Source organism: Phragmites australis, chromosome 16 (genome assembly GCF_958298935.1).
Source record: "Phragmites australis chromosome 16, lpPhrAust1.1, whole genome shotgun sequence".
Lineage (NCBI taxonomy): Eukaryota > Viridiplantae > Streptophyta > Magnoliopsida > Poales > Poaceae > Phragmites > Phragmites australis.
Genome location: NC_084936.1, coordinates 6,269,705 through 6,331,214, shown reverse-complemented (window position 1 = coordinate 6,331,214; position 61,510 = coordinate 6,269,705). Strand labels below are relative to the sequence as shown.

The window sequence follows — 61,510 nt, the reverse complement described above, 5'->3', positions numbered from 1 at the left end:
TATGTAATTTGAGCTCTTGATGTGGACTTGCGCCATTATACGTTTCGCGGACTTTTGATTATGTAATTTGTGGTTGCGTATCTCGTGACTTGGTCCCTACAATGTGGGTATATATCTTGAAATGAATGATGATTATGGCATGAATGTGTCTGGATGTGTCTTATTTGTAGGAGAAGACGGCTATCAAATCCTGACATTGCTTCAAGATGCAGCCAGGAAAAAGGTAAATCCCTTCGGGGGATGAGAATATTAATGACGGGTGGTAAATTCACCCGTCACTGATGACCAAGTCCCAATGACAAGTAGCTTTCCAACCCATCTCTAGAACTCAGTCATTAGGGACGGGTTGAAAAGATACCCATCACTAATGACTCATAACACCCCATCGCTGATGACTCGGTCACTAGTGATGGGTTGTAGCTACCCGTCACTAGTTCTAGATAATTAGTGACGGGTGGTAAATACACATATCACTAATGACTCGATCACTAGTGACGGGTTATTGTTAGCACCTGTCACTAATGACAGAGTCCTAGAGACGGGTTAGAAATCTACCCATCACTAATGACTCAGTAACCAATGATGGGTGGTAACAACCCGTCACTAATGACTCGATCAGTAGTGACGATTTGTAATTAACACCCGTCACTGATGTTGGAAAGCTACCTGTCACTGGAGATCGATAATTAGTGACAGGTGGTACATACACCCGTCACTAATGACAGTCACAGTGACGAGCAACAAGTCTCCTCAGGTCATAGGAGACACATTTTAGTGACGGGTCTCAATTATGACCCGTCACTGGTGATTGTCATTAGTAACGGGTCCCAACCCGTCACTAATATTTTATCATTAATGACACAATAAGAGTGACGGGTACCATAACCGTCACTAATGACGGTTATCACTTGGCACTAATGTGTTGTTCTTGCGTAGTGGATAGTCCTTACTCAGCCGGTGAAAATTGGTGCTTATCACTGCCGGGTCTAGAACCGGTAGTGATAGGTGTTCTGGGGAGTAAAAAAATGAAACGAGCCGGCTCGATGTCGAGCCGGTCGAGCCATAACCGACTCCCTTGCTACCCTTGCCACCATCGCAGCCTCCTCCACCTCAGCTTTCGGCCGTCGATGTCGGAATCTCAAAATCAACAATCAGAATCAATCGAACATCTCAGAATCTAGAATCAACATCAAACTCAAAGAACAAAATAATCTTGAGTTCCAACTGATACAGAATAATCTTGAACAAAAAACAAATGCCAAACAAAAGCCAAATACATCAAACTCCGACCAAGTCACCGCCAGGTGCCCTCCATGGCTTCCCGCTCCCCTCCACTCCTCATCATGGAGGACAAGCACGACGTGGACCTCATCGTGGTCAAGGCCGCCATGGTTGAGGATGAGCCCTCCATGGATCCCATGAGCACGATGAAGCTGCCCCACCTGTGGATCTACCACCGCAAAGGATCTATGGAGGAAGAGGGGTGGGGCGTAACCAATGAACTCACCATCCACGAGGTAGCCTAGACACTCCTCCCAATCTCCTTTATTCCTTGTCTGTCGAAGCCAACGGCCTCCCCATGTAAGTGCCCTGCCATCGCCCTTTGCCCTCCCATCCTCGCGGTTGTTGTCATTGCACTACCACCTGGATCCACCGCTCCTAGAGAGCAGGGGTGGTGGGGTGTGGAGAGCGGCAGTCGTGCCTCGAGAGGAGGGGTGGCGGGGGTGAGGTGGTTGAGAGAGACAGAGGAGCGAAATGAGGGAGGGGATCCGATAAGGGTTGCTCGACTCTGGTGGACTTAAGTAATTTTGTTGCCGAGCGGACCGGATGTGAGCCGTGAACAAAAAATGAATTGAAGGAAAATTCCAGGCCCGACCCTCGGGTTCACTGCTGGTTTGTAATAAAAACCAACAATCATACTATCACTATCGATTTTTGTTAAAAACCGGCAGTGATGATTATTAAAAACTGACAGTGATGCACTGATGATGCTAGTTTGGTATGAACCAGCACTGATGATGCTAGTTTGGTATGAACCGGCACTGATGAACCGTCATTTATGATGGGTTTTGTAGTAGTGCTTCCAAAAGGGCTTACTGACAAATCTTAATTTCTCTTGGTAGAGGGGGTTGGGCTGTGAAATACTTCCCTTTGTCCACCTCCTCCAATTTAGGACTCCTCAGGCGCAAGGGAAAAGGTGATGCCAGACAAAACCAGTCTTAATTAAGGGTTTATAATTATCTTCTCATTAGATCTAGTTGGAATTGTGGTTCTCTTTGCTGTTGTTCCAAGCGATCTCAATAATAATACTTGCAATGGAGATTAGATGAACTCAATAACACATTCAACCTCATGCTATGATGATTAATTGGCCCCTCAACTCCATTCAAATGACAAATATATATTAAATTGTCGAGACCAGTCCAAGAAAATGACCAATCTCATCTGAGTGTTTAGCCTTGAAATCGATCACAACACATAGTGACTTTATAGATGAATATCATTACAATATCTCACTTAATCATCATTAATCACCTTACAAAGTGACCTTCAAGGGCCAAGATCCAAATAAAACCGCAACAGAACTACGTAGACTCTAATCCTTCACGACGACTACACAGGCAAACTGACATAGAAAGCAACTTAGAACAATCCATATTCAGTTAATTCTCCATCCTATTCTCCAACTGAATGTTTGGTGATAGCAAGAGTGACCACATGTCGTACTCTGCAAGTTGTCAGGAAATAGTATGCATATGAAGGCTTGACAATAATATGGCAGTATGGCTCATTTGTAGAAATAGCATTTATTTTAAAAAAATTGAAAAGCAAGTAATAATTAAGTGAATAATAATAAATAAACTACCAACTCAAGATTCCATCCATCTTGACTTAACCAATCTTCTAACACCTCAACCATGGTTCCCACCATCAAAGTTGAACAACACCTCAGTCATAGCTCCCACCACTATGATTGACCAAACCATCAAGTTCTAACCATGTGAGGTTTTCTTTCCACTCCTAACCGTGAGTATGACTGATTAACCAGTCTTACACTTTGTAGAGGTTGTACACTTTACCCACAAGTCATGTCTTCCATATTTGCTGAGCACCAATTAGTTGATAGATAAGTCTTACACACTTTTGAGATGTGCACTAGGAATCTATTACAAAGCCCCTCTTAGCTTGTGCATACCTGCTAAGGTTTCATCACCACATGAATACACCTCAACAACAGAAGCCCCCTCTTGCGCCAATCGAAACACTGAAAGTACATCCTTCTGTTCCATACATCCAAATTGTCTACACAATGCTGAGAGTAAAACAAAGTAATCGCCTAGACCCGTCCCATACCAGGCTTGTGGTTGTACTGTTTGCTCGAAAAGATCGCTCCATGAACTCATCCTTAGATTTGAGCAAAACTACCACAAACCCAACCGTACAATCTGCAATGGTTTCATCCAGCCACTTGCTCAATCCTAATTTCATATTGCTACAAAAATTATATCATCTTTTATCATAGTTGCATAGGACCATTATCATATTTTGTAGAGCCATCATCATGATTACCATCATTCCAAAGCAAGTCTAAGAATGACCTACCCTTTCATAACCAAAACCAAACCATGGTAAAAAGGATGATAAAGAAAACTAGGATATAACCTAACTCTTGGGATTCCTAGCAATATTATTAGCATGCATGTTTGTAAAATAAAAAAGTTTCAAAACTAAGATCAATATGGTCAAGAACAAACTTACCTTCACTATACTCAATTGGGTCTTTGAAGTCATGGTCCTGAGTCCTTCAAGCTCCTCTGAAACATTAGTGTATACTCATGAACATAAGCGAAAAGGCAACAAATAAACACCAAGATCCAAAAAGAATCAAATATTACACAACAAACATCCACACACACAAGATCACACTTTTTCTAGCAATTAAAACAAATAAAAAGGGAAAGAATTGTTTATTGTGAATGCTGACTCAACATAATCAACCGATGCGGCAAGAGACATAGCTATTGTGTTGATGTGGCACGCTGACTCAGTTGTCCAATGTGGCACAAACGGCGTCAGCCAATGGACAGATAGCGTCGTTAAGTTATTTAAATCTACACCGTCGATCGGACGATCGATGGCTCTAGATCTATCTACCGAAGGGGTATGCTACTATCTAATGTCAACCGGATACATCAGATCGGACAGTGCATATCTCACCTTGCTCGGCTCCAAAGGGATGGACGGTTGCGTGACCTCAGACATGGCAAGCAGAGTCATCAATGTTGGCCAAAAACATGTCACGATGATCAGACAACTCTGATGAGTGGTGAAAGATGATCTCCAAAGGACGGCAAACACTTGTCATCATCGGTGCCCTGGTGAGGCTAGCGGCAGTCGATGGTGGCTATGAGCTTAAGAGCTTGGTCGAGATGGGGCTCTGGTGGCTAATTGGCCACGATTTGTTGGGTGAAAGCTGTGCAATGATCTAAGGGAGGTCAAGGGGGTTGCAATTTATACCCACTGGCACGGTAGAGTCCCAATTTGACTCGGCTAGGGTTTTGAGTGCCAGCGACAGTACGGGTCCCTTTTCGAGTTCTAACAGAGCACGAAAGGAGGTAAGATAGGCATAAGATTCGCAAGATGCATATGAATAGATATGGAAATCCTCTAGAAGCTCATGTCTTTGTATTCCCTTCAGATTTGGTAAGATTGCAACGACCGGCGGATTGAGTCTGAACACAATGTTGCGATGGAGTTGGGCTCCTTGGAAACTGGCTCGGGTTGTAGCTCCATGAGACATTTGTGAACTCAAATAGAAAGCCTTGGGCGAAGTCTAGCTTGGATACAGTGTGGTCGTCACAGATCCTCATGTTGTCGGTCTCGTGTCAGACGATAACAAAGAAGGGAGGGAGGGAGGAAGAAGGAAGGGGTGGCCGGGCTGATTCACGCGTGAGTGAATGGGTTGGACCGGTGTCAGCCCACGAGAGAAAGAGGATAGGGACAAAAAGGAAAAGGAAGCGGACCGGGCCGTGAAAAGAGAGAAGAAAAGGAAATTGGGTCAGATTCATTGAACTCACCCCGATAGAGATTTGTATCCTTTTTCATTTATTTTCTTTCCTATTTCTATTTCCATGTATTTCTATACATACACATACATGCATATAGCATGTATTATATATATATATATAATAAAAGTGTAAACTTTTTCTTATGCATATGTATATTTGTATTTGTATACTTCATAGGTTTCTTTTAACTTTTATTTTTATTTCATTTATACAAGATCGATTCGGCACAAAAAAAATATATATATTTCAATTTTTCCAGCCCCTAAAAGGTCGATTCAGCGCCCGACTATCACTGAACTGAAGCCTTTAGCCGACAGTGATAACCCCTTCACTGCCGGTCCCCGGACCGACAGTGATAGTTGGGGACTATCACTACCCGTTGCCCACTACCGGCTCCAAAATCGGCAGTGAAACCCCTTTATGGGCTGGTAGTAAAGGGGATTTTGTAGTAGTGAATGACGGGCAATTGGATTTCTGGGACGGCGACCTTCGAGTCATGCCTTGCCTCTATTTTCAGCTCCCTTCAACATATTTCTCTGTGAGTTTTTACTCCTTCTGCATTGAACAGCATGGTTGTACATTCTTATGCTCGATGATGATTAAGTACTTTGAAATTAGACTAGCTAGTTGAGTACAATAGATAAGGTCTTGAGTAGTTCTCTGAGTGCTAGATAACATAGGCAGTAACTGGTTTTCACACTTCGATTCTCTCTGATCAGTTCTTGCATACCGGTTCTATAGTTGTTCAGTTCATTGTCGTGTTGTATTGAGCTCCTGGACATGTGTTGTTGTTGACTATATGGGAGAGCAGTATGTCATGTTGATTTAGTAATTGAGGTTCTTGCCTTGTTGGTTTGTTGTACTGCTAGTTTCATGTTATCCAAGTGCTTGTAACCTTTTCAGTGCTTAGGCACTTGATCAACAGACTTGTCCAGGAGGCTATAGCATTTTCAGAGAATTTCTGTTCAGGATCTTATCTAGTTGTGATCTCATTATACTTGTTCAATTTATGATATGATTATAGATCATCCTGGGAGCAGAACTTTTGAGTTCTGGAGCCAGCTAATAGAATTCTCTGAGAGCAAAAGTTTTATTCCACATCTTGCTATTCAGTCCTACTTTTATCTATACATGATGGTTGTTCTATACGTTCTTGGGCTGGCAGCTTATTCTTCCATGATCATGTATATGATATATTTTTAGTGTTGCTCTTGTTATATTATTTGCGTAATTTTTATATTCATGCTCTTATTATCGCACATATTACAACAATGTGTAGTATCGACAAGGTGTTAATGTAGATCACGATTGCAGAAGGTTTAAGGCACATTGAGTGCTTGTTGCTTCTATCTGGCTTGTTCTGTCTTCTCCTCCGTAGGGTCCCCTAGCTCCGTATATATATAGGGGCTGCCGTGTAACCTCTCGACTACTTTCTGAGTAGGATTCTTAATCTTAAAGATAAACTTTCTTGTTTAAAGGATATCATTGTACCTGCGGGCAGTTTCGGATACAGTCGTATGCTCTGATAATCCAGAAACCCCTAGGGATCTATACACATATACGACAGTCGTATATAGTAGTTTTATAATACTCATCGTCAAGCCCCCCATCAATACATAAAGTGAGGCTGCAACGGATCAAAAACTTAGCCCAGCCAAGGGAAAATCTGGATAGGCTATTTTTTCAGGGGATAACTCGAGTACTTGAATAGGATATACATATATTTAGGCATCCATAAGTCATTGGGTCATCTAGTCAGGATTTTAGACACCCCCGAGTGGTTGCGTAAGCCTCCGGGTAGGTACTTCATCCGAGTAGGGATTCCGGGTCAACCGAGAAATATCGTCCCAAACTTTTGAGATGCCAAAAAGGATGGGGATAAGTGACTCCTTGCTTGATGGTTTTTTTGAAATTTGAACTGTCACAGCGATAATTTCATGTAGTGGTTTAGAGAATCTTTCCTGGCAAAAGATCATGATGATGTTTGGAAATTGTGTGCGCCCGTCAGAGATGTGCGCTAGTTTCTCTCAGATTTTGTTCCTACTAATCCCACATGCGTCGAAAGAAATTCCAAGCAATAAATGCGATGAGACATTGGCACAAAAAATCATGGCCCCAAGTAGCACTCAGAATCGTTACCGGTCTAGTCGCAGAACCGTCAAATGCCTCTTTGTCTGGGTAGAGTTTGACACTATTTGACCTCTATCGGATTCTTTGGAAACCGAGAGTCATTAAGTGATCAAACCCATTATACGATGCCGAGAAATGAAAGGTTGCAGTAGTCTCATGGCTTGGAAGTCTTTATAAGCCTGGGGTCACAGGCGTTGTCATCTAAAGCCCTTTGCTTCTGCACTTGCTCTTGACCATGTCATCCTTGTCTTCCTCTAGCTCTAGAGATGTGAGGATTCTAGCACTAGGACAACCCCTGGCGTCTCTGCTGGGCCCTTCCCTCATCACCCAAGTCACCTCTGCCAGCTCTGCCTCCTTCCCCGGCACAGTCGGACTCCTGTGTTGAGCTCATCATTGTCTCTTACGATGAAGAGGTAATGGAAGAGGAGGTAGCCGGTGGCCCTACTATTGCCGAGATCAAGTAACCGAGTGGACCTCTGTCAGGTGATCCCTTGATATCATGCAAAGAGGAGGTGGATTGGGTTCTTCTGGAGGAAGAGATGCTCCAGGAGGAGGACTTGGAGGAGGAGGAGGAGAAGAAGGAAGAGGCCAAGGATTCCTTGTTGCCTTCTCTCTCCGACGACTACGATGGTGACAATGGTAGAGCAGACAACTTCTACATCAGTTGTTCTGGCGGGAGGAACCTGAAGTGTAGACTCTTCTATTAAGGTCTTCTTTTTCTTCCTCTCCTGAGTTGTCATAGGACCTGAACTCATCTTTTGGATGTAATGATGCTTAGATAGCATCTTTTGGATATAAAGTTTCCTAACATATCTTTTAATGATAAAGATTTACATTAGTCCTCTTTCCTAACCAAAATGCCAAGTCGGGTCCTTCATAACCGAGAAGGGTGTGTTTGATCAAATAGGAACCGAATGTGAGGTTTAGAACCTTCTTTGGGTAGGATAAAAAAGTGTATGCATTAGCAATCTTCTTGCGTTTAGGAATGTGTAATTAACTTCATTTCTATAGATTGATGGAGGAAGGTTCACCACTTGGCACACCGGTGTCCGTCCCTGAGTCCCCAAGATCCTGAGCTTAAGAGGGTGATGTCTCCGAGCCTAGAGAAGACCACCCGGATGAAGGGCAAGTGGCTGAGACCGCCGAGCCCCAAGCTCCTGCAAGAGGAAGCAAGGAGGCGGAAGTCCTGGCGCCTCAGGAACCCGAAGCCACTGTCTTCGGGTTTCCTTCTCAAATGCCTCAGGGTGATGTCGTCCATGGGACTCGATCCAAGGGTGGCCGCAACCCAGAGGATTTCCTAGGCCCCTTTCTCATGGTAAGTCCTATCCTGCAAAATTGTCTTTAGTCGATTTTTTGGGCATTCTAACATGGAACTTTGGAACTGGCCATGTCGAGGATGCACGTCCTTCACTTAGAAAACAAGAAGCTAAGGATAGAGCTAGTCGGGCATGAAGCAGAGAAGGAGTGGCAGCTGACCGAGCTGGCCACTGAGAAGGACCACCAACTGGCCGAGAAGGAGGAGCTACACTCTGAGATGGTCGCCAAGTCTTGGGGTAAGCTTCCCGTACATAGTAGATTTCTCGTTGTACTGCACTATCTTCTTTTGAGCCGAGTGTCTACACTTGCAGAGATATCCGAAACCCGGGACGCCCTGGCCCAAGAGGGGATCCGGATGAGCTCCATCCAGCAACACCATGCCTTGGCCCCGGACCAGTTCCAGGATGCCCTCTGTAGAGTCAGACTTCAGTTCAAGCCCTTAGAGGATGCCAGTACTGCTGGGTTGGCTAATCAATGATTCAACTAGCTGAAGCCTTCGACGGTTTTTGACCAGCGGTTGCCGGCCACATTTCCAACCAAGCCTGGAGAGTTCGGAATATGTGGTTGCCTGAGTGCTGGCGATCATGAAGTCACACTATCCGAAGATCAAACTAATGTCCTCCAGGGAGACTTCCCTGGGGAAACCAACGAGGAGGTGAACTAGCTGGTGGAGGAAATGTATGGGCCAGTGAAGGAGTACGTAGACGGGATGACTTACGTCATCCCCTTAGGATTTTTTCTTTCCTACATTTTGTAATGAAAACTCGATGTTTTGTTAATAACTAGGATATTTATCCGAAATGAATGTATATGAGATGGGAACTTCATAGGTGTTAGATACTGAAAGCATCTGACAACTTATCATGTGTAGCATTAATAGTTTTTCCCTCTGATTGTTCAGGAGTCATCAGCCAGACAGCCACTACTCGGGTTGCATATTATGGCTAGCTGTCACATCCCAATTTCTATAATTACGTCATTAAGCACAATCATGCATCATGAGCATCATAAGCATCAACTGCAATTGTTAAGCATGGTTGAGTACTTGTTATTTCTAATAGTGGTTTGATCTTTGCTACGTATTTTCAAAATAACCAATGTTAGAGTTTTTGCTCATTTAAGTCTCACGTAGGCGTGGCGGTTTAAATTGGATTAGAATTCTTGGGTATTAGAGTACCTCGTTTGGGGAAAACAAATAGAGAGAGAGAGAGAGAGAGAGAAATGGTTTTGCAGCTATTTGGTCTTGTCTCTCTTGCAAGTGGGACCCACCTTGACCGGCCCACCACCTCACTTCTCCTCAGCTGCAGCACCACCCCTTCCCTGCCCTACCCGCACCCTCTCTCCCTCACTCACGTTCTAACAGCCAAGGCAGCAGGAACTCTCCTCTCCCCCTCTTAGACACTCTCCACTCTCCACCAAAAATCTCCCTCAAGATCAAGGAATCAAATTGTGCATGTTATCTCACTATTTTCCCCATCTCCTAAGCTTCCTATCCACCCAAGAGATTTCCACATGTATGAAGATTTGGAGGAATTCAATCAATTTTGTGAGATGTTTGGATGCGATGAGCCAGTGATTCAAGTTAGTGGAGTGGATAAATTAGGTTTAGAATCCATGTTTTAGTGTCTATACATATTTATGTGGGTTAGACTTCAACATGCAAGTCGAATCGATTGAAGAATCGTCGAAAAACTCGCGTTCTATAACAACCCGGAGGTTCTAGATTAATCTAAGTAATTTTTAATAGAGCCCCCCACCCGTAGGTTCACCCAGAGGTTCCGGTATCCAAAGGTTCCGAGTTCAACTCGGACCCTCTGGATTCTACTGTTCATTACACGTTTTCTTTTCTTTTTTTACTTTGCTGATACATTGTAAATTTCATAGTTAACTCATATGAACTCCAAAAATCATGAGACCAATTGTGTTAGCTTTGTATAAGTATGAAATAAATGCTAAAAATGTTGTAACTCCATAAATACTTTTGAATAATTACTTAATTATTTAAATGTGTTTTGATTTAATTAAATCACAGTTAATTAATGCGATGTCCTAAAATTATGAAACCACTTGGAAAATTCATTTTATGATCAGTGATATCTAGTAAAATTATAATTTGGTATGAAAATGTTGTTTAAATTGTGAATCTCTTTTAATCTTGATAACTAGCTTAATTACAGTCCTTTTCAAACAGACCTTAAATAAATCTTGTATACCATGAGCTTTCGTACTTCAATTCATATGATTCTTATTGCATCATGTTCTTCACTCGGTACCTCATCTCTCATTATATTTTCATGGCTTTCCGTGTATGTATCATAGCATTTCATCACGTTAGTTGTGATGCACCATTCTTTCTTTTAGCGATCAACGAACCGGAGAGTAACGGGATATTCTTGAGGTGGAACCTGATTGTGATATTTTGTGTGAAGAATTTGAGCAAGGTAAGCATCTAAGCATGTTGCACCCATTACTTTGGATCATATGTTGTCTTTAATTTGATAAAGTACACTATATGTATGTCATGCATGATAGTTAGTCGAAGTCGAGTTTTTGACAGTAGATCCTAATTGTTGCATTACCCTTCCTTAGTATTGTTATCCTTTGATCCATAGTAACCCTGGCTATAGCACTTAATGGTCTAACTTAAAATGAATATGATGTGCTTAGCAAGGCTTAGGTTGTCAGTAGAAGTCAAGGAGTGGTTCGACCATCATTCACGAGCTTAGGGCTTATATTTTTATTCTCAAAGATGATGATGATGATGGGATGTATAAGTTGGTGAGGATGAGACGAGATTCGGGCAGGCAATAGGAATGGCTCGAGAAGAGAGTCTCGGATGCTATATGCCCACTTGAATTGATTAAGTACATTTCGTACTCACATGCTTTGTTTGCTTTTTAGGTGAGAAAGATTTAGTTTTGGCTACTTTACACCCGCCGATGTTAGGAGTAGTGCCATTCTACTCGTGTGTTGTTATTTTGGGGTGGCGCCTTAGGCAAATGGTGCTACCCATCTTTTGTTGTTATGTAACTTATTCCACTGCGTAGCTACTCTAGCAAATGTTCGAGTTACGTATTTTGTTGTAAAGTTTAATCTACTTAATGACCTATAACTTAATTTAATTACTCGCTCTTTATTATGTCTTGTGATGATGTGCTTGCTGTAAAGGTGTGTGTTCCGATCCTGAAAATACACACATGCCGAGACTACCAGAATAGTATTTCAGTTAATCATTGTGGACGTGATTATGGAAAATGATCGCCCTAATAATTAGCTTTGAATACTATTTGGACGGTTCCTCATAGTGTGACATTAGAGCTTGGTTTAAGCTGTAGCAACAAGGCAGTGGCTGCCCTTCGGGATGAACTGCCAGTTTTGCATGGATAGTCGTTCATCTACTTTTCTATTCGGGGCAATAACGTCAACTCTTTCGAAGATGTCCCGGATGCGGACCCTCTAAATGAGCACCGCATGGTAGAGTTGGTTCTCTCCTTGGACCAATCCTACCGTTGCATGGTGGCCGAGCTTTGGGAGACGCGAAGGCGCTACAATTGGCTGCAACACGCGATGGAACCATAAGTGTGATGCGGATTGGTGAACCACGAGATGTTGTATGGAGAGGGCCATATGACAATGTATTGCATTGCACCTCAGACTCACCACTTTTCGGTGGTGCAGGTCACATGGGTACCTCGTCCCCGTGGCCAAGGTGCTAGGGCATCCAATGGATTGCAAGTGCTGCAGTTCCACAACTCGAGCTACACGAGGGAAATATTGTTAGGCGAGTCGCAGCCTCTCACCCACCTTGATGTCATTGACGACATGGGCTCCCCCCCAACATAATCTCTTGGATTAATTTCTGGAGGACATTGTTCGAGATCCGTATCATGGGTGGTTTTAAGTTGGTGGATTTAAGAATTATGTAATAGGGCATAGTTTCTTTTCGCAAAACTTATGGATGATTAAAATATCTATACTATGCCCTATATATGAGACTTGTATGATGTACCTTTGTGTTGTATGAGTATTATGACTTTTTAATATATCTTTTAATTCTGTTGATTTTTATTTATTATGCTGTCATTTTACTCATGTTGCATTGACGCAATAGACGACAATGGTAAAAAGGTAAGGGATGCGTCCCAATAGCGATTAATATCGGGGGCTCAACTAGTGCGAGGCAGGGGCCAAGTGTGTCCCGTACGTTGATGGTACGAGAACTAAATATGTTAGCAATAACGTATGAACATTCATCATACGATAGTAGTTATGATCGTCTACCCATGTGGTGATTACATTGGGTGTCCCGCAAGACGAAGGCACGGGAAGTGAATACGTTAGCAACAACGTATGAAACATCGCTTATGCGGCGAGTTGCACAGGCACCGTTCGCATGAAAAACATTTCTTTCTCACATGAAGGGTGATGAATGTGATTTTTATGTTTGTTTGGGGAGTGATGCACTCAAGAAAGAAACGTGTAGATAAGGATCGAACATACTTCATTTCCTATCTCTCATTTTGCACGCAACTAGTTATCATGGGCTTTAAGGAGTCCGATCGAATTCATGTTATTTATCCATTCCTTATCGTCCTAAATTCCTTTTTGTTATCTTCCTTATCAAGATCTTATCATCACTAATCTTGGAATTGACGGCAGGATGAGGACCCGTGGCAATTCGGGTGATCTTCCTGATGGTTCCAACAAGAACAATCATGTGCCACCTCCACTGCTAAGCATGGCAGACGTGCTCATGCAAATCGAGCAGAATTGCCAAGTGTAGACCACTTTGATCGAGGCACTCGTGCGCAATATGATCCCTCAAGGAGGAGGAGGAGCCGAGCATCGTGACGACTACTCAGATTTTCTCTGCACTAGTCCTCCCACCTTCACACGACTCAAGGACCCTCTTGATGCTGACCATTGGCTTTGCACTATCAAGCAGAAGCTCGCTCTCCTTCATTGTGAGGACCATAAAAAGTTCCTCTTTGCCGCACATCAACTCCAAGACACGACTGGTGCGTGGTGGATAAACTATCTTGCCATGCACACCGTCGATCATCGCATCCCATGGGCAGAGTTCCGCCAAGCCTTCCACAATTGTCACATTCTGAAGGGGATGATGGAAATCAAGAAGCAAGAATTCCTGGACCTCCAGCAGAGGGGCAAGTCAGTCATGGAGTATGTGCAGGTATTCAACCACCTTGCCCAATATACACTGGAAGAAGTCAACACTGACGAGAGGAAGCAGTGTCGTTTTGTGAGCGGTCTCTCGTCCAAGATGCAAGACCGACTCTTGTTGCACAAGTTTGCCGACTTCTACAAGTTGGTGAGCACCTCCTTCACAGTCAAACACAAGCTGGAGAACCACCAAGAGGAGAAAAAGCGTATGAGGGTCTCATCACCCTCTGTGGACGGAAGTTATCAACGCCCGCTTACAGGGAGTCAACCTCCTCCATCTCATACGGTGACTTTGTCTGCTCCACAACCAATGTGGGTAGCGCATCGTCCATCCCCCTCCTCGCAAGGACAGACTGCAAGGCATGCCAAATCCCAGGGAAGTGTGACTAGTGGTCCCGGCGGCCCATGTTACAACTGTGGGCGTGTCGAGCATTTCGCTCAGGATTGCCGATTCCTGAAGCCAGGAGTCAGGGTGGCTGCTCCAAGATGACCACTACCAGTGCAACCCTCTCAACAGGCATCCAAGGCTACCCAAGTTCCCAAGCATGGCCGAGTGAACCACATCCCCGCTGAAGGAGCTCGAGAGGACGATGGTGTGCTTATTGGTACGCTACTTGTAAACTCTCAACCTGCCATCATACTTTTTGATTCCAAAGCATCTCATTCGTTCATCAAGGAGGATTATGTCTTGTGTCATAATCTTGTCACCCAGACACTTTTCACCACTTTCCACATAGATGTGCCCGGTGTAGAAATGCAAGCCGATCAAATAGTTCTGATGGTAAAGATTCACAGCGATAAGGTCCCTTTTCTCGCAAACTTGATCCTGATTGACACCAGAGGGATAGATGTCATCTTAGGGATGAATTAATTAACCAAAAAATGGTGCTCTTATCGATTATGCATGGAGGATCATCTCTCTCAAAAATTCAACCGGTGTCCGGATCCCCCTCCACTTGGGAGAGGATGGTCCCCATCTTTATGCTTTGGAGGGTGCTGCAACCACAGACCTCTGGAATATCCCCATGGTTTGCAAGTACCCAGATGTTTTACCCTAGGAATTGTTGGGGATGCCACCCAACCAGGATGTTGAATTTGTCATTGAACTCGCACCCGGAACGGCCCCGGTGTTGAAAAGGCCTTATCATATGCCTCCCAATGAATTGATGGAGTTAAAGAAACAATTAAATGAGTTACTTGAAAACGGTTTCATTCGTCCGAGCTCCTCACCTTGGGGATGCCTGACTATCTTTGTAAAAATGAAGGATAACACCTTGAGGATGTGTGTTGATTATCGTCCTCTCAACGCAGTCACTATCAAAAATAAATATCCCCTTCCCCGCATTGACATCTTGTTCGATCAATTGACCAGTGCTTGTTTCTTTTCTAAGATTGATATAAGGTTGGGTTATCACCAAATAAAAATCCGATCGAAGGACGTTTCTAAAACGGCCTTCTCTACCCGCTATGGACTCTATGAGTATACCTTCATGTCCTTCGGCCTAACCAATGCAGCAGCCTACTTTATGTATTTAATGAACACTGTGTTCATCGAGGAGTTGGATTCTTTCATATTCATCTTCATCGATGATATCCTCGTTTATTCCAAGACCAAAGAAGAGCATGCCCAGCATCTCTAAAATCATTCTTGAAAGACTCCGTGAACATCATCTCTATGCTAAATTTAGCAAGTGCGAATTCTGGCTCAAGGAAGTTGCCTTCCTCGGTCATGTCCTTTCTGAAAATGGTGTCGCTGTTGACCCAAGCAAGGTTCAAGACGTGCTCAATTGGAGGCAACCATAGAATATCACCGACATATGGAGTTTTGTTAGACTTGCGGGATACTACCATCGGTTCATTGAGAACTTCTCCAGAATTGCTAAGCCCATGACTGAACTCTTGCAGAAGGGCATGAAATTTGTATGGTATGATGCTTGTGGGTGAGCTTTCTAAACCTTGAAGAGTCTTCTCACTATCGCACCCATCCTTTCCCAACTAAATGTGGATAAAAGCTTTGACATTTATTGCAATGCTTCCCGCATAGGCCTTGGTTGTGTTCTCATGCAAGAGGGTTGAGTCATCGCCTATGCTTCTCGCCAATTAAAGAACTATGAAAAAAATTATCCTACTCGCGATTTAGAGCTTGCGGCCGTTGTGCATGCTCTAAAAATCTAGCACCACTACCTCCTTGAAAATCTTTCCAATATCTATACCGATCACAAGAGTCTCAAGTATATCTTCACCCAAGCTGACCTCAACATGAGGCAAAGGAGATGGCTTGAATTGATCAAGGACTATAAATTGGAGGTTCATTATCATCCTAGCAAAGCAAACGTCATTGCTGATGCCTTGAGCCGAAAGGCTTGGTGCAATTATCGTATGGTTAAGCTCGGAAATACCACATTTTGTGATGATTTTCAAAGACTTTAACTCAAGATGGTCTCAGAGGGATTTCTTGCAAATCTTGAGGCCAAATCCACCCTCCTCGACCAAATCAATGAAGCACAGAGGAATGACAAGGGTATAACCCAAATTCATGACAATAAGAAAGAGGGCAAAGCTATTGCCTTAGCGGAGGATGACCAAAGCGTGTTGTCGTTTGGAAAGCGATTTGCGGTCCCTAAGGTACATGAGTTAAGGAAGAAAATTTTGGATGAAGCACATGACTCCTTGTTCTCTATTCACCCCAGGAGCACCAAAATGTATCAAGACCTCAAGGAAAGATTTTGGTGGACTTGCATGAAGCAGGAGATCGCTCGGTATGTGGCTAAGTGTAATGTTTGCCGAAGAGTGAAAGCAGAACATCTCAAGCCGGCTGGAGCGCTCTAACCTTTACCAAATTCCCTCTTGGAAGTGGGGAGAAATATGTATGGATTTTATTACTAGGCTACCTAAGACCCCTCGAGGCTATGACTCAATTTGAATGATTGTTGATCGATTTACCAAGTCCGCACATTTCCTTCCCATCAAGACCCGTTATAGTGTCAAGGAGTATGCAGAGTTATATCTCTTGAGGATTGTTTGCCTTCATGGGATTTCGAAGAAGATCATTTCCAATTGGGGTACTCAGTTCACCTCTCAATTTTGGAGAAGCCTCCACGAAGCCATGGGTACCGAGTTATTCCATAGCACCGCCTACCATCCCCAAACTAATGGTCAAATAGATAGAATAAATCAAATACTTAAGGACATGTTGTGAGCTTGTGCTCTCACATATGGAAAGCAATGGGAGATTTGCTTGCCATTTGCCGAGTTTTCTTACAACAACAGCTACCAATCCAGCATTAAGATGTCGCCTTTCAAAGCTCTCTATGGACAGAGGTGCCGAACACCTTTAAATTGGTCTGAGTCCGGCAAAAGATCTTTTTTAAGCCCGGATTTGGTCAAAGAAGTGGAAGAGCATGTCCTGACTATTCTCAAGAATCTTCTCATAGCTCAATTTCGCCAAAAAAAGTTATGTCTATCATCGTTGGCGTGATCTTGTGTTCAAGATTGGAGAATTTGTTTATCTCAAGGTCTCCCCCCTCAGAGGAACACGGTGTTTCCAGATAAAGAGAAAGTTAGCGCCATGTTACATTGGTCCTTTTCAGATTATTGCCCTGCGTGGTGAGATGGCTTATCAGTTGGAGCTACCTTCATCCCTCTCTGTTGTGCACAACGTCTTCCATATCTTGCAATTGAAGAAATATCTCCATGTTCCAACCAAAGTTATGACAGTGGATGACCAAGAACTTCAACCCGATCTTTCTTATTGCGAGCATCCTATTTGCATTCTTGATGAAGCCTAATGGAAGACGCGGCGCAAATCAACTAAGTTCCTCAAGATTCAGTGGACCAATGATATCGAAGATGAAGCGATGTGGGAACGTGAAGATCAACTTTGTGCCAACTACCATGAGTTAAGTAATGGACATATTGTAACAAGAATCATTAAATTTGGAGTTCTATTTCTCACGTTATTAAAGTTTAGTGCACCTCTATCCAAAACGGGTGCTTACTGTTTCTAGCTTTAATATCCGTGCAAGTGGATGAACCAAAAATATTCATGTCATGTTTAAAATACTAAAAAAAATTCCTGTGTACAAGATCATACAACAGAATTTTTAGAGTTTGTCCCGTCTGATTTACAATTATATTAATTTATGTGGAAATTATTCAAGTTAACAATGCTTAAGCAAACATAGGCTAAAACAGTGATCTAAACAACTATAACATGCTGACCAATATTTTCCTGCATAGTGAACCATTTTTCAAGACTAAAAAGATTGGTTTCACCCATTTTGGATAAGACATGAATTAACTACGAATTATTGAATCTCCAAAACATTAATTCTATTCCATGTATTTCAACAACTATTTCGTGAGAACTACTATTTTTATCTGGTACATCATGACAATAACAAGCAAAAAAATTGGTTTCACATTTTTAGGAGTAATGTGAAATTTACCATGCATATTCAATGTTCAGCCGCATTACTAGTTGAACAATAATTGGATTTTATCTTTTCCTGAGTTGACCGAATAACTTAATGTGCTAAACTACTCCCACATGAGCTCAGCTAGACTCTAAGACGGAAGTGGGGCCGGACCTGTTGACCCAAGTCAGACCTTGGCCTGGGCCAAGCTTGAACCGGAGCCATGGCCGGCCGGGTCTCGCCGGCGGCGAACGGAAGAGCAGTAAGGGAAACAGCTTATCACGGAGCGGCGAAGCTTCTGGGCAGCTGGAACAGCGTCGGGCTCATCTCCCTCCTTGGCGGCGTGCTTGTTCAGGGTGCTCGGCTGCCCGCGGTGCGGAAAGAACAAGGGCGTGCCCGCGAGCTCGTCGTCAAGATGGAGAGGAAAGGAGCTACTGCTTGGGCTAGGGAGGAGCAGCAGCCCTGCTGCTTGGCACAGCTGTTGGGAAAGGACAAAGGAGTAGAGGAGATGGGAAACTGTTGCTGCTGCTGCCAAGCAACAGCTAGCTACAGCAGCAGCAGAACAGATAGAAAGGCCCTGGGAGGCGTCGTATTTTGCTTCGATCTCGCGCAATCCACCGTGCATGTGTAAATCATTTGGAGGGATGGGGAGCTTGGTGGTTGGTCTGTGGAGTAATAACACATGCAGGAAGCTGGCTTCCATTGCTGCTATGGAGAGCAGTGAGGACTGAGGAAGAAGGGGATTGATACCCTCAGGCAGAAGTAGACAATGAGGAGAGAGTTGGATACAGGGAGTTGGAGGAGGCTACAAGGCAGTGGTGGCTGCCAGGTGGGTCCAGGCGAGGCACAGGCCCACATATCAGAGAAGCACAGATCAGAGAGGCAGATTGGGAAATATGCCTGGATGAATAGTACCCGTCCGATTCTAATTTTCTATTTACTTCTTTCTCTATTTTGACAGTAGAATTGTCGTACTCTAAAATTCATAAACCTTTTTTTATAGGTCTTATAATTCACGATGAATTTATTTTAAAAGGATTCACCTCGATATCTCTCGTAGATTTTAAACTAAAAATCTACAAATAGGGCTACTTTTGGAGCTTTTAGCAATTTTTGTAAATTCCCAAAAATCTTTAAAAATGTACTAATGTTCTTCTCATGAGGTGTACTAATTTTTAGAATTATTTTCAACCTAAGTTATATGGCAAAAAGTGAGTTCCTTTGTAATACTCTATTTAATTGTATTTTTATTATTTCATGTGATTTTCTCTTTTTAATTCAATTTGAATTTGAACTAATTCACAATTTCACAAAATGTATCCAAATGCTTATGAAATACATGTAAATATGAATTTGCACAATTTGGGGTGTGACACAAAGTCCTGCGATAGCGCTATGCCCAGTCAGTCGTCTTCCCGGTAATTTTGATTCTGGGGATTAATCTTTCTCGATGTGACTCCTCACGAGACGGACCAACGCGAGACTTTCCTCCAGTAGAGATGTTAGAATCTAATGCTTGATGAGAGGATTCAGCTCGTGCTTGTGCTTGTTGGACGAGCACATTGAACTCATCGAGCCACTTTTTCCCTCGAGGGTAGCAAGGCCCACCGCGGGAGGTCATGGGAGCAGATCATGAACACGCGCAAGCTTTTGAGCAGTTGTACATCCAAAACATCTAGTACCTTGCTGGTGGTACGGCGTAGTTGGATCTAGGACTGCAACAGGGTGTGGGATTTGGCTAACATGTGTTGTCATTGGCAGGGGTTGAGTCTTATCTACCCCGGCTGGATCAACGGAAGTTTGTGGGTTCGTCAAGTTGTCGCCCTGGGTGGACGGATCACCGTTACTGTCCCCGATGGTGAAAAATTCTCGGAAGTATGCTCTACTAGAAGAGGGGTCTAGATCCATCACGGACCTCCGAATAGGATCCTTGACAATCCATGTTATTGGAAGCCGTGAGGGAAGATCCTGACTGAACGTTGCTTGTGCGATCGTCTTGGTCATTAAGCGGTTCAAGCTCAATGCCGTAAGTCCTAGCACACTCATCCATGACAACTTACCTCGTCGCTTGACTCATCATCAAGAAGGTTGTCTTCGAGGTCCACCCGATCAATAATCAGATCCTTGTTGGGCAACAGGACGAAGTTATCCTAGAACCCTTCATCCAATAAGCCAGTTCTCGGTGCAGTCTTCGGTGGAGTTGGCGGCATGATTCGTGGCAAAGATTCAGCATTGTTATTCATGATCCCTAATGACGGCGCCAACTATCGACGATTAGTAAACCATCGATCTTACTAATATGTTATTAGAGTAGGAGATACTTTCTCTTGCTGAATTGTGTACCAGAAGACAAAGATTTATATAGGTTGAGACCTCCTGAAAGATAATAGTCCTACGTCATATGTCCTTGTATTGATCTTCGAGATAGATTACAAGGAGGATCTTGACTGGTCTAGATAGGATCTAAACCTAGTCAAAGGCTCATCCTGCGTAGTCTCAGTGAGATATTGATGTAGATCACGATTGCAGAAGGATTGAGGCTCATTTAGCGCTCGTTGCTTTTGTCTGGCTTGTTTTATCTTCTCCTCCATGGGGTCCCCTGGCTCCATATATCTATAAGGGGTTGCCGTGTAACCTTCGAACTCTTTTTCGAGTAGGATTATTAATATTAAAAATAAACTTCCTTGTTTAAGGGATATCCTGGTAACTACGGGTGGTTTCCATACGTTTATGGACTCCTTACCCAGATATAGTCGTATGCTCCGAGAATCCAGAAAACCCTAAGGATCTATACACGTATAAGATAGTCGTATATGATAGTTTTATACTACTCATCGTTAGGCAAATATTGCTAACTTGTGATTTATGCATACAAAATTGTATTGACGAGTTCATATCTATATTCCTATAAAATGGATAAGTTATGGCAGATTTAAACGATCTCCACCGTCCATCCGAATTGATCAAATGATCACCGTGTAAAGTTAGACCATATTCCTTCTTCCAAAAATACTTTTAATCTCCTCACCCATGAATCAAGGAATTAACAGTGATTATGCTCTCTTTTCGGCAACCGCACATGTGTGTTTTCGGAATGTCCAATATGCAAATCTCTTTTGCTATGCTATATTCTTTTACTTTTTTATATTGCTATATCCTAAATTGATTTCATATGTGTAACACGTGTGGAGTTGCTAGTATATGAAATGTATGTGTGGCAAGAAGAAAACTTCTTATCTATATCACACATGATTCTGGTTAAGAAAGAAAAATCTTACGCCTTTCTAAACAGGCCCGGTAACTCATGGCCCAGTCCAATGCATTTAATGTGGGCCATGAGTCGAATCAACTTGGGCTCAGGGCTAGATTGGGCCGAACCATGCAAACCACGGGCCCACCAAGCCCAAGATGCATCATCGTCAAAGCCCCAACCCGGCTCATCTTCCTCCTCTCGCTCCTCCCACACCGATGCTTCTTCGTCGCAAGCTTCTCCCGCGGCGGCGCCCCACGCAGGCGGAGGCCCAGGCCCTCGCCCGCCGCCTCCTCCATTCCTCCTCCCTCTCCGACCGCGACGACGACCCGCCGTTCACGCGGATCCCTAAGCGCCCACCTGGAGCGCCCTCGACGCCGCTGCCGAAGCCCAAGACCGAGCTCGCCACGATCAGGCCCGATGAGCCGGCGCACTCCGACCTGCCCTTCGACTTCCGGTACTCGTACTCGGAGACGAACCCGGCGTGGAGGCCCATCGGGTTCCGTGAGCCCACCCGGTTCTCGCCCTTCGGCCCCGGCCGCCTCGACCGGCGTTGGGACGGTGTCGCCGCCGCCTCCGAGCGCGTCGGCGAGGACGGCAGTGGCGGCGAGAGGAGAAGTAAGGAGGAGGTTCTTGGCGAGCCGCTGTCGGAGGAGGAGGTGTCGGAGCTGGTGGAAAGGTACCGGCACAGCGACTGCTCTCGGCAGATCAATTTGGGTGAGCTCTTGGTGCCCTCAGTACCGAAATGGCGTCTCTTTCTGATGCTTGTAGTTGTCAAAGCTTTCTCTAAAGGATTTTTAGTCTTTCTTTGGCTCAATTCGTGGTTCGGCTTGGTGAAGCCAGGTAGCATTCTTGTGCTGAATTGGGCTAAATTCTTGCGAAAAGATAGCATTTTTACTGGCAAGGTAATCAGAATTGTTAAATTCTTGTGGATTGTGGTGCACTGCATATAAGGAGTTCAATTGTGCAGAATAGAGTGATGCAGTTTATGAATCTGATTATTTGATCAATCGTGTGGCTCGGACATTCAGTTTATCCTTAGAGACATTTCCATCTTCTGGTATAATGTGATGTTTCATGTTCCCAGGGAAAGGTGGTGTCACACACAATATGCTTGATGACATCCACAACCACTGGAAGCGCACAGAAGCTGTGAGGATCAAATGTCTGGGAGTGCCAACAATTGACATGGACAATATATGCTTCCATCTTGAGGTCATAATACAGTACTAAATGCTTGAGAATACTAGGATTCATGCTCTCCTTCTCTGTGCTTACTAGTCAAGTTCTCATGTCAGTGCACCATTGTGCAGGAAAAAACAGGTGGTAAGATCATATACCGTAACATAAATATCCTTATCCTGTATCGTGGTCGTAATTATGATCCAAAACAACGGCCAGTAATACCATTGATGTTGTGGAAGCCATTAGCTCCTATTTATCCTAGGCTTGTGAAAAATGTTGCTGAAGGATTGACTTTTGAGGAAACAAAAGAATTGAGGAACAGAGGATTCAATTCTCCACCGCTTATGAAACTGAGTAAGTTGGAATAATTTTATCATCAGCATTTGAATTATATGAGCTCACTTCGCCGTCTCATAGTTGTGTTGTTGAGATATTGTTTCTTCAATGGTTTGATCTTTCTGTCTTGTGCAGCTAGGAACGGTGTTTATGTCAATGTTGTTGATAGAGTGAGAGAGGCCTTTAATACTCTGGAAGTTGTGAGACTAGATTGCTCTCATGTTGGAACGAGTGACTGCAAGAAAATTGGTGTTAAGCTAAGGGTATTTTCTTTGGCTTCTGCTGCTGTGTGTGCGCGTGCGCAAGTAGTCATTTCAAATTCAATGCTCCAGAAGTTACGTTTTGTGCTTCATTTCTCAGTTTATTTCCATGGACTTACGTTGCATCCGAGACACCCCTGGTTTAAATCTGTATTCAGTGAGTGCCTGCATACATAGGAGTCTGATTGTTTGCTTTTTTTCTTTATGTACCGCAGGATTTGGTTCCTTGTGTTCCCCTGTTATTTAAAGATGAACAGATTATTCTTTGGAGAGGGAAGATCAATCAGGACGATTCTGTTTCACTTCATTGTGATTGCCAACCACATTGATGCAAGGGTCTGCCCTGTATGCAGAGAAGTTTCTAGCCGAAGCAGGCTTGCTGCTTGGATGCCTTCCATCACTTCCATTAGAGGTGATCACTGAACGTTATTTGCTACCAGTTGTTGGATTAACAGGAGGCATGTAAGGAAAGGATTCGTCATCTATAATCGGGTGCTGCTCTTTTGTTGGAAAGGATGCGGTGCTGCACTAGAGTGAGAGTATTCTGCTTGTGCTCAGAGCAATATGACGCTCAGGGTTATGATATTCAGCATCATCATCTCACCTGGAAATGACCGTCGCTACGTTCAGCGGTAGTTCCAGCCAAGGAATTTCATCCATCCTCAGGCCTATGATGTTTTGCTATTTCCGTTGCTCTATCTATTTGGTTGAAATCATCACAATAAATTCAGAGATGTGAGAAACTGCGGCTGTGCACAATATGTACAATCATTTCAGTGTAGAGAGAGAGAGAGAGATTATGTTCTGTTATAAAGAGGAGCAGTAGCGTTTGTGCGGCTGCTTGCATTGACATAATCCTGAAACTAATGGTAATGCTTCAGCAAAGACTGTTAGTCTGTTACTAAGAGTCGATCATCTCAAGCCACCCATTTTAGTGTAGCTGGATGGCTCTGAATTTTCATATGGAAAGACCAAAAAAATTCTGAAAGAAAAAACAAGGATAACACATAAGATTTGAACCACAAAACAAGAAAAGAAGTCTCATATTCGAACCACAAGAAAATCATTAGAAAATTCTTGAACACAATAGGAGACCCATATAAAAAGGTGTCGATTTTGGAGATCAGCATTTTTCCCCTCTTTTTCTTAACTTAGCTACAATATTACAACATAAGATTTACACAACCAAAGCCCAAAAAAAGAAAAGAAAAGAATATATGTTGTGGGATTAGCCCCAAAAAAGAACTAAAATCATCTTAAACTGTGTTTTGCTACTGTCTATTGAGTAGCATTGTTTCTCCAACAAAAATTGTCGTGAATATTGTTCCTTCTGTTCACTGTGTTTATTACTGCGTCGTAGCTGTATATTGTTCTATGTGCATACCGTCAGTCAGTCAGAGCTGATGCTCACTGTGTGTAACAAACCATCATCACCGGCTGTGGCCGTGGCGGCGGCTTCGGCTCCGGTGTCCTCCTTCCACGAGGCGTCCGTTTCCTCCCACGACCGCGGGCGGATGCCGGTGCGGAAGTAGACACCATCTCCAGCGCCTCGAACACCCTGCACCTGCGCAGCACCCCGTTCTACATGCCGCTCACGATGCAGTAGTTGGTGTTGTACGGCTGACGGTGGTGTGCGGCGTGCTGCGCGCGCGACACGAGCACGCCGGCGGCCTGCAGCGCCTCGACGCCGGGCGGCAAACCTGCGCCGTTTCTCGTGCTCCTACGCGTGGAACTGCTGGCCCAGCTTGACGCACGCCGCGAACGCGCCGGCGAACGCGTGCGCGGCCGCGGGGGGTGGCTGCGGCGGAGAGCGCGGCGTCGACGGGCAGGAGCACGAGCGCCACGGCGCGCGCGAGCGTGTGGAGGTTGTTGCGCGGCTCCCGGAACGTGATGGTGGACGGGTAGCGGTGGTGGCCCTGGAACGCGGCGATCTGGGAGCCGAAGACGGGCGTGGAGGCGTCGCCGTAGTTGTCGACGAACCAGTGGTAGACCGTAGACGCCCGTGGCGACGTCGGCGAGGGAGTAGGCGGCGAGCGCCGCAGCCAGTGGCTCCGCGGCCGAGCCAGATCCCGCCGCGACGAGGGAGACGGACGTGGAGAGGGAGGAGAGGATGGCGGCCGAGCCGGCCAGCGTCCACGCACGCTGCGGCCACATCGACCACAGCTCGTCCGGGTCAGCGCGGGACGGGATGGACGGTGACGGCGGCGATGTCATCGATGCGGCCTGGCACGGATGCGGCGACCGCCGGAGCGGCGGGAGGTGGCAGCGCGGGGTCAGGTCATACATGGCTGGTTCTACGGCCCTGACTAACCACCAAGTGATCCAAATTTGATTCAAATGGAACCTTAGAATCGTTTTAGATCCAACGCGAGAGGTGACCAAAAGTTTAATAATTTCTAAGCAGCTAATATTTAGCAACACACAATCTATGACACAAAATAAAATAAGCTTTCCAATCATGACTAAATTAATAGAAAGTGTTTCGTGAATTCACATCCTAATGATCCAAGTTAACTATATGAGCCTTGCAGGAAAGAATATACCCAAGACCAAAGTGCTACCAGCCTAGGAGTACTATACTGGAAAGAAACGGTGGTCTGAGGCAGCGCCACGTGGCTCAAAAGTCCTCAAAGCAAGCATAGGGTGTGATCCATACGGAAAGTACGGCTTGTCCGATTCCTGGCCATGGAACAGAACGGAAAGGATCAACCTCAGCCCGATCCATTCCTGGTGCGCTGCCTTCACAAAGGCCCACAGCACTGGACTCATGCGTCGCCTGTGACGTCTCGTCTGCAACTTGAGAAAGCTGCAGAAAGAAACGGCGCAGAAGAATTCCCGAAAAAGAGAAAAGAAGCAAGAGGTATAAACTCTGCAGCAGAAGCATTGCAAGGCTGGCTGCAACCTCCCATGTATCTATTTATATTTCAGCTATTTATGATTAGTTCAGAATTGGCATCGAAATTAAAGCAGCAGCAAAAGGGAAACACAATGTTGCAATACATTCTTCAGGGCATTGCAATCTTGCTGTCAGTTGGTACTTGCTAGTTCAAATGGTGTGATAGTAGTGACTAGCAAGTTCAAACTTCATTTTGTCATTTTAACTCTGCCAAATATAGGAGTGCATGAAAACAAGTAACAATTGAGCAGTACAAATATTTCGACCGGGATTAGGATGGCAGTTATATACCTGGAACGAAACATGGTTCAGATACACTCAACCACAGATATGGCCTATGGATTTCATTTTGTGATCAACAAACAAATAACAAGAAAACAGCAGCCATTGGTCCATTATTATTGACCTCATATAGAAACCTACCCCTATATCTACAGGATACTTGCACAAGCAAAAATTGGATTCAGTGCTTGCTACTGATTCTGCAGACATTCATCATCCATGGCCCTGACCTTACCAACGACCAACAATTTAACCTTACGCCTTTGCCTGCATCGGAATGTCAATTTTGACAAAAGAAAAGTTTAGCACACAAATCACTGGATGCATCAAAATCCATGCAACATAGATTACCAGCTTTTATTTACCCTCTTATCTTTTTTGTGATTTGCTCTTTCCAAGTTTTGTTAATCATGTGCTGCAAGTAAAATCACCCTACACTATTTCATGTATTTCGAAGTAAGAAAAATCGTATCAAGATTTATCTAAGTAATATAACTCTAGTTGTCCAATTTTAATGCCACTAGCCCTCAAAGCAATCCATCCTACTTACAATCAGGTAGTATGGATAGAAATGCACTTGGTTAAAATGATGATATTTTGGTGATGTTGAGATTGGGAAGTAAACATGGATAAAACAAGTGAGCATACTGACAAAGCTATGTCAATTTCTGGAGTTGTAAGTAATGGACCACACATCAGGTAGACTAGTGAAAATACTAAAGACTACACATACAAATTTCTTTCCTTTCTCTAGTCCAGCAAAAGACAAATATCATTCCAGTCCGATACAGGGTAAGCACAACCACAATGAAATCTTAGAGCAGCCAAATTACCTGAGAATACAGGAATGTGCCAAGGATGGCAATGGCAGCTCCTAGCGCATTGACAGGGCGGACAGGTGTGTGGAAGATAATGATTGACGAAACAATCACTGATATGCGCTTCATTGTATTGCCAATGCTAAACGTCAGTGGAGAAATCTGATCGAGAGACATGTAGGACACCTGGTTATACAAGTGGTAGAACACGCTCTGAGCAGCAATCCACCTATAAAATTCAGCAGTAACACATTATGAAAATGTCAACATAAACAGTCTTGATATAAGGTCTATTGTAAACTAAGGACAACACTGAAGTTAACATGAATATGCACAACAGAAGAGTAAAAGCAAAACAGCAAGAATGTGAAGACCATTTCAAGCTGCCTCGTGTAATTTAGAACCAAACTACAATCTAGAATACAACAACTATGGAAGGAAAATTGCAAAATATTGAGTTTCTTGTTACCAGATAACATTGGGGCCAACGTCTGCAAGAGCCTTTTGCCAACCAGCAGCCCACATTTGGGGCCCCTCCATAGCAATAGCAAATGGAGTCAGTATGACCAGGGACATTATCGACAGGCAAGCATAGTAATTCATGCCACTGACAGACTTCCCCTTCATGCCCTTCTTTGAGAAGATGTTCCGGAAAACAAATGCAAGGTTGGATATCATGGCACCCATAAAACCTGGTGGGGGACAAATGGTAACTATTAACATCAAGAAAGAGAAACGGAGAACAGCTGTCTCACCTAACAAGAGAAAGACTGTTGCCAACAATTGCAGACTCGTCTAGACTCCTATTCCGTCTTATTCTTAAGCTTAAATCTAGACATGAAACTTCAGGAAGAAAAGGGACATCAGCATGTTTATCTAGATATGAAACTTCAGGAAGAAATGGGAGAAAAGGGGCATTGGCATGTTTCTTCTGGAAGAAAGGAGAATAAGAATATACATGTGTAACTTTTCTCCACCTGGTTTCTCAAATTAGATAAAGTTAACATATTCCATCTATTACTTTATTTCTTCTGTCCAATCTCCATAAGTTATTGTGGAGAGCATAGTTCATGAAGAGCACCCAAATCTAATCTAGATAGAGGCTGTAGAGAAACTGAGTAATTTGAACACAAATCTAGGTAGAGGCTATAGAGCAACAACAACAACAACAACAACAAAGCCTTTCAGTCCCAAACAAGTTGGGTAGGCTAGATATGAAACCCATAAGATCTTGCAAGTCTAGTCATGGCTCTGGCACGTGGATAGCTAACTTCCACGCACCCCTGTCTATGGCTAGTTCTTTGGTGATACTCCAGTCTTTCAGATCCCTCTTTACATACTCCTCCCATGTCAAGTTTGGTCTACCTCAACCTCTCTTGACATTATCCGCACGCTTTATTCTTCCGCTATGTACAGGAGCTTCTGAGGGCCTGCGTTGTATATGCCCAAACCATCTCAAACGATGTTGGACAAGCTTCTCTTCAATTGGTGCTACACCAACTCTATCACGTATGTCATCATTCCGAACCCGATCCTTTCTTGTGTGGCCACACATCCATCTCAGCATGCGCATCTCCGCTACACTCAACCGTTGGACATGTTGCCTTTTAGTTGGCCAACATTCTGCGCCATACAACATCGCAAGTCTAATTGCCGACCTATAGAACCTACCTTTTAGCTTCTGTGGTACTCTCTTGTCGCAGAGGACGCCGGAAGCTTGGCGCCACTTCATCCATCCGGCTTTGATTCGATGGCTCACATCTTCATCGATTTCACCATCCTTCTGCAGCATCGACCCCAAATATCGAAAGGTATCCTTCTGAGGTATCACCTGCCCGTCAGGGCAAACCTCATCCTCCTCGTGCCTAGTAGTACTAAAATCGCACCTCATGTACTCAGTTTTAGTTCTACTAAGCCTAAAACCCTTCGACTCCAAGGTCTGTCTCCACAGACCCAACTTTCCATTTACCCCCGTCCAACTATCGTCGACTAGCACCACATCATCTGCAAAGAGCATACACCATAGGATATCACCTTGTATATCCCTTGTGACCTCATCCATCACCAAAGCAAAAAGATAAGGGCTCAAAGCTGACCCTTGGTGCAACTGAGTAATTTGACGAATCAATTTTCTTCGATAGCAATTACTGACAACCTTATTTAGCTTGTAGTTGCATTTTGTTTCTCAAGTTTAACCTTTATACTGATAATTCAAAGGGAAATCTACATCAATTTCTAAGCCAGCAATTGGAACAGAATGTCAAAGAAACAGTTTATACTTACCAACCATATTAAAGTTCAGCTCTGTGACAGCCGCTAGACCACAACCACCAATAATTGGGAGAAGGGAAAGATAAACAGGAACTGGAAACGTCTCCCCAAGGAGGAACCTCGACACCAAAACACTGAATGCAGGTTCTGCACTTTTAATTATGTGCGTGAATGATACTGCCACCTTAGACATGCTCACCGTCGCAGCAACATGGCCAATTGTATGTGCCACAGCAACCTTCATAAATTAAAATCACCAAATTCAGTTACACCTTTCCATGCAGATACAATAAAAAAAGGATGGTTGACAAGAAATACCCAACTCACCGGGAAAAGAACTTTCCAGAAATCTAGGTCAGTCTTGGGGGCTTCAACAAGGCGGGTGGCCCATGAGAAAAGCATCATCGCAGAGCCGCAGGCAAGGGAGAGCGTGGAGGTGAGCCAGGGGTATGGGAAAGCATTGAGAACCTTCTTGTTGTAAATGTTAAATATCACATTAAGCGCCCACCAAGTTGCGAAATAGATGGATATCTTTAACCTCTGTGCCCCTTCCGAGTGGACTGGCACCACCTCAACCTTGGACTCATTGTCATCAGCTGCAGAAGCTGTGCAGCGGAACTCAAGTGGCTGCCTCCGAGGCTTCAGCTCAGCAGTGTGTGGACCATCTAGCGGTGTAAGGTAGAGTGGTCTAAGGAAGGAGACCACATATTTGGAGGGTTTCAGACTGGAGATGGATGGAATCGAAGCTGATTTCGAGCGTAGATTCAAGCCAGAGAAGGCCGCTGGGGCAGTAGAGAGCCTCACAGAAGGTATCATGGCTTCTGCAAATCAACCAAGAAGTTTTTAGATGGCAGTAGATTTAGTACCATATAGAAAGTGACACACAAAACTTGGACTTTCCTCAAAGAGCAGCTTAAAAGAAATTCTAATGTCTTTTTTGAATAAAAACCTTTTTGAGGCGATCAAATGGATGCATCAGCGCTAGACAGAAAGTGATATGAAACTACTTTCCTCAAAGAGCTACTTGACAGAATTTTTAGATATTTCTTTGGTTAAAAGCTCTGTCTCTTTGAGCTGGCCACCTGAATGAATCAACTATGTATAATCCAACCATTTACCCTTCTTCTTAACTTTTAAACAACGTGAAATAAAGGATTACATAATTCATGTACGGTAAAGCCATCAAATTTCTCAATTCTCAACGATAAATCACCAAAGGCTTCAGCTGAAATTCTATATGAGGACAAATTCTGCATAAGCACATCGCTTTCGCACGGTGGTCTAGACGTAAGGGTGTCACCTTTCCTCCTTGCAAAGGTTCGAGGTTCAAAACTCTCGTGACTTAAATCAGGTGATTTTGCATGCAAAGGAGCTACCTTTTACCACAACCTCAAGAACTAGACGAACTTTGGATCAAAATGACCACAAACTGGATTAAAACACCTCTTTTGACTCTCAGATCAAACACGCCAATAAATCAAACATGTCAATAAAGTCCGATTCCTTCAGTCGCAGTTACTAACATGCCTTTGAAGTCCGATTCCTGATATTAATCCTACCAAATTCGTGCACCTTAAACACTAATAATGTCTTAACCCATGGGTATAATCCGCCATCCTTGCAGATTAAAAAGGAAACGAAAAACCAACCCATCTCGGGGTCAAAACGATAACTCAGACAACATAAAGATCTCACCTTTCCTCCCACCAACCACCGACGAACAGCCCCGCGTGTCGAAGAGCAGCCTCCCGCACCTCCCCTCGGGATCAAGCCAAGAACCCTCTCAAATCGCAGCAAGAGCAGGAAAAGGAGGCGCCTTTCGCGACAGATTCGAGGCGGGGCGGAGCCTCCGATATATGATAGGCGGGGAGAGCCGGGGATCGCACGCCGCGGCCCTTGGAATCTGAGATGGGAATTCGGAGATCACAAGGAAGGAGAGGTGCAGGGAGGGTGGCACGAGGAGTATAAAGGGGAAGGTGGCGGCGGTAGGTGCCGGTGCGCGTGTGTGTGTGTTTTTTTTTTTTTTTTGAGGGCATTAGGTTAGGTTCGACGTTCGATAAGTGCGAGGGCTTTAATGCAAATGTTTTTTCTAGGGAGACCACAGTTTTGGAGTGCACGAGTTTGGTTTGGGGTTTCATGGAACAGTGGCTGGTGGGGCATGCAGTCCTTGTGAAACCTCTTTGGAACTTTATATTTTAGTTGTGCAATTACTGGTAGAATCTTAATTAGATTGAAGATAAACTAGTTAGAATTTAAAAAATAAACTGGTAGAATCTTTTTCCCCTAATTTTCGCCCATATGCAAACCGCTACAATTAGAAACATCTTATTCTTTAAAACTTTCGAAAATAAAATCTTAAAAATAAACCCCTCAAAACTAAATTTTAAAAAATGAACCTTTTGACCACAAAATTAGGACTAGAAGAAAAACTCGTAACTTGCAAGATGCTCGTGAGTCTAACGAGCCGAGTAAGATCTAGCACACTGGCCTTTTTACTGGAGCCAAATTAAGACTTTTGGGATGTCGGGAGCCTACCTAATAACCGAATTGTTTGCCTTCTCTCGTCTCGAACCCTAGATCCCCTTTCTTGAGTCTCAACTTTCTAAATCGCTCTTCCACCATAGCTATAGAATAGGGTTTTGGCATCAGTTGCCATCGCCATGTGCAGCGCGAGTCCACACCCACCCTCTCACAAGCCGTTGTGCTCATGCCCACACCCGCGTCCCCTGCCATCATTGCAAACCCTCAACTTGCATGATTTATTCTGTAGGATGTGATATATTGTATGTATGTATGCTTCTGTATTTGTAAATGTATATCCTTACATACGAAGTGGTAAATTTTAGTATAATAGGTCAATAAGTTTAAACTACATCTCAGATGATACTAAACAGTGTCAAGAATGGAAATAAAAAGTTTCAAACACTCAAACATTTGGATGCACCATTAGATGACCGAGCTCTTATCGAGTCGAGTCTAGCTGAGCCAGCAATTTTGCTTGTTTCTTTAATGATCTGAGCTAAGTCAGCTTGTTATGCTAACGAGCTAGACCAAGTCGAGCCAAGCTGGCTCAACATCTAGCCCTAGACACAATACTAGGTGGGGTGGCACATAATTTGTCAGTGTCACCTTTTTTTCTCGACATAGATAATGTTACATTGACACGCTAGTTCCAGTAGCTCAGGTAAATTAAAACTTTAATTCTAAGGGGTTTATTCATGTAATATTAGTTTAAAAGGTTTTAAAAATCAACTAATCAAGAAAATATTCGTATTTTAGCATCAATATTTCTCAAACACAACTTTGACCCGATATTAGTACTATAGTGCATTTGAAAATGTAGAAAATGTTTTAAATTATAACTACATCTTGAGGCGAATCTACTCATAACATTTTTAAATTTTCAATCTCAGTTTACAAAAATATACAGATGCACTTTGACTACAACCCACTCAAATTGACACTTTTTTTTTATCATTGGATAGATTATAGTATGTTATTAAGAGTGTGTCTAGATCACATATCCCTTTCCATTTTTCTTTTGTTCCCAGCTTATCGATGTGAGAGTTTCTAGTATATACATGAATAGTTAATGAGATAGTTTTTTAATATTTTGATACTATATTTATACAAAATGCACTTAAGAAAAAATATCAACAAAATCATTAATTAAAGTCATAAACAAAATCTAATAGACTTGACTAAGTTTGATTAATTCAACTTTTTTTTGCGAGTGTTTGATACATTTATTCCATCACCAGTGTTCATACTTAGAATAGATATTGAACTTGAGGTTTTATCGTTTGTTCTTACGATTGGACATCTTGAGGCGAATGCAAGAAATGTGCTTATTATTTAAAATATTAAAGTACAAACTACCTCATTTGTAACACCTTTAATTATACTTGGTATCTTTAAATGCTTTTAAATATTTTTTTGCTTTGCTTTTCTTGATATTAAAACTTCAAATGACTAGTTACTTTGTCTAATATAACTTTCTTTTGTCTGAAAGGAGAAAGAACTGCAAACATACAAACTCCATGTGCACTGCAGAAGATTCTTCGTATCCTTAGCATGTTAGCATCAGTAGCAGCCGGAATAAAAAAAGTGCAAACACCTATAATAAAAACACAATCCGTACTTGCTTTTGAAAAATAATCCATTCAGGTCAAACCATGTTTCAGTATTCACAAACAACTCCACCATTTGTCGAGATTCAATTTCTCGCATCTCGAAGGGTACGGCTGAAAAACTGGTGACCAGAGAAAAAGGTTTGGTAGGAGCATATTCCGAAACTGTCCCCAACTTTCTCGGGAAGCCAATGGACCCTCGATCTCATCGCAGGAGGTGAAGTGAACCGAAACCCTTTGGGGTTTGAGGACAATTTTGACCTCTGGGGCCTGCTGAACCCCGGCGGCTCTTCTGCCTACCAAGAGGTGAACAGCTGAACAGCCATGAGGAGTTGATGACATCACACTTGCAGAACAAAAATGTTTGTCAGTACTCAGTAGACTTTGCCAAATTGGCCTCTTGCACCTGATTATTATTTAGTTAGGACCAAATCCTGATTATCATTCATTTGAAAGCATGAATGGTCGCTGCCTGTCTGCATGTAAGAACTAAGAATAGATTCAATATAAAATTTACGGTCTTGATCCAAATCCCTCGATTGAAACATGCCCTTGTTCGGAAAATTGTAGACCTAAAATTTTCTTCTCCCACCTTGCTGTACTATGATTTCAGAATTCATAAACCCAACTCAAACTAGTTCGCATACAGACGTCTTTGTCCAATTATCGCCGTAAGCCTATAAACAAGTTGCTTTTCGTTCATATAAAGATCAGGAAGATAGATCAGGAAGCTTAATTTGCAGCCGCTTATTTATAACTTTGTTTAAGCAGAAGATAGATCAGAAAGCGATGGCATGAAAATCACCGCCTCCCTCCCTCACCAACGCGACGGAACTGCTACCCGCCAAAACGGAGGCCATTGCGCTCTCAGAACTCAGAACTCTGCTGCAAGATTAATTTCGGAGCTAATCCTGCCTTGTACGGTCGCTTTGTACATACCAAGTGACTGCAGCGGCGTCCGCATGGGCAAGCTGTCACTTGCGAAGCTGTTCTTGCGACAGCGACGAACACTCTGATGCGTTTCTCAAGCTGTGCTCATCGGTCCTTGAGAAAACCATGGGACGATGGTACGTAGCTTTTTTGTCTGTACTTCAATCGGAGTGTTACTTGTTTCCCCGTGGCCGTGCATACAAATAATAAATCCAGATCCAGAGTAAATTAAGTGCCGATGGATCACCAAACTCAAGCGTGCGCATATATATATAGTACGCTATAACTGTATTTTTTTTATTTACTTATTTTAATTTTTTACTATTTAAATTCGAGTTACTATTTAATATTAACAGAATGATCAATATTTATTGTTAGCGTGACGGTGTAAGATATAATATTATAATAACTCACTCACTTTCTATATATAATTTTATATTAAGAATTACTACTTATTATTCAGATACTATTCAGTACTGTTTGCACACCGTATGAACAGTAAAAACTTAATTTTACATAAATAAAGTTCTTAATTTGGTTTTAATTTTATTTTTGCTGAAATTCTTATTCCTAATCTTTGTTTAAATGGTAACTTAACTATATACTTATTTTCAAAATTTGTTATAGCATTTTTTAACTGGATTATCTTGTCACATCTACTATATTTTCTTGTTATAGCTATAGTTGAGGTGACAAGATAATCTAGTTAAACGATGCTATAACAAACTTTAGAAATAAGTATATAGTTAAGTTATCATTTAAAAAATATTAGGAATAAGAATTACAGTAGAGATAAAATTAAGACAAAATATTACCTATAAAATATTAGCATTAGTAGACACAGGATAAAAAAAATATTATTCATGATAAATATTTTGTAAAATATCTCAAAATAGTGCATATGATAGATGATAATAAAGCAGATACATCCATTGATATGTCAGGAATAAAAAAGATCCATAACTAGTTAGCATACAATATTGAGTATTAATAAATAGCACAAAATATATGATAGATGAAATTACAGTACGAGACCTATCTATATTAAACGATGACATGATAATTGGATTAAGGTTTTTACATTATTATTTACAAACTATAATTATACATGAACAAGGTATTACATTTATTCCATACCAAAACAATGTCCCATATATCTTAGAAGTATGAAAGCATGGTGGAACGTAACACCAAAAAATTATCAATCTTGATCTTGAAAATGGAAACCTTGAATGTAGTATAGATAATGAGTTCTTAGACAAACATAAAGAAAACGAGCCTAATACAGGCATAGAAAAATATTACATGATAAATTTTTATGTAGAATGCATAGGATTACAATCATTTGCACCGAATTAGTACAGAGACATAAAATCTAAAAATGATATAGAGAATATTGTACAAAGATTGGAGGATATCCAGATAATTGGAGAAATACCAATAAAATATTGGGATAAGAACTCTATTATGTGTAAAATTAACATAATAAACCCAGATTATATAATCAAAACACGTTCTATAGAAGCTTTTCCAAAAGACATAGAAGAGTTTAAAATGCATGTTGAGGAGTTATTAAAATTAGGGGCAATAAGAGAAAGTAGAAGTTCACACAGATCAGTAGCTTTTATAGTAAGAAATCATTCTGAAATAGTAAGGTGTAAGGATGGTAATAAATTACAAGAGGCTAAATGATAATACTGTGGATGATGCATATAATATTCCAAATAAACAAGAATGGATTAATATGATACAAGGTAGCAAATACTTTACACAATTTGATTTAAAAATCGGGGTTTGGCAAGTCAAGATGACAGAAGAATCTATAGAATGAACATCATTCACATGTCCTAAGGATATTTTGAATGACTTGTAATGCCTATTGGCTTAAAAAAACACATGTATTATTTCAGAGGAAAATGCAAAAATATTTTTAATGAAAATCAAGAGTTTATATTAGTCTATATAGATGATCTCTTAATATTCTCAAAAACTTATAAGGAACATATTGCTCACCTTGAAATATTTTTTAGAAAAGTTGAACAAACAAGATTAACATTATCTAAAAACAAGATGGAAATTTATAAAGAAAAAATTAATTTTCTTGGACATAAGATAGAAGAAGGTAAAATATATCTATAATAGCATATTACAAAGAAAATCTTACAATTCTCTGACCTTATGAATGATAGAAAGGTTCTACAACAATTCTTAAGAATTTTAAATTATGCAAGAAACTATATAGATAATCTAGCTAAGCTTGATGGACCACTATATGCGAAGCTAAGAAAGAATGGTCAAAAGTATTCCAACTCTGAAAATATAAAGTTAGTAAAATTGATAAAAGAAAAGAATTACCTTTTCCTTCAAATCCCAACAGTCAGATATAGGGAAAATAACACATCAGAACATCCGATGTATGGATGGGAGCATCCAATCCAAAAGTCAACTCAAACCCAAGAACCCCATGTTTCTTAAAATTGGATGCTCTCACATATCGGAACTTTTGATATATCAGAACTTCCAAAATCTGCACAGTTGATCCTCTGAAATACAACGATAACTTTTGACTCTGATGTCCGATTTTAGTGATCTCGGACTCTACAGAAAGCATATTCAGAGTGCTACACATCTCTACTAAATTCATAATCTTAACCACATTGGATAAAAAATAGGAATACTCCGAAAGCCTATTAAGATACTTTCACCCATTGTATAAAGCTTAATCCCTCAAGATTAAACTAGGTACCACATAAAACATACCAAACACAACTAAGGCTTGGCCGCAACCACTTTTTACCACTAACACTGACGGCAACAAAAGATTAAATCTAAAACACCTTTTAGATACCTCGGACTCTTAAATTGTATTATATTTATACCTTTGCCTTGAGCAATCCCATCGAACTTGATGTACACATCATCCAAGTCCTGACGCTTTTCATAACTCTTCAAGACTCGTCACCAACTCCTCTTCTCTTGATCACGGTGATCATTCTCGCTTGCATCTTGATCTTCACTCGATCTCCGAAAACTTAATGAAGCTCTCTTGATAACTTCCCACGCATCAAGCATATGAGACTTCACTTCTTCGCGTCATCTTCATTTGGTTCACTACTAAGACATAAACCTCAAGCATCAAAATTATAAGTTGTCTATTAAACTTGTCTTGATCTTGCTCTTCCAACTTGACATATGTATATCTCAATCCAACTCATGCCTTCTTAAACTCACTCTAAAGCACAAATCACATGTGTTAGTCTATAAAACATAATTGGCAATTTTATACCTTAAATCACTTGATCTTCGTAAGTAACTTAGCATTCCCTCTTATTGTCAATCTTCATATGGAATCTAACCCCACTCACTCTCAAGCACATAGCTTATGGAATGTCCATAAAACTCAATTAACAATCTTATACATTTAGTCACTTAATCTCCATAAGTGACTCACACTACGTAATAAACCAGCAAAGGAGACACCACATTAGTGACGTCTGCTCAACATGCGTCGCTAATATCCTATTAGTGACGGTCCAATAAGGATGCGTCATTAATATCCCTTCTGATCGAAACCAGATATAGACTTGTCACTAATAAGTGGTCATTAGTGACGAGTCGTAACATAATTTATCACTGATGATAATAGTGACATGTTAAGTTGTGATCAGTCACTAATGACTAGGTCATCAGTCACGGGTCGTAACATGACCCGTCACTGATGATAATAGTGACGGTTCAAGTTGTGACCCGTCACTAATGACTAGGTCATCAGTGACGGATCGTTCTAGGCCTGTAATTAGTGATGGATCAATTTGTGACCCGCCACTAATGATAAAGGTCATTAGTGATGGGTCGTCCTAGGCCAGTTATTAGTGACGGGTCACAACGTGACTTATCACTAATGATCCATTCATTAATGATGGGTCGTCCTATGCCAGTCATTAGTGACGGGTCAACTTGTAACTCGTCACTAATGACCAACTCCAATCACTAATGATGGTATTCGCAAATATTTTTTATTTTTATTTTATTTTTTTCTCACCTCAACAACATTAGAATAGGAACCATTATACATTTTTGCTCAAGTTTGATGTAAGGTAAGGCGGCTATGGACACAAGCGCGCGTTCCGAAAACGATGTAGAAAATTTTGGGGGCGAGAACTCAATCTTCTAAGCTGTTTTTGGTTTCAAAAAATTCTCCGAACTTGACGAAGTGGGAGATAAACGGATGTAACTTTTTTTTAGATGTTCGTAGAGTCAAAAAAACGTCAAAATTGGAGTCTGTATGCAAAAGTTATACCTGTTTTACCGAATGCACTCCGGGTCACCTATCAAATTATAACTCTCGACGAAATTTGGCAAAATTATTCATTAGTGACGGGTCATGATTATGATGCGTCGCTAATAACTTTCTGCAAAGAAAGTTAAAAGGATAAAATATCCGATTTCTATCACAACTACGTGATAGCAGATATGGTAAGGTGGCTATACACACGAGTATGAGGCCATGGGTTCGATTCCCATGGAACGCAAGCTTGAAAATAATATGAAAAAACGTGGCTTGTGAGGCATATGGGATGAGCCTGTGTTGGGATGGCTCAGGTGGAAAAATATTTTTTGACTTTTTTTGTTCAAAAATACGAAAAATGTTCATCGGTAATTAGTAACGGGTCAAGATTACAACCCGTCACTAATGTTTAGTCAATAGTGACGGGTCACGGTTACGACCCGTCACGAATGACTAAACAGTAGTGACGGGTCACGGTTATGACCCGTCACTAATGACCTCATTAGTGACAGGTCATCACCCGTCATTAGTGGCGCTGTCGGTGGATGAACACCGCAAGCGGAGATCCTGAGGGATCCCCTTTGAGATTCGGTCGGGGGCTGATTCTGGATCTACCTCGTACGTGGGGTTAATGTGAATGTATGAGATCTAGGCAGGACGGATGATCGTCGGCTAGTAGGAGTAAATGCACAAGGGATTTAGACAGGTTCGGGCCGCATGGAGGCGTAATACCCTACTCCTGTGTGTCTGGTGTATTATCAAGGCTCTTGGAATGCCTTTATCTGGATCTCTAGTGTTACAAGCTCTAGCTATCTCCAGCTAGGTTTTTTGGTCTATCTATCATGTCTTGAGCTTCAGTCGTCTTGAGAGCTTCGGTTGGCTTCACCTTCAAGTGCCGGTCTTTCAGGTCTGAGTCCTCTCTTTTTATGAAGTGCTCCCCCCTTTTATCCTACCGGGGGAGGCTCGGCGTACCCAGAATGGGGGTACAAGTTCCCATAAATCATAAATGGAAAACAACCATTATGAGTCTACAGTTTGATGTTACAGGGGTTAAAAATGCGTCCCTTGGACGGTCCGGTCGGTCTTTACACCCCAACTTTAGTAGGTGTAGGGGAGGGCCCACCGGCCAGCCACTGAATATCCCCGCATACTCATCCGATTTGAGTAGATCTGACACGGTCTGATGCAGCAGGGCGACAGGCGATACGCCTCGAGCCCATCGACGATATCCTCAAGCCGTCTTCCTTTATGGGCTCCGTAGGGTGACGTGCGATGGGACCCGTCGCATTAATTGTCCCCACGCCTTCTTACCAGGCGGTGGCAGGGACTGACGTACTCAGTACGACAAGCGTGGGGGGGGGGGAGTAGTTGGATGTGACCGGCCACGCTCCCCTTTAAATGCAGCATCGGGCTTCCCACCGATTGACACCTCACCGTGGAACCCTTGCGGGGTCCACTAGCAAGGGGCTTCTCAGGTCCTCAGGGAACTCCAGGTACTCAGGGACCAACTGTTCTTAGCCCCGAGCATCCCCTTCCGGCCCTGGTTCTTCTCGGGTCCTCAGGAAACTCTGGGTACTCGGGGACTAACTGTTCTTAGCCCTGAGCACCCTCCCGGACTTGGCTCTTCTCAGGTTCTTTGGGAACTCTGGGTACTCAGGGACCAACCGCTCTTGGTCCCGAGCACCCCCTCCCGGTCTTGGCTTCTTCTCGGGTCATCGGGAAACTCTGGATACTCAGGGACCAACCGTTCTTAGCCTCGAGCACCCCCTCCCGGGCTTGCTTTCCTGGGGCCCTCGAGGGTGGTGGGCCCTGAGGGAAGGCGCCATGTGGCACCTACGCTGTCCTGGCCTCGGGACTCGGGGACCCCCCATCCCATTTCACTGAGAGACGTGATAAGATTACGGGTACAGGACCCGTCACTAATACCGATTATCATCTGTCACTTATGACTTTTTTTCACGTAGTGTCAGCATTCACGCTTATCATCAACCTTCTTGAGTTTCTCCTTTATCTCATAAGCATTACCTAGAGCTCAATGACATCGATGCATATCTTTGATCTCATGAAATTCCTCAACGAATCCATGATTTATCACTTATGTATTTCCTATCGAATAACTTACTAACAATTCTCAACATAATTATTAGTATATAATTACTATCATCACTTACCCGAGCATCACCTAGAGCTCATTTATCTTAATGCATCTCTCTTGATCACAGGGCATTCCTCAATGAATCCATGCTCAATCCTCCATGCATCACTATGGAACAACCTACTAATAATTCTCAATACAATTGTTAGTTCATATGTATTATCATTAATTATTAAAATCATACTTAGGGGCTAGATAAACCTTCATTGGAACAAGCTGGAGAAGTCGTCGGTGTCTGGCGATGATGGCACAACGATGAAGAAGCGTAAGCTATCATAGAAGTAGGCTAGGTATAGCATAGGTCTAGTCAATCTTTTGCAATCCAGATGGTGATTTTTGTGCAATCCAAACTTCTTTTATAATTAGGACCTTGTATATTTTGTAATCTACCGTGACCTTATTTCTCAGTGTAATAATATATTTCTTAGTGCAATCAGAAACTTATTTTTTTAGTTGCTTTCTTAGTCTAAATTTTAAGCCTCGAAGCTTTAGTGCTTATTTTGCACTTCAAAGCTTGGGTCCCATATCATTACCGGCTCGTGGCAGCACCCGATAGTAATAAAGTGTATAACCCCACCTGTTTTAGTCATGTGTCGATGGTGATGCGTCACTACTGCTTCGTGGGCTAGCACTAGCATTGATAAAGCATGTATCACTACCGGTTGATGCCACGAGCCTGCAGTGGTGTATCAATACCAGTTCATGGAATTGATCAACAGTGATACGTGATATCATTGTCAGTTCCAATGGACTTGTCAAATTTTTTTTACCCTTGGTGGTTATGAAATGGCAATGATACTTTTATCGTTGTCGATGCTAGCCAAATCGGCATTGATAGTCTGTCGCCGATTGGGGTTTCTGTAGAAGTAAAAAAAAACACTGAGCAAGCCATGTGCATATCTCAACAAATAACTCCTTGAAGATTAACTCAGGTCTTTATTTGTTCGAATATGTGTCATGCCTCATTATGTTGGTGTAAATCTTATCATGAGGCTAAGGCTATAACACATTCATGTTGTCTTCATGTGGCGAAGCCAGCCGATTTTCGGAGCCCAGACAAGGCCAACAACGGTGAGCATGGTCCATTAGTTATAGTAGTAGATATCAACATGTTACAATACTGAGTTAACCAGCTCTTAGCAATCTCAGTGTAGCAAATATTTTACCCAAGTCATGATACTGAATAAATTAGTGCCAAGTAAATAGGAGAAAGCTTAAGCATCTTATTTACCCTCTTTTCTCTGGCCAAGTAAACATGGCCAAACTTGCCCCTCCCAAGTGACTTCCCAATCTCAAAATCAGATAGTAGTACTCATTGGCCACTGGTTATCTTCATTTCCATGTGGTGAAGCCTGCAAAAGGCAACAAAAGGCATCATTATCGTTCCAGTACACTTAGGAATATATCAAACTTGCAACCACTACGGAACCTTGAAGGTGCAATTTTTAACCAAACAAACCATCAGTAGAAGACAAAATAGTCATGGATCCTTCTTTAGTAACCCTCTAAACATAGGAAAATCCCCCCAAATAGAGCGAAATTTAGGGCTAGCCGGACCAAGAACAAAATGAAGCGGTAAAATACTAATCGAAGGATCTCATTAGCCATAGACATATATGGCCAAAAATTGACGGCTTTATTCACTTCATTAAACCCGGTACACAATCTCTAGCTTCCCAAAAAGAGGGGACACAAATACTTGCAAGAATGGAGATCAAACCCTAACCATTAGGCCACCTAAGAAAATCAGAAAAAATGAACAGCAGGGAACAACTAAAGTAACATTTCATAATTTATGCACTAAATATTACAAAAACTAAGAAATATCTCATTGAAACTGTCGCATCAACAAGCTACATGACCCATAAAAAGGGGGGGGGAGAGAGGAAACGCCCTGTAGATTAGCCAGAACAGAGAATAAACCCCCAACAATTTGACCATGAATGCGATAATGGTCAACCACTCTAGGGCTACCAACATGCTAATTGCTTGCTGGACTTGCCAAGCCAGGGCCCAACTAATAAAGTCAATCTCTTGGTGGGCCAAAGGCGGAGGCCGAGCAGCGGTCCAAGGTCGTCGTCCTGGCCGCCCTGGCTCCACCTTTGAAGACATGGCTGACACATGTGGAGCACATGAAAATGTACTAGCAACCCACACAAAAGTACTCCACCCTACTTATGATTGATGGCCCATACCATGGCAACAGATCAACATGTATGCCATTGTTTGGTGCATTGGTGGCAATGTGCAGAATAAACATAAAATTGTATTAGCATAAATCTGAATGCACCATCAAGTGTAGGGACTTGTGCATTTAGGTGAAAATTTGCTATTCCCTATCTCTACCCTTTGATATGACTGTTGGCCCTTTTCCCATGACAGAAATCTTGGTTACAAATGAATATCTTGAACATGAAGTTCGAAAGGATTTTCTGCAATATTCAGTCCATGCAATCAAGATGGATGGAATAAAGCACATCAGTCAGAAATCTTATTGAATTTTCTGGTTTACAATTAAAATGACATGTGCCATTAATTAGTGCGTGGTAGTGTAAAAAAAAATCAGCTTTCCTGTTGAGCATGTAATACACGTCTCATGGCATATTAACCCAGAGTAGTGAACCATAGTTCTGTAGCCTTAAATAGGCATGCTAATGGGTTGAATAGGTTGGGTTATCAAATAGGTTTGTTTTGGATAGGCGGGAGCAGCTTTGCATGACTAGCGGGTTGGATTAGGTTGGGTTTGCAATGAAAGCGGGTTGGATGGGGTTGGAATGGTTCTTTTTTTAGGTTTTTATGGATTGAACCCATGAGTCAAAGTTGGGTCATCGCCCATTCCTCGCACAATGATCGCCTAGTCCCAAAATCCCTAGCCTTACGGGTAGCGCGGCGGTGCAAAGGCCAAGCAGATCAAGATAGAGCGTAGTTGCCTGGTACTTCTATGCCACCACTAATATCCTCCCATCCTATGGGCTTGGGCTCTCCTATACCATCAGTGGCCATCGCCCTCTCCACAACACGAGGCAAAACCCTTGGTGTCGAACTCCATTCAAAGCAGTGAGAGCTTGGTGCCGCAGTCAACATGCCACCATTGATCGATCTTCCATGGCGGTATGTTTCTTCGCGGTCTCCTCTTACATCATCATTGTAGTGAGGCACATTTCCCTCCTCTGGTCACCCTGGAGTCTTGAGCAAGGCTGATTTGGGAGGAGGAATAAAGTACATACCAAAAAGCAGAGTGCTTCATATTCCATTACCACAACCCAAGCAACCAGGCCATGCTGTTCATGGAGGTATGCAGTTGCTCCTCGTTTCTAAAAGTTTCTAGTGCTCTCTATTGATTTGTGCTTGTATGTTTGTGGTTGCTTTTTTTTTTCCTAACCTGCATTCTTGGTTGGGTTTCTTGTTTGGATATCAGATTAGATTGCTTCCTTTTTCAATTAGTAGTAGCATTTGGCTGTTGATTGGAGCTATATTAGTAGTAGCATTTATTAGTCTCTTTTATCATGTTGGAGTGAGTGCTAGTATTTCAATCTTATATTTAGTTTGCAATGGTGAGATTTTTGTGGCTGAAACTGACAATCTCTGCTCTTTGGACCTCCAACAAAGATGTAACAAAATCATATTTGTTCAAAGTACATGGTACAATAGCTAGGATTCATTCAGGTTGTTCGAGTGAATCTATGGAGCTTTCTGTGGACTACTAACCCTGGTTTCTCCCATATTCTCTTGTTCTTTAGAATTATGTTGCATGGCCATACCATTGCGGGTCTCAAGTCTCAAAGGGTCAAGGGTCAAGGTTGTGACAACATTTGTGACAGCTGTACTTGTAATGAATTAATCCAGAAATGCTTTTAGTTGTTCAACTTGTTAATATTTTCTGGTTAGAATGGGGTTTATTCATCGGTCCTCTTTGGTTTTGTTGTATAATTAAGTTTTTTGCGAAGTTGAGTTAGTATACTGATTATTCTTGAGCAGTATAAAATTGGCTTGTAATAGCCATTACACTACAAAATGGTCAAATGATAGTAGTGCAGTAGACCATTTGATATGAATTTTTTAGCCAACTCGTATTCCTGGAGCTCCATTGCAACTCTCTACATAGTGAATTTAGTTTGGTGGTTTAAACATGTGCATGCTCTGACAGTCTTGTCAATACATACAATTACAATTCATTGTTCCAATGGCATTCCTTCTCTGTTATGCGGGATGCATATGAAGAATACCAAAATCTCTGTGATGGACACGGTTACCTGAATGTTTTTGTCACATCCCAAAAATGCATATATATATCATTAAGCATAATAAGCATCATGTTTGAGTATGAGCATTGTGTTCTTGAGTTAAGATGGATTTTAGTGATTCTTCCTAGATTTTTTGAGAATTTAATTGATGCCGTAAAAATTTCTAGAAGTTATGTGAGTAACAAAATTTAGAAAAAATTTGTTTAATTTTCCACGTAGGCTTTGAGATTGAATTCAATTCAAATTGGTTCATCTTGAATTATAGTTGTTGAAAATAGAACACCACTTATGGAATTAAGAAGAAAAAGAAAAGAGAGTTGCTGAAATTAGAAAAAGGACACTTACATGTGGACCCACTTCAGTTGAGCTGACCCCACCATCTCTACTTATGCTTTAGCTGCTACAGAAACACTCTCTCACCCCCTCACTCACTCTCACTCTCATTACCTCTCTCAACAACACCCAAGAGGAGAACACCCTCTCCTCCCTCTCTTCACTCAAAATCTCCTTCAAGAACTTGGATTCGAGGTATGCATGTCATGCCGTTGCGTTCCCTAGCCTTCTAGCTTTCTATCCATCCAAGCATTTCGCGCATGCACGGAGGATTGACCCATTCTTGATCTTGAAAGTGCATGTAGCCCTTATATATGGTTTTGATAATTAATGACAATACATATGGACTATCAATTCTGTTGAGATTTGTTAGTAGGTTGTTCCATAGGCGATGCATGGAGAAGAGATATGTATCAAGATGAATGAACTCTAAGTGATGCTCGGGTAAGTTAATGATAATACATATGGACTAACAATTATGTTGAGAATTATTGTTAGGTTATTCCATATGAGATGCATAAATAAAGAAGCATGGATTTGTTGAGAATTGCCATGAGTTCAAAGAATTACATCAAAGTCGTTAAGATCTTAGTGATGCTCATAAAAGTAAGAAGAATCTTGAATCATGAAGGCTAAGTTACTTGTGAAGATCAAGTAACTAAATATATGCCATTATCAATTAGGTTTTATGAATTAACCCATGTGCTTTATACTTAAAAGTGAGTTAGGGTTAGGATCCATAAGAAAGCATAAGTTGAATTGAAAAAATATATGACAAGAGTGAAGAACAAGATTGGACTATATATATGATAAATTAAATTTATTGAAGATGTCAGATACAAAATTGTTTTCTAGGGCAAGACAGTGAAGGATAAGCAAGACTCGGTTGCGATAGACCATCCGGTGGAGAAGGGCAAGCATATGGCTTGTTGTTGAAAGACCAAGACGGTGGTGAAGAGCGAGCGAAAGCTTTACGCCAATGAACCGTGTGAAGTCATGGGAAGCTATGAATGATTCGTATCAATCATATGAAGAATCAAGAAGAGATGGAGTGAAGATTATATAAAAGTTGGCAACCCTTAAAGTTTGAAAGAAAGAAGTGGTACTCGAAGGTATTCAAAGGCTCAAATATGATTCTAACAAGTTTTATCTTTGAATTTGAGTATAAATATGCCACATTATTAAGATGGATAAAACGTAGAGTTAATTATCATGTCTCAGTGCTCATGAGTTTCTAACCAAACCCAAAGTGAGAGTTTACTTTAGGAGCCCGGTGCGGAAAGTGTGGAAGTATCCAAAATAGGTTTCGGGGAGTTTCTAGTTTGATCCTATGTGTTTAGTATCATGAATTTAGTTGGGATGTGTAGTCCTCTGAATAAGCTTTCTATAGAGTTCAAAATTATCGAAATCGGACTTCAAGATCAAAAGTTATGATGTTTTCTCTTTAGTGACCTGAGCTGTTTTGTTAAACTGCAGAGAGTTCGTATTTTTTTTCGAAGGGTCCGCAAATTCTATGTCTAATGGCTAGTTTTTTTTTAAAACAACAACTTCTTGTGTTAAAATCCAGAGGGTCCGCAAATTTTTTCAGAGATTCCGTATTTTTATAGGTGTAACAGCTAGTTTTTGGGGGTTGGATATTTATACCTCCTCACCACTATCCTTTGTTGCTGCTGCTGGGGGCACGAAAGAAAATTATTCTAGAGCCATACGAACTCTTTTTCACTCTAATTTAGTGAGTGATTTAAGAAGAAAAATAAGTTGAGTTGAGAGATAGGAAGATTGAGAGCAAGTGAGCATAACTCCCATATTGAGCACTCGAGTTCATCGGCAAGAAGTTCGCGGAGTATTTGTTACTCTTAGGGATTTAGTCCCCTAGGCGGCTAGACGTCGCCGGAGAGCACTCAAGGTTGTGATATGCCGCAAAAAGTTTGTAAAGGTTGTGATTTTGCCTCCGCAAGGGAAGAAATCAAGAGTGGAAGCCAAGCTCAAGTGTGACTGAGCTTGGAGAGGAAAATGGTTGAGAGAGACCCGACTCAAGTGTGACTGAGCCCCTCAACAGAGACGTTGGAACCTCTAAAGCAGGTGTCCAAACTTTGGGAAACAAATTGCATGTCTCCTCTCTTATTTCTTTGTTTTTGAGTTCTTGCTCAATATTTGTACATATTGTTCGATCAACTTTTTTTTGAACTTTGAGCTATATATACTTGGTGAAATAGGTTGAAATACATCAACTGGTGCTAGGTAATTTGTAGATTTCATCCATGTTGTATTGCATAGGCATCTCTTGAGTTTTTTCTGAAATCTCCAGAGTATCCGCAGATTTCTGCAGAGTGTCCGCACATTTGCGGAGACTTCGAAAAAATCTATAGATTGTCCGCATATTACTAATCCGCTGCATTTAGTTTGTAAATTTTTTCAGGATATGTCTATTCTCACCCCTCTAGGCAATATCATTGTCCTTTCAGATCTCTCTTTTAGTTGAAGCAACGAGGAGCCGCAACGTTCTTCATCCTCGGGCTTCTTCCTCTCTTTTTCCCTAACCAATGACCACCACCTTCACCAAAGATGGGGGGTAAGCTTCCTAGGAGCCCATGGTGGCAATGCATGTCATGATTTAGAAGTGGCTCGAGCATTTGAGCTACATTCCTGTGCTCACGAAGCACTGCTGGGTTTTTGTTGCAAAGGAGCCTTAGGGAGGAAAGGACTTAGAATGAGCATTTAGGTTTAGCGTGTTGGGAGGTTTTTAAAGCTTAGAATCATTGCATAAGTGCAAATACATGCTTATGTGGAATGGGTTTTGACATGCTAGTTGAATCGACCAAAGAATTGATGTGAACTCAAGCATGTCACGATGATAGAATGTTCCGAACTTCCGATTAAATAATAAAACGCCAAACCGAAAGCCCCATAGTTGCAAAAATTGGAGATTTCGATCGCATCGGATATTCCGACCTTAACATCAGAACTTCCAATTTAAATAAAATCGTCAACCTGAGGACCCCGTAGTTGCAAAAATTGGAGGTTCTGACCAAATACCAGAACTTTTGATTTAATATTTTGTTGCAAACCGAGAACCCAATGTTTTGAAATTTCAGAAGGTCCGACTGATTGGAGCTTCCAATACTTTCTATCGGAGCTTTTGATATGATCAGGATGCCTCATCAAGAAGATTTCCTTTGTTTCATGTGTTGATGCCTTCATAACCTAGTGTACTACATATTCATACATTTATACATCTTGGAGCATACTTCACAACATTCATCATGTTAATTGCGATGCATCATCTTCCTTTTTAGCGATCAACGAACCGGAGAGCAACACGAGCGTGATCGAGGGTGATCCGGACCTTGTTGTGGTTGATTGTGGGGTTGAAGAATAAGGCAAGCATCTATGCATATTTCACCTTTATTTTGGATCATTGTGATGTCTAATTTTTATAAGTTATCGCTATATGTATGTCCGCATGTTTAGCGAGTTGTCGTCGGGAATCAGGTGGAACCTATTTCACTGCATTTGTTCCTACCTTGATTATTGATGATCACCATCCTTATAACCTAGGTATAACCATACTAATGTCTAACTTATAAATTTATCCAAGATACTTAACAATGCATAGGTCATCAGTAAAAATCAAGCGGTAGAATGTCCATCATTCGTGGGCTTTAGTGCTTAACAATGTGTCACCAAAATAAATATGTTGAGATGATGAGTTGTGAGGATGAGACGAGATTTGAGTAGGTAATAGGGATGGATCGGGACTGGAGTCTCAATTGTTATAGGCCTGTCTAGGTTGTTTAAACACCGATCATTGGTGTCGTTAGCTTAAGCACTTGTCCGTACTTTTCACATATTTAAATATGGTAAAGATGAGCTGAATAACTTTTGTTGCTGCGATCAATTGGCTTGTAGGTCTATGGTGTGAGTGGGAGAGCTTGTAGAGACACTTGAGGTTGCTCCGGGAGTAGACCTAAGCGGGCTCCACACAGAGAGACGTATGTTCAAATGGTCAGGGCTTAATTGGGAAAAGGTTGTCATGGGTACCCCTCTTGCAATTTGATCGGTTGCTTGAGCCACATGATCATGTGTCGTGTGGGTAAAAAAGTACCCCTGAAGGGTATAAGATCAATTCGAATTGTCACACTCTTGGTCCTGAGCATGCTTAATATCTATTGGACACCAATCGTAGAGTTCCTGATGTTTGGGTGATTATGGTGGTATGTGGTATGTTAGGAGTTAGCTCGTGTAAGTCTATATCAAGATGAGTAAGTTCTTATGTTGGTTATATTTATACTTATGTTCTCATAATAGGATAGCATTAGTTTTGAGATATGTTAGGTGCTCACACTCTTTAAGTCAATAAATTATTTTTACATATAAATTCATTTAATATTGTGGCATACTCCTTGCTACTCTTTCCAAATACATTATCTTTGAAGTCGGGTTATTATATATACCTAATATAAGTAAGTCTTGTGAGTACCTTCGTACTCATATTACTACTGTTGAGTTTTTGCAGGTGAGGATAAGCTAGTATATGGATACTTCATGCATGTCGATGTTAGTGACGGACAAGAGTAGTGGTGTGCTACTCGTGGTGGTTTGGTGGTACCTTGGAGCAAATCACATCACCTCTTTTGATGTTTATAGATGTTATTCTGATGCGTAGAAACGTTAACATTCTAGGATATGAACTTTTTGTATTTTGTTGATCCTAATGTTTGTTGATATTATGTTGAGAACCCAGACCTGTTTAAGTGGCTCTCATCCTTTAATTTCAGCAAATAGTACTTTAAATTGTTGAACTTATAATTACTTAAAGACATGTAATATATTTACATCACTCGTTCTTTATTATGCCTTGATATGATGAAACTTGTTGTAAAGGTGTGCGTTACGATCTTGGGTATAAAACACATATCGGGACTACCGGGATTGTATTTGCTTTAATTATTTAGTGGCTGCGATGTTTGCTTCAAAATGTGGGTTAGCACGTGGCACGTCGAGAGATGAACGTGTGCTAGCTCTCATCTTATTAAATGATCATCCGATTTAATTAATTCGAATGCAATTTAGATGGCTCTTAAGTTTTTGTATTTTGATGTATACTTGGGTTTGTTACCATTAGACATGTGTAAACCAAAGTGTACATCATCTCTATATATCTAAATGCGGCCGCGTTCCTCGCCGGCTCCAATGTCCACGTCGGCAAATTGGTTCGCAGCAGTTCGATTCACTTCGAGGGAAGTAAGGGCCGTCGGATCAAGATCTTTGTTTGCCTGGTTCCTGAGGCTTCCAACCGTGTCTTTCGTCCTCGCCGCCATCCCAGTTTTTTCCGCCTGACTCCAGCTCTCATCTCTGCGCTCCTCGTTCGCCGCCACCACCGATTCCTCTAAGTGAATCCGGCTCTGCGCCGCCTCCACCACCGCCGCCACCGCCTCCATTCTGCGCTCCTCATTCGCCGCCACCACGAATCCTCTGAACGATTTCTGCTCAGTGCAGCCTGGATGATCTGCGCATGCGTCGCTAAAGCCGCCACCACCTACCTCCGCACCATCCCCCTTCTCCCGCTCCGCTTAAATAGCCCCTGGAGGGGCTATATTTTATGTTCATCAGTTATGGGCAAAAAAGACTGATGGATATATAATTGATCAAAAGGAACATAGCTGCACTGAGCTTTGTAATTTTGTTTTAATATTGTGATAATATGTCGATACATTTTGACCAGAATGAGATAAATTAGCTACAAATTACCAGTTGCTTTGTGTAATGGATTTGGTGATTCATGCGAGCTCAAGAATTTGGTGATTCTTTGATTTACCTGTTGTATTCCTTCAAAAATGCGCATGTGTACTCCTATATTATAACTCCTTCTCATGATGTCCATCTTACTCTACTTACCAACTCGAAGTAACCTTTCTGTTTAACAAACTCTTGCCTTAGAGACGGGCCATACAACACGCTATCTTCTAGTATATACTAAATGTGGATGCTGAGATATAAATTTTCTGATTCACTCTCCCTAAATATGTGTTTTGATTTTTTTTCATAACTTCCTTCGATTTTTCAGTTTTTTCTTTTTTGTAATTTTTGTAATGATTTTCATTATTCTATGTCTATTTTCGTGTATTTTTTAATTTCTGCAGCTTAATGATATTTAGCCTCTGGTTTTCTTGCGTGCATCAGCTAAGCATTCGAACTGAGAAACTAATTCTATGCTCCTAATTACTTGTGGATTACGATGCACTAGAAGCAGGCCAGCAGCAACAATGGGTTCTGCCTGCATGTGTTGTTCGATTGAAGGTGCGTTTGGCTGTCTGAATCTGGACCGATTCTCCTTTTAAATGGCCTTCTGAACAGCCAAACGCTGAAAGTCAAAATAATTCTAGTTGAAACTTCTCTCTAAAACAGTCCAAATCGGCGAAACGCCTGGAGGCCATTTCTGTCGCAGAGTGCCCTTCGGTTACCAGCTAACAAGATGCCTCAACAATCCATATTTTCAATCTCTTTTCCCTATAGGTTGAGACCTTCTAAAAGGCCCTAAAAAATCTACTAATTTTTGTGTAAGTTGTATAATCTATAAGCAACCTATTTTAACAAGTTACACTTAAAAAGCCTGAACAAAATCCAAATTAAAATTAATTAAATTTGTCTGTTTTTGCACTTCCATGAATTTTTAGATCTTAAAAATGATTTCCGAAAATTAGTAAAAAAATCATCTTAATTAATGGACTAATTACTAAAATTATCTTCAGCTCTAAGTTATATAGTGAAATTTCCAGTTTTTTCATATGGCCTCACTTTTCATAAATTTGATCAATTCCAATTAAATTCAAATACATGAAACAATTGATCAAAAAAGATCAGAGAGATGCTCATGATGTATATATACATCAATTCTGTTATTGCAGAAAACCCCAAAAAATAATATATTAGCAAAGAGCAAAGTGGTTAATTGCACTATCATCCTCTTTTTCAAGAAACTGAATTCAAACATCTCGCCAAACACTTTCCAGAGAATTTAGAACCGAACATTTTTAAAAGAATCTGTATCCTTATCAAATGCACCATAAGTTGGTGTCCAGCAGGCTAGAAGAGCAGCCTATAACCCGCAACAAAATTTGGGTGGAAAAATAGGTTCAACCCATTTCTCGTATTTTAGGTTTAACCCATTAGCAGGTTTGGCCCTTAAATGCCAGCGATGGATGATAACATAGGTTGACGTCCAAACCCTGCAAGCACAAATCCAAACGTAAAAGAGAAAAATTCAACTGATTTGTTTTAAATGTGTGTATATCAAATCTATACATAAAAAAACAGTCGCAACAATTTTTCACTTAAATTCTTGTAAATATTTTCTAGTGACTAATTCTCTAACAACTAAGTTTAATTTTCACCCTATTATCGGATGGTCTATACTAAGTAGGCTATTTTTTTTTCCAGAACGGGTTAACCTCGAATTTCATTACGCATATACAACGAAATTACAAACTATCTCTTCCCTCGGTCCAGGATAATTACAGCAAAACGAGCTAAGTTCAAAGATAGAGCGAACATCAGTACTAACACAGCACCTAGGGTTGCCTTCTAACCACATTAGCCGTATGGAGAAGCAAATAAAAGCATCAGTGATCAAACAACGACGCCAGACAAAGGACCAGCTACAGACTACACAAAAGCCACCACGCCAAGGAGCTGAAACAAAAGCCTCCATGTCAAGGAGTTGAAACCTTCAGAGACCCTCCTACTCTCTACGCCAACCCATTAGCTGCTCTCGACGACAACATCGTTTGTGACATTCCTTATTCTCTGTCCTCTGACCGCCATAGTGGAGCCGTCCTGCTTCTTGGGGTGGAAGAAAAGCGTCATTTCCTGCAGGGTCTGCGCTCCCACCTCAACACAAATTTGTGCCGACCATCATGTAGACCTGCCCAATAGCGAAGAAAAGAACAAGTACAACACACGATCTCAGTAGGAGATCGAACAGGTTTTTTATCGAATACCATTCCATTCCTCATTCTCCAGATGACCCATACAACAGCAGCTAAGCACGTCATATAAATGGATTCCCCATCAGGGAGGAAATATTTGACCCAAAGAAAGTACTGCTCAAAATTTTCTGGATGGCAGTTAACCCCAATGACCGAACCAATCAAACTCCAAATATACCTAGCTATTGAGCACTCAAAGAACAAATGTTTGATGCTCTCAGCTCATAACAGAACATACAATTTGAGTTCCCTTTCCATTTCCTTCTAATAAGGTTATCTTTGGTAAGGATGTTATTTTGATACACTAACCACATAAATATTTTAATTTTCAGAGGGGTCTTTGCTTTCCAAATTATGCTATTATGCAAACCAACCTGGATCTTGCATAAGTGATTGTAGCCTACCTGTTATCAAAGAAGTTGATTATTTCAGCAACTCCAAAAAGGGAACAGGAACACAGAAAAGAAACACACACAACTCAACCTTTATATGTGTTGGCAATGGCCGAAATCTCGGTTGTGAATGCATATCCCGAATCTTAAGTTCAAAAAGATTTCCTGTGGCTTTTAATCCTTGCAATCAAGATGGAAGGTAACAAACATATCAATAGATGATCTTATAGAATTTTCTCCCTTACAATTAAAATGGCATGTGCCATTATTGCCATGTCAGGATACAAACAAAACAATTCAGCTTTCCTCGTAAACAAGTAAATACGACATTTTGATGTTATTCCAAGCATCACGCGAAAAACAAAAAAGGGTACATGATACGTCTAACTTGATGAACCCCAATCTTAAACGCTAGCGACGAAGATAAGTTGGGTTCAGCCCCAAATCTTCAAGCACAATCAAAGGCAAAAGGTTCAACCGAAATAAAAAAACTGTAAATTTCTAAAAGAGTTTTAACACATTTTTTTCTTTCAAAATAACAACATGATCCATTTAAGTCGTTATAATTATTTTCCATTGACCAATTATTCCATCACTCGATTTCTAATCCTAATCGAGATGACATGTTTGATCCCGATCGGATGGTATATCCGGTAGCCTTCTCCGTTAAGAAATTCAAAATTATAAGAATATTTAATATATAATTCAACTTCAAAGACGACAAAGTAAATACGCCTACTATTTTTAATGAAGGGAATAACTCTTATCACAGAAATTGAATTCTTTTTTAAGAAGGAATTAAATTCCAGCAATTCAAAAAGGCGAAACGAACAAAGAAGAAAAGAATCACACACACAAAACGGCACACAATCCTCGCCGTTATTACAAATCCCAAATCGCCGCCCGGCTCGCCCTTTCCGCCTCTTCGCTCCGCTCCGTTCCCACCCCCACATGCCTCCTCCCCCTCGTCGCCACCCTTCCAAACCCTAGGCAGCCCGCCGGGCTCCCCAAACCCTAGATCCTCCCCCGCCCGATGGCGGGGGCCGCGGCGGGCCAGGTCCTGGAGCGGTTCCGCGCGCGGCTGCGCGAGGAGGCGGGGGGCGAGCCGGGCGCCGCCGCGGTGGTTTGCGTGTACGCGGAGGCCCTCCGCGACCTCACCTTCAACTGCAAGCCCGTCATCACTGAGCTCACCATCATCGCGGGGCAGCACGCCGCGCTCGCTGCCAGGGGCATCGCCGACGCCGTCTGCGCCCGCGTCGCCGAGGTCGTTTGCTGCGCTTGCCCCTCCCAGGGCCGTTACTTCTTTTTTGTCTGTTGTGGTGGCTTCGTTTTCTGTGGGAGCAAGAGATAAGCTTGGGTTTTGAGTGCTAGGTAGTCTGGACTATGTGGAGTCGTGCCGTGTGGTTGCTGGGGTTTGGTCATTGGTGTGCTTGTGGTGAAAGTTGAGAGATTTTGTGAAATTGATGGAAGACCTGTTGTTATTAGGTTTTGTAATCGCAGCATCCGGTGCCAGATTCTCCCCTTTTGTTGAAAGTGATGTACTTGGGTTTATCAACCAGTGTGGAGTTTTAGAGGTTTGAATTGAACTAATGGAAATGGTCCGTATAGGATTAGTGCTTATCATTCTGTGTTTTCTTAAATTTCCTGTTTAATATCGGTAGGGGAGTTGAGATTCATATGGAATATGTAGCGACTGAGTGAAAGTTCCACCTTGAGTGTCTGGGCACTGCAGTTGCATGATAACTGCTGTTTGAGGTAGGAAATTTAAGGGCTCAGGCTGAATCAAGAAAACAATGTAAAAGATAAATGTATATTATTTTGTATATGAATTACGGTAAAAAGGAGTTCAAAACTTGGGCTTATGGGATAGGATACTTGCACATTAAGTAAGTTGCTTGTTTCGTGGTAGATATGGTTTTGTTAGAAATGCTTCATAATTGGATTAATTGTGCTTTGCTTTTCTCAAAAAGGATAAATTACAATTTTTAATGAATTAATATGATAACTAATCCTGAGAGCAAGGAGTAAGTTAGCAGTGTGGCCTGCAGTTTTTGATTCAGATTCTGTTGGTTATTTGAGACTGTTTAATTCAGAATTTTTCTTGTATGCATGTTTCCATAACTCACTCTACCTCCAAGGTTCCTTTGCATGACACCAATTATTCTGCGATATTCTTGCAGGTCCCACCTGACCAGATATTACCATCCTTGTATCTGCTAGATAGTATTGTGAAGAACATAGGACAAGAATATGTAGAGCATTTTGCCGTTAGGTTGCAGAAAGTATTTTGTGATGCGTACTGCAGAGTTCATCCCAATCAGTATGCTTCAATGCGGCACCTCTTTCGTACCTGGTGGCCAGTGTTTCCTTCTTCTGTGCTCCGTGGGATTGAGGATGACCTTCAATTCTCTCCTTCAGAGAATAAGCGTCCTGCCACAGCGGCAAATCTGCGTCAATCAGAGTCGCTATCTCCTAGGCTGTCTCATGGCATACATGTAAATCCAAAGTATCTGGAAGCACAACAAAAATTCAAGCAGGCCACTGCGGTAAGACTTTTTGTGAATATCAAGTATATAGTATAATCACCGGTATATTTGTTCGTGATTCAAGCATGCTATTTTTTTGGTCGTTGAGAAGTATATGAAAATAAGGTATTGTATTATTGCAAATGATTGCAAAACATATTCTATTCTGTCATAGCCTTTGTGTTTTAAGTGAATTTTAAACTTGCTGAAGTTTGTCCCTTTTACTTGTTTTTCTTAAAAAACAGGTGCATCAGCCAGCAGCTCATGCCACCAGGCAAGTGGCTGATGTGGAGGAGGATCAGATAAATGGGTTAACATCGTATGGTTCGCGTGGACGGCCTCCTTCAAAGCTCCAGGTATTGAGCCCGCATCTTCCAAGCCTGTCTTCCAGACCTACAGATACCCTTATAGCACTTCATAATGCTTCTACAGAAAAATCCATCTTCTCATGCTTGTTTTGCTCTCCTTGTCGGTTCACAAAGGAAAAACCTTTTCTTTGTTGATTTTTTGGGGGAATTACTATATTTATTTAAGATAGAAACAACTATGTGACATATTTACCCCGCCTATGTTCCAAGCCTTCCAAGAGCTCCTACCAACTCTTACACCTGATTTACTATTGCAGTTTTCTCTCTAACAGTCAAACTTATGTTAATGACTTTGTATTTCTTGAGACAGTGTAAAATGCTTTATTTCTCTAGGTGAAATGAAATCCATGTACTTCAATAGAATAAAACTGCTCATATGGATTTTTTTTTTGTTTTAATCCAAGTTGTGAAATGCTATTGCTGCTCCTGTTTTTCTACTGATATTGTAGCTTGTGCCTTTTACTTGTGATGGCTCATAATCTGTGTTGGAATCATATGGGCAGAAAATGCAGTATGCTGATGATCCTGATCAACAAGAGACATTTAGATCTCTTACTGGAATGATAAGGGCTACGCCACCACATCTTTTGAGCACACATCCCTCTTATGTCAATCCAGATGGGCCATTAACCAATTCAAGAAGAAACTTGTCCAGATCGCCACCTCTTGATGTGCTCCCTAGGAACGTGCCCCCCAAGAGAGCGCTAGAGAGGCTACCACCATCTCATTCTGTATTGGGACCTGACCCCAGAAGATTGCCTGATCGAAATGGTAGGTCACGATGGGCTTTTGATGATGGTGCACAGCGGCCTACAATCAGCATGCTTGATGAAGAGTACAGGAAGCAAAGTGCAAGAGAACTTATTGATGCATATGGGAATTGTCAAGGCAGAGATGCTGATGAAAGATTTACCAAGATGCAGCGTCTGGATTCAAATGGGATGGCTAACAAATCTAGTGCACAAAATTGGCTCACTTCAGAGGAAGAAGAGTATTCTTGGGAGGATATGAGTCCAACTTTGACTGACAGAATCAGAAGCAGCATGCCATCTTTACCTCCTACTGGAACCATGAGAGCTGGATTTCCTGGGGCAAATGCCGGACTACTGGAATCTGATATTGGGAGGCACAGTTTCCCAAACCAAGCTCCTCGATCATCAGTTGATGGGCCACCATTAAATCTCGAAGATAGGATTACTGCTACCGGTGTATGTTTGTCTCTTTCTCTAATCACAGTGAATGGTAACATTAGCAGAATACTTTGTGTGCCCGGCATCACTCCTACTGTTTATGAAACGATTTTTTTTAATCTTTTATACCCTCCCTAAGCACTTCTCTTTTTTCACAAAAAATCGGTCTCAAGTTGCCAAGTTCGATTGCCGATTTTTATTATAATATATTTGTAAAAATCATTGTTCTAAAGGGCTGTCATTTTGGCAATGCGTGCCACCCAGCTGCCACACTTTTGCCATAATGAGTTAGTTCGGTTGGCTTGGCTGCCTAGGTTGTTCTAGGCGCGCAAGACAAGCTAGGTGGGCCACATCTGGCAGCCATGGCCACCAGTAGCTATCAGGAGCTGGTGAAGGACCAGCAGCACCATGACCTTTTGCACCCTCCACTTCCTTCCTCTCCTCCCTCTCCTTAACTAAGGCCACATGCCACATGCCCCCTATATGCCAATTGGCTGGTGGAGCCTAGGCGGCACCCTGCTGCCCGTCTATAGCCTAGCACCTTTTAGAACACTGATAAAAAATATACTGCTGCGTAAGTATTCTTTACGAGTAACATCAAATGTATCCATATATTTCAGCTGGCCAATTTAATTATGTAAAAAGATATTGTTGCCAAATTTCAAAAGACTTAATCACATGCATCCTGTGGTAACCCTTCTTGACTGAGGATCAAAGGAGTAACTATATTGTCTGTCTATACTTTTTATTTTTACTGATGCTTGTCATATTTTTCCAAAGCTATTTAGTTAGGAAAAAGCATTTTGTTTTAACACTTACATATACTGTTAGGGAAGGATCTTTAGCATGTTTCAACTGTTCACTTCTTTGTACTTCAGAATTTGAGTGTTACATAATGTATGCCCTTTGTTATACATAGATTTTAAAAGTTTTCAAGAGTGCTTGTACCATGAGTAGGACTAGCACATGATGTCCCGGTAGCCTTCAGGATTCTGGACACTACATATATATTCTTTCACCACTTTTTTTACTTGAAGTTTAAGTTTAACTGTATTTTTTTCAACATTTTTATCCATGCACCAAATAGAATCCATATGCAGACTTATGGCACCTTGTAATGTTGTATTTGTATGAATCTACTTTAATTCCTATTGATATAGAAATGTTTTTTTCCTTACAGCATGTTGACATGTCCACTAGTAGCAGATATCCAAGCAATTTTGGTGTTCAGAATGAGGCTCTTTTGGAGTACCAGAGTTCTGAACATACCATCGATCATGGGAGAATTCCTACCATGCCAGCTCCACCTTGGCAGCAGCCTACTGGTCTGCCATTGCGAGTACAAGCACCTGAACATTCATCAGTACTTAATAGAATACTACAACCTGCTGACGGTGAAATGCCAGCCAAGAGGTTTGCTATTGGTGGTACATATGATACATTGAATGTAGATATACCCTTGTTGGAGAGGCGCAGATCGTCATCTGCTTCTGCTCCGATAGAATGGCCTCATTCTCATCATACCCAGTCACAAACTTTACCACCAATGCCACCTGATACAAAGCATGTTAGAAGTGCAACAGATAGTCTAGAAATTAGGCCATTTAGTAGCCAAGGAGTTAGTTCATCTGTATTTGTTCCACGACATCAATATGATGCCTTGGATCGGAAAACAGTAAGCACTGGTGGCTTAGCTCAACCACCGTCTCAACAGCCTGATTTGTTGTCGTCCAGTCAACAAAATGAAGCTACAATTTTGGGGAACCAAGCTCAGCCCCATCGTCCCCTGCAGTTTCATCCCCATCCTCACCAACAGGAGTCATTTAGAAGCTTTGCCCCCGGCATGTCTGTATCCCCATTCCAAGGACAAGGAGGTGGTGCAGCACCACCAGTTCCATTTCTGCCAAATTCTTTCTCTGTACCACCATCTGTGCCACCCTATGGTGTGCCGTCTACGCCCAGTTTTCCTCTGCCACCATTACCTCCCGGACCACCTCCCGCTCCACTGCAGATGGGTCCATCATCACAAGTTGGCGGCCCTCAACCATTTGTCTCTGGACTGTTGAGTAACCTTATGAAGCAGGGTGTAATTTCACTGGAACCACCTAGCCAACCTGAGGTACTTCTCATGCATGTGTGCACCTTATTGCTGGTACCTAGTATTATTCTGTTCATATGTGTGCTCTTAACTGAACAGTTTTCATGGTGAATCTTTTCTTTTAGGACTCTGTTGGTGTTGACTTCAGTATAGACCTCAAGGTACGAAACGAGTCTGTCATCAATGCTTTGTATCAGGATCTTCCAAGGCAGTGCAAAACTTGTGGCCTTCGGTTTAAATGCCAAGAAGAGCACCGTGCTCACATGGACTGGCATGTTACAAAAAATAGAAATTCGAAGAATCGTAAGCAATCTTCACGCAAATATTATGTCACTGCGGAGGAATGGTTAAGAGCGGCAGAAACGGTAGGAAACGATGGAGTTCCTGCTTTTGTGGCCTCAGATCCAGACACGGACAGAAAGGAAGAGAAAGAAGTGGCTGTTCCTGCTGATGAGGAGCAAACAGTCTGTGCGTTATGTCAAGAGACATTTGAAGATTTCTACAGCGACGAGACTGAAGAATGGATGTACAAAGGTGCAGTTTACATGAATGCACCGGATGGTAACATTGATGGTCTGGAAAGGCCACAATTGGGACCTATTATCCATGCTAAATGTCGATCTGGGCCCAGCAATATTTCTTAGGGTGGGCGTAGCTGGTGAGTATCTGTGCATTTCATTTTGCAACAAAACACATGCAAAATTTAAGTTGGAGAAAACAAGATGTCTTGAACTCGCAACCTTACTGGAATTAAGGGTGAATATCTTCTTGATAGTATTTGGCTGTATGCTAACATGTTTTAGCTATGATTATATCTTGTATCATGATGTTATCTGACTAAATAATAATGCTGGATGTGGTATGGACTTCCTTAAAGTTGATGTTGGGAAACATGCAATGCTTTTGTTCATGATAATTATATTCCACGGGCAGTGTTTTCTATTAGTTGGAAATATCCCTTCTGCTGTACGTGTTGTTACTATTTGCGGTTCCTCATTAGTTTTTGTATCTGTGATATTTTTGTCAGTTCTATGGTTCTAATTGTTATCATGTTTTTCTTAACCTATATTTGGGAGCTGTTCTTTTTGGTGCCTGGTTCTAAGGCGTACTAAACCATTTTGCATACCTATCATATGGATTTTCAGAATTTCCAATTCTACTGGTGTTATTAATAAGATGATCTTTCAATTGCTCCATTGAGTTGTCAGTTACTCACTTAGGATTCTTTCGGTCCATTTAAAATCGAAATGTGAACACACGTTTGTTTAAGTAGTATCTAGTACGGTCATGTACATAGTGTAACAAATGTGCACTAATACCATAATGATGATCTACGTGGATCATAAATTCATAATGTCCGATCATTATTGTTAAGACATCTCGCCTTTTGGCATCCATGGTGGACAGAACCATGGGTAGGCTTTGATCTACTTTGTAGATTTTTGGGGTTAATCAGATT

At 41.8% G+C, this 61,510-nt stretch overlaps 3 protein-coding genes and 1 pseudogene across 5 annotated transcripts in view; 2 read left to right on the top strand and 2 right to left on the bottom strand.

Annotated features, from left to right (window-relative positions):
• Positions 1-21,562: 21,562 nt before the first annotated feature.
• On the top strand, positions 21,563-24,050 carry LOC133896444 (CRS2-associated factor 2, mitochondrial-like). 2 transcript variants are annotated; one of them, XM_062337054.1, is made up of 6 exons: positions 21,563-22,079; positions 22,450-22,577; positions 22,676-22,901; positions 23,019-23,146; positions 23,359-23,479; positions 23,584-24,050. In XM_062337054.1, exons 1-5 carry the CDS (start codon positions 21,581-21,583, stop codon positions 23,470-23,472), a joined length of 1,095 nt encoding a protein of 364 aa, XP_062193038.1. In that variant the 5' UTR covers positions 21,563-21,580; the 3' UTR covers positions 23,473-23,479; positions 23,584-24,050. The 2 variants fall into 2 exon arrangements, with proteins under 2 accessions (XP_062193038.1, XP_062193037.1); XM_062337053.1 differs by having other exon boundaries at positions 23,359-24,050.
• A 160-nt stretch (positions 24,051-24,210) lies between these two features.
• Positions 24,211-26,060, bottom strand: LOC133895310 (fatty acid desaturase 4-like 1, chloroplastic; annotated as a pseudogene).
• A 222-nt stretch (positions 26,061-26,282) lies between these two features.
• On the bottom strand, positions 26,283-31,388 carry LOC133895309 (glucose-6-phosphate/phosphate translocator 2, chloroplastic-like). The gene is made up of 6 exons (XM_062335535.1): positions 31,106-31,388; positions 29,738-30,231; positions 29,423-29,648; positions 27,609-27,831; positions 27,155-27,368; positions 26,283-26,588 (listed from the first exon to the last, which is right to left on the bottom strand). The coding sequence occupies exons 2-6, from the start codon at positions 30,224-30,226 to the stop codon at positions 26,577-26,579; spliced, it is 1,164 nt and encodes a 387-aa protein (XP_062191519.1). The 5' UTR covers positions 30,227-30,231; positions 31,106-31,388; the 3' UTR covers positions 26,283-26,576.
• Positions 31,389-54,725: 23,337 nt separating this feature from the next.
• The window catches only part of LOC133894760 (polyadenylation and cleavage factor homolog 4-like), an 11,535-nt gene continuing 4,750 nt past the window's right edge, over positions 54,726-61,510 (top strand). For both annotated transcript variants that reach the window (XR_009905522.1, XM_062334924.1), the window contains exons 1-6: positions 54,726-55,134; positions 56,051-56,416; positions 56,641-56,751; positions 57,267-57,971; positions 59,134-60,072; positions 60,177-60,709. Coding sequence is in view for 1 of the 2 variants with exons in the window: in XM_062334924.1 (XP_062190908.1) it covers positions 54,904-55,134; positions 56,051-56,416; positions 56,641-56,751; positions 57,267-57,971; positions 59,134-60,072; positions 60,177-60,695 (2,871 nt within the window). In the remaining variant the exon portion in view is untranslated. The remainder of the gene's footprint in view (positions 55,135-56,050; positions 56,417-56,640; positions 56,752-57,266; positions 57,972-59,133; positions 60,073-60,176; positions 60,710-61,510) is intronic.

Bases quoted from the DNA above. Each gene is read 5' to 3' on its own strand.
- LOC133896444 (XM_062337054.1), top strand. From the start codon at position 21,581: ATGCTTCTTCGTCGCAAGCTTCTCCCGCGGCGGCGCCCCACGCAGGCG. The intron at 22,578-22,675 runs GTCATAATACAG...ACCATTGTGCAG, and splicing joins ATATATGCTTCCATCTTGAG to GAAAAAACAGGTGGTAAGAT. The intron at 22,902-23,018 runs GTAAGTTGGAAT...TGTCTTGTGCAG, and splicing joins TCCACCGCTTATGAAACTGA to CTAGGAACGGTGTTTATGTC.
- LOC133895309 (XM_062335535.1), bottom strand. From the start codon at position 30,226: ATGATACCTTCTGTGAGGCTCTCTACTGCCCCAGCGGCCTTCTCTGGC. The intron at 29,649-29,737 runs GTGAGTTGGGTA...TAATTTATGAAG, and splicing joins TCTGGAAAGTTCTTTTCCCG to GTTGCTGTGGCACATACAAT. The intron at 27,832-29,422 runs GTAAGTATAAAC...GTCCCCCACCAG, and splicing joins GCTGAACTTTAATATGGTTG to GTTTTATGGGTGCCATGATA.